Source organism: Artemia sp. Qi Xiang Cuo, chromosome 1 (assembly GCF_049724085.1).
Source record: "Artemia sp. Qi Xiang Cuo chromosome 1, ASM4972408v1, whole genome shotgun sequence".
Classification (NCBI taxonomy): domain Eukaryota; kingdom Metazoa; phylum Arthropoda; class Branchiopoda; order Anostraca; family Artemiidae; genus Artemia; species Artemia sp. Qi Xiang Cuo.
In genome coordinates this window covers 42,678,618-42,746,126 of record NC_142794.1, presented here as the reverse complement: position 1 = coordinate 42,746,126, position 67,509 = coordinate 42,678,618, and the positions used below count along the sequence as shown (strand labels likewise).

At 36.3% G+C, this 67,509-nt stretch overlaps 1 protein-coding gene across 1 annotated transcript; it reads right to left on the bottom strand.

The window, feature by feature from the left end:
- Nucleotides 1-14,341: 14,341 nt before the first annotated feature.
- On the bottom strand, nucleotides 14,342-63,453 carry LOC148956336 (uncharacterized). The gene is made up of 5 exons (XM_089104873.1): nucleotides 63,248-63,453; nucleotides 62,412-62,644; nucleotides 60,957-61,361; nucleotides 44,882-45,098; nucleotides 14,342-14,782 (listed from the first exon to the last, which is right to left on the bottom strand). The coding sequence occupies exons 1-5, from the start codon at nucleotides 63,446-63,448 to the stop codon at nucleotides 14,429-14,431; spliced, it is 1,410 nt and encodes a 469-aa protein (XP_088960999.1). The 5' UTR covers nucleotides 63,449-63,453; the 3' UTR covers nucleotides 14,342-14,428.
- Between the last annotated feature and the right edge of the window lie 4,056 nt (nucleotides 63,454-67,509).

Below are 67,509 nucleotides of genomic sequence, written 5' to 3'. Positions count from 1 at the left end.
GCCATCAGAGTGGCCATTTCACGAGTTTGTCTAACCAGAACCGTTACTGCAAACGGTGCTGCAGGATGACTAAGGAGTAGCAGCCCTTGAGGTAATTATAGCCAAGTAAACGACATAGCATTTGCATTGCATTCTCATTGATCAATAATTCTTTCGGCTTTTATTTGTTTTGCTAGACTTTTTTGGGCTAAAAAATGTAGGCTTTATATTATAATATATATATATATATATATATATAGAATATGATGAATCGAAGGTAATTGCTTACCTTCGATAATCGAAGGTCTGCTTGCGCAGCATTCTTATTCTTGTTGATCTCCTGAGGCCATAATAATTTCAATGACTTAAAGAATATGAAAAAAATGATTTGGAATGTCAAAACGTTAAAAAACAACTATCGCATTGATATTTTGACTGGCGAATCCAAACGTTTTGAACTGGACTTGCTTGGAGTTTCAGAAATCCATATCCCAGGAGTAGGAAATATGAAACTGGGTGATGCAAAATTTATTTATTGAGGCAGGAAGGATGGGGCCCAGGCAGGAAGTAGGGCTCCTGATGAATAAGGAAGCTGCCAGGTCTTGTTTAGGCTGGAAAGGTATGAATAATTATTAATACTTAGTAATCCGTTGCTTAAGCAACACGACCAACTAGTTTTCTGTTATAATATATTACTAGTTGCTAATTTTAAGAGTAAAATCTACAAGGTATCAGTCATAGTAATATACACTACTGTTAACCGACTGATGGAGATAGTAGTGACTCAGATGAATTTTACTTACAACTACAGGAGTAACTTACAACCCATGATGTTTTATTAGTAGATTTTAATGCCCAGGTTGGTATAAATAGGGATATATAATATCCTAGCCTAGGTGAATTTGGTGTAGGAAAAGAAAATAGTAACGGTTTTAGACTGCTGCAGTTTGGTAGGTATAACAATCTAGTTATGACAAATACAGTATTGGGTAATAAAATGGCCCTGAATGAACACGATACTCGCATGACAGTAAGACGGCCAAATTTATTGATTATTTTATTGTAAATAGGAGTTTGGGAGGATCGATACAAGATACTAGAGTATATAGGAGTGCTGTTACTGTTGTCAAAAGTAAAGATCACCTTCCAATAGTCTCTTCAATTAAGCTAAAGCTAAAATTTAGGAAGCGTAACTACATCTCGGGAAGTTGTGGGGTTTATAGACTCCAGGATGAGAATTTGGGAGAAACTAGAAAAGTAGAAATAAGAGAGTGTTATGATAGAAAAATTAGATACAAAACACGATTTTATGAAAACTGGGTTCATAGGAAAAGTGACTTTTTGTTACAATAAGTCTATTTTTGTAAGCATGGCAGCATAAGCGTCCAGTCTATCCCTGCAGTAGATACAAAATATTGTAAAAAAGATAGTTACAAGATGGATGGACTGATTTTAGGAAAATAATTTGTGAAGTAGCAGATGGCGTATAGGTAACAAAGTTGAAAACACAGTTACGAATATTAGTAATAATGATTTAGGTTTATTAGAGAAGACAAGTGGCTTGTACAAGAAGTACTTGAGTGATGGATCAAATAAAAATAAGGGGAAGTAGAAATAAGAGAGTGTTATGATAGAAAGATTAGATACAAAACACGATTTTATGAAAACTGGGTTCATAGGAAAAATGACTTTTTGTTACAATAAGTCTATTTTTGTAAGTATGGCAGCATAAGCGTCCAGTCTAACCCTGCAGCAGATACAAAATATCGTAAAAAAGAAAGTTACAAGATGGATTGACTGATTTTAGGAAAATAATTTGTGAAGTAGCAGATGGCGTATAGGTAAGAAAGTTAAAAACACAGCTACGAATACTAGTAATAACGACTTAGGTTTATTAGAGAAGACAAGTGGCTTGTACAAGAAGTACTTGAGTGATAGATCACATTAAAAATAAGAGGAAAACACAGCTACGAATACTAGTAATAACGATTTAGGTTTATTAGAGAAGACAAGTGGCTTGTACAAGAAGTACTTGAGTGATAGATCACATTAAAAATAAGAGGAAGCAGAGGCGCCAATTAGGGGGGGCAGGGGGGGTCATGGCCCCCCCTACACTTTGAAAATTACCTTCTTATTTATATTTCACAGCTATTTTCTATTTTAGCTATGTGCTATATTAAACCAGCAACTGGTCCAATAAATACGACCAACAAACTGGTGCCCTAATCATATAATCTTGTTTTGAAATGTCTAAGAGCGAGCGTGTCTACACTATTTTATTTCCGAGTAGGGTTCATTCAAAACTAAGCTTCATGTGGTCAGTACCCGTTTGTTATTGTTCTTGTGAAGAATTCGTTGTAAACTATGAGTTTTGTATATTGCCTTTTTTAGTAGCTGGGAAAGGAAATGTGTTCTAGGGTTTCAAGGGGTTTTGGTCAGCAGATTCTTGACGTTGTTGAATAGTTTATGGGATAACTAGTCCCAGTGGAGTGCATGGGACTGTCGTGAACAGGAAATGTAAGTGATTGGTTTATGGGGTTTCTAAGCGGGGTAGTTTCACCGTGGAGTATGGGAGTGATTTTCTAAGTGAGTTTCTACGTGTTTCTTCAGTTCTTCTCTTGCCGTGTCTGAGTGAAGTCATTGTCTACTACTCGTTCAACTATGAGTAAAAAGCGACAACAAACCTTGGATTTTTTTCGGTGAAAATACGGAAGAAAAATCAAGAAACTTTAGTGCAAGAAACTGGCAATAGTGTCAGCGCCCAAAGTCTCGGGTTATTTGAGATAAATTCCCCCACCTGTGACAGAATTTTGGAAACAAGCGGAACAATAAATGGCTCCGATCAACATGAAAGTTCGGTCTGCATCGCTGAACCCCTTGCGGGTTCCAGTAGCAGTCAAGAAACTCTCTCAGATATCTCTAGGACGCGTCACGACAAACCAGCTCAACCTATTCTTGAGAGATATCCGGCTTCCATTTCTAACGGAAGGAAATTCAGTGCACATTACTATCAGACTTATGAATGGATTGAATACTCAAAAAACTTAATTCCGTGTTTTGTTTTGCTTGCCGCCATTTTTCTATGGGGACTCAAAGGGCTGGAGAAACTGCTGGAAAAAGGGCTTTCATTGAGTCAGGATTTTGCAAGTGGAAAGACAGTTCTGCTCTATTAAAGCAACATGATGGTTCTGAAAGACATAGGCATTGTATGTCAGCATGGAAGGAATTTAAGATAATGAGTACTGATACTTCGAAATCTATAGCAAATGACTTAATTCAATCCAGATCTCAAGAGGTTCAGGAAAATAGAGATCATGTGAAGTACATTTTTCGCGCTATTTGCTTTCTTGGCCGCCAGGGTCTTGCTTTGAGGGCTCATGACGAATCAGAAACATCTGCAAATCGGGGTAATTTGGTTGAATTGATGGAGGAAATGTCTAAAGGCGACGAAAAGCTGAAGGCCAAGTTACAGCGCCGATATGGTCACTGTTGCAGTCATCAGTACCAAAATGACGCAGTTACACTGATAGGAAATGCCTTGCGCCAAGATATTATTTCAGAAGTAAAATCAGCTAATTACTGTGCTATTCTTGTCAACGAGACAAAAGACGTTTCTAGAAAAGAACAATTAGCGATCCTACTCAGGTACATATCAAATGGAAAAGTAGTGGAGCGACCAATGGGCTGCTATCACATGCACAAATTAGACGCCGAGAGCTTATCCACCTCGATTTGTGAAACTATAGAAAAGCTTGGTGTAGATTCGATGCTGTGTATTGCCCAATGTTATGATGGCGCATCCGTTATGAGTGGGGAATTTAACGATTTCAAGCAAAGTTTAGGGAGAAGGTGCCTCATGCAGTTTATGTACACTGTCACGCCCACAGAGTGAACTTGGTTTTGACTGACTGCCTAAAAAATATCAGTGAACTTTCTGAATTTTTCTCTGTGGTGCAAAGACTTTACGCATTTATATCATGCAGCAATACTCGTCACGAGCTATTTGTGGAATCCCAGCGTATTAGCGGGCAAAAAGTCTTGGAGCTAGAGAGAACCGTCCAGACTCGCTGGTTTTACGCAGTCCGCTCTATTTCGAAGGTGAAGGCCAGATTTGATTGTATTGTTGCTGTGCTTGCCGCAGTCTCCGGTAGTTCCAACGGCGAGGCAGCGTGTGAAGCAAAAGGACTACTGGACAAAATCAACTCTGCCTCTTTTGTTTCAACTTTACACATAATGGAAAAAGTATTAGTCATTGTAAATTGTTTATAAGAGCAACTTCAATCCGGAAGTTTGTTGATTTATAAGGCACTTGCACTGATTTCTGGGACATATGAGACACTCCAAAAGCCGAGAAATGATAACGAATGGAACAACTTAAGCAAAAACATATCTAAATTCTTAGCTTTAAACGATATCCAGGAATCGAAATCTCCACAATCTAAAACCAGTGCTCGAAACAAGAGAAGTCAAGCCATTTCCATTCGTCTCAAAGCCTTTCTTTCAAACTCAACAACCGGTAAACGCAATATCAGTCAGCCAGTTAAATCAGACTGCGGTAAACTTCTGTACTTTGAGGTAATAGATTGATTCACGAGTGATATGGACCAACTTTTCATGCAGAATATACCTCTGCTCGACGCTTTATTTGACTTTGACTCCTAAAGTTCCAATTTTCTCAAACTTTCGAAAGGGGGAAGTTATGTGTCATTATCAAGAGATTCTCGGTGTTGACGACCATGCCATAGAATCCCAGCTTTCTCTTGCGAAGCTGCATCTGTCAAAAAGTGATATTTCAAAAATGGATCTTCTTCGAGCTATCGAAATCTTATCCGACCTCCCAGTTGCCTATTCTGCAGTGCTAAAACTGATGAAACTAGTTGCTACTTTGCCTGTGACCACTACCAGAAATGAACGATTCTTCTCGGCATTAGGGCGTGTGAAAGACTATCTGCGATCGACGATGGGAAACGACAGACCCAGTGATCTCATGATAATGGCCGTTGAAAAAGAGGAGGTAAAGAAACTGGATTTGGATAGATTAGTCAACGATTTTGCCAAGCAGCGACCTCGCCGCTACCCCCTGTTTTATGTATGTTTGCTAAATGTTTTTATTTTTTTTGCATCTTAATTAAAAAAAAATCGAAAAAAAAATCCTTGCCCCCCCCTACATTTTCGTGAATTGGCGCCACTGAGAGGAAGATTAAAGAATAAATAGAAGTAATAGTAGGATGGAAGAAAAGACGAATTAAAATTGAAATAAACCAAAAATATTCAAGTGCTATTTCCCAAGTAGGGATAGCTCTGTGCCACGGTTTGTTGATTAAATCACAAGGGGCTCTGCCCTTGGGGTCCCTGACGCCTGTACACTCGTTTTGTTGTGCATGTTGGCCTTGGCTTGCTTTGACTGTTATTGTGCTTTGCGCAAATTTACCCTAATTCCTGCATACTTCAACTATAAGTGCTGAGAGTAGCAACCCATTTTTACCCTGCTTTTGAATTTATTGCTGTGCCTGCTTTTGATTTATATTGCTTGCTTATTTTATTATTGACTGAGGGCTCCCCCCTCTGCTTGTAGCTTATTTGTTTTATTTATTTGACGTTTCACTTCTTTTGTGATTTTATATTGTTGTTTTACCTGATTATTTTTAACCCTTTTTTTTTTTGGGGGGGGGGATGACTGACAGGACAATTAATAGTCCTGTCATCCCTGACCCAAATAATACTAGTGTTAGGGTTTTGGCTTTATGTGTTGAAGGTCCAAATGAAACCACCAGGTTGTTGACATTACGTAGTAGAACAGTCATTGCTAAAAAACTTTTTGAACATCTTCATAATCATGAGTGCAGGGGCCATTATGGTTCAATGTTAGAAAGACTTGGACCAGATGGCTCCATTATAATAATAGCTGCAAACCAATCAGTAGCTACTGTTATACTTTCAATTTCAGATATAGCAGTAAATGGTTGTAAAGTAAATTTTGTGCTTGGTTCTAGTTCCAACCCTGCTTTGATAAGAAATAGAAAAGGAATTGTATTTATCCCATCTGAGGAGATCACCCATCTGGATGACTTTGTCAAGGAGGTCCAAGTTGATAATAGAATAGAACATGTGGCATTGGCCTATAAAAAACCATACCGTTCTGTTATCCCCCTGATATTCACCTTCAGTTGGAATTCAATTCCCTCTGAAAGTCTCTGTTTGGGGTGCAAGGTATAAGTTAAGCAGTTTATCCCCCGGGCAATACAGCGTTTCAATTGCCAAGATTTTGGCCATATGGCTTCAAATTGCCGCAAAGGCAAAAGACGCCTACTATGTAGTGGACAACACACTCATAATGAATGCCTCCAGTTTGAAACAATTAAGCAAGATCGGGTACTCAAGTGCCCTAACTATAGTGGTAACCATGCTACTAATGCTAGAAAATGCCCAATATTCATGGAGGTAAGAAAGCAATTGTGACCCATTCCTTCACTAATAATGTCCCCATGAGGACTGCTGCCGCGGACCTGAAGAATGGACTTCCAACACAACCCACCCACGTCCCTATGGCCCATAAAGATTGCTTCTCTCCTTTGACACCTAACCAACATCCAGTTGAGGACCTGAGCAAGAAATATATCACCATGTTTGACGGTGCTACAAAGCAGATCTTTTATCTGGCTGAGACAATAACATCACTTTGTAAACTAGTATCTCAGATGATGCCTGCTAATCTTCAAAATGCAGTCCTTAGCCTGTCCAACATTGCTGAAAACCTAAACAGAGTTGAATCAAGCCCTACAACCAGTAACAACCCACCCCAAACCAGCAGCCCAAGGGCTCCGGAAAGAAAACGTAAAGGAAAAGAGGCTACACCTAGCCCAGAAGGTAGTAGTAATAAGTTACAAAGACCCAGGTTAGCCCCCTCACACAAAAATTACTAGCTCCCTTTCAGTGTTCCGATTAATTATCTGGGGATTCAACCAAGCCAAAAGAAAAGAACTCCAAAATACTTTAGTCAGGCATGCTCCTGATATTTTCCAACTTCAAGAAACTTTTTTAAAACAGGAGAATATTGTCCATGATTTCAAGGGGTACAATATTGCCCGTTGGGACAGAGTCCACAAAACAGGTGGTGGCCTACTGTCACTTGTGAAAAATTACCTAGCTTTTAGAATACATGACCCCAGTCCACAAGGAGAAATGGAGGTAGGTATAATTGACATAAAACTACTGGGAAGTAATAAGTGGATTAGTATTGCTAACTGTTATGCCCCAAAGACAAATAAGTTCTCCTTGAATCAATTCAAACCGATTGTGAGTGCGTCTGGCCCTGTGAAAATAATTAGTGGTGACTTTAACCTGTACCACAAAATTTGTGATACAGTATCACCAGAAGATCCAATTGCAACCCCTCTAACCGATTACATCCTGGGACCTATAAATACGTTGTCCAACCCCCAAAGACCTAAATACACGGCTGAACCCTCAGACAGGCAAGTACTCAACCATTGACCTCACTTTCACATCATCAGATATTATAAATAGTGTAGAAATTCAGAAATCCTGTGACTTTGATTCTGACCACGAGGTTCTACCATTAACACTAGAGATCAACCCAGTAAGGTCAAGGTTCCAACCAGTGAAATTCTGGAAATTCCACGACAAACTCTGGAACTCCTGGACACACAACTTAGACCAAAAGGCTTCAGAAATTAAGACAAGTGACGAGTCAGTGGAATCATTTTCTAATAAGATTATTTCAGCTATCATAGCTTCTTAAGAAAGAATATTTGGTTACAAAAAACCTCACCCCAAGAGACAAAATTCCACTCCTGGATGTAACAATAAATGCCAGAAAGCCTACCTAGAGAAGAAAAAAGCAAAAAATAACTTTTCTAGATACCCTTCAATTGAGAATAAAATTGTTTTCAAGCAAAAGACAGCAGAATTCAAAAATACACTAAAGACTGAGACACAAGATGGATGGAGAAGGCTCATTGAAGACAAATTTGGCCACAACACCCCCGTTCGAGAGCTATGGAGAAATTTTCAGGTTTTTTCAGGTAAAAAAAGAAGAACACCCATCCCTGCAGAAATACAGATGGGAAGGACTACAGAATTTTCAACCAATGGGAAACTTAATCTCTTCTTAGAAAAGTTTCTGAAAGTAGATACACCATCACAGCTCACACACCATCAACTCAGTCTCAAAAACAGCACTGTTCCATTTTCTCACTGCAGCTTTCAGGAAGTTAAAGACACCATTTCAAAGCTCCAGCCTGGTGCAACTGGCCCTGATGGAATTCACAATTTAATGAAAAATTTGCCAGATAAATTTGTTGAGCTACTGACGGAGTTATTCAATAGATCTGTCATAGAGTCATCAATACCATCTGAATGGAATAAGGCAACAGTGATCCCACTTCTCAAGGCAGGAAAAGACCCTAAGCTGGTTGATTCATACCGCCCCATATCACTCACCTCTTGAGTTGCAAAACTAATTGAGAGGGTAATAAAACAAAGAATTTTAACCCCATTATCAGACCACATCCAAATTGAACAGCTCGGATTTCTCCCTGGAAGGAGCACCACAGATGCCTTAGTTAGACTAGAGCATCTGATAAAACAAAGCTTCAAAAACGGAAAAGCAGTACATGTGATATTTTTAGACATGGAATCCGCATTTCATAGAGTAGATATGAGGCAACTAGTCAGAAAACTATCTGTAATGGGCTTATCAGACATACTGGTAAATAGGGTCCACCAATTTTTGATGGGCAGGGAGGTCCAGGCCTCCCTGGGGGGCTCCTTCTCAGAGTTTAAGAGGAAAGCCTTTGACATTGGACTTTTTCAAGGGGCTGTTCTAAGTCCACTTCTCTTCTCAGTTTATTGTCGCCTGGAAAATGATCTTGGAGCAGAGCTCTTTCTGTATGCTGATGATATTGCTGTTGCAGTTGTGGGGAGAGACCTTGTATGCTTACGGTCAGCCTCTCAAAAAGCTGTAGATATGCTATCAATTTGGGCAAAAAGTAATAATATGATTTTCTCAAGCCAAAAGTCAGTTAGTGTGTTTTAACAAAAAATCCGAAGCCTGGATGCTTTCAAACCACTGGTGAAACTGAATGGACATGGGATTGCCGTTGCAAAACTTGCACCCTTTCTGGGAGTTGTATTTGACCAAAAACTGACATGGAAACCCCATTTGGATGAGCTGATTGGCAGTGTCAAACAAAGACAAAACTTCATTAATACTCTCTGTCTTGGAAGAAGAGGAGCCCCCACAGTATTTGCTTCAACTATTGTCAAGTCAGTGATGATGTCCAGGATATAGACTATCATTTATATATGGATCCGCCAAGAAATGTCTCCTCATGAAACTGGACACTACCCTCCATGAAATCTTACAATGAGCCCTCGGTTGCCTAAATTCAGCTCGTATTGCAGCTATGTACTGTGAAGTGGGGATCCAGTCTCTCCACTGCAGAAGAAAATATCTCCTGCAAAGATATTTTGCAAAGAAGATAAGACTCAAGAACCACATTATCTACAAAGGAATCATTAGCCACCACAATCCTGATGTCCGCTACAAACCAACAGAGATGCCAGGGATTCCTTTGCCTTCCTGGCATGGAAGAGTTCATAGAGAATGGCACGCTGACTTTTAACTTGGATGATGATTCTCCTAGCGCTTCCAAAGGAATTGGGGATTTGATTATTCCTAAGATCAGCACTGGAAAAAAGGAGGACCTTCCCTAAGCACTGATGAAAATTATATTCCTGGAAAAGTTGGCAGAATTACCAGGACTACGTCCAAATTTATACAGATGGCTCAAAAATAGAAATAAAGTGCAACTGTGCAATAGTTATACCCTCACAGAGCTTGTCTCTTTCCTGCCGTTTACCCCTACCTGGCAATTTTTTCTGCGAACTTGTGGCAATTAAGTTTTCTCTTCAAGCCAAACAGAAGCCAAACATCAGAAGTATATTGTCTGCACTGATTTACTGTCAGTTCTCGTTTACCTTTCACACCAGCAACACCAAGCAAGAAATGTTGCCATGGAGATTGAAAATCTGATTACACAACTTGCAAGAAAGGGTCTATCAGTCCTATTTATTTGGGTCCCAGCACACTGTGGTATAAAGGGAAATGAATTAGCAGACCAGGATGCAAAACAAGCCTCCCATCTGGGTCTGATCACTCAAACGCTTATTACTGGTCTTGAATTCCTGTCTTCAATCAGTTCTAAAATTTTGGAGGAAGAAGAGGCTTGGCTCTATTCTTTCCATACCCAGCTCCTGGATCTCTATGATTACAAGCATCAATCAAAAGAAATGTACCTCTCATCTCGCATCCTTTCAACTTGTCTCTTTTGTCTTAGATGTGGTCTTAGATGTGGCTCTTCCATTGGAAAATGACCCCTTCCCCCAACTGCGACACATGTGGAGTGTACGAAGACATACGTCACATCATCTTCAACTGTAGAAAATATGAAAAAGAGAGGGAAATACTGAGGAATTGCTGTGAGAGGGCATTTAAGGCATTCACAATGCGCTTTGTTCTGGGACGTCACATGTCTCCTCCTTGGGCTAGAAAACTAAGCAGAAACTTTTTAGGTAGATTTGTTAAGACTACTGGTTTGGTTCATTCCCTTTAAGGTTGTTTTTTTTTTTTTTTTTTTTTTTTTTTTTTTTTTTTTTTTACACCCTTATATTAGCTCATTTTAGAGTCATCACACTTAGTATATTTTTTCCTTTTATCTATGTTCTACCATTTTTTTTTTTTTTTTTTTTTTTATATAGTTGGCGTATGGGACAGGAATGATCTATATTGGCATTATTTATTTAATTGTGTTGCAACTGTATTTTAATTGTTTTATGACAAAGCAGTGCTGAATTACTCTGATTCTCGTTTTTCAACGCAGGCATTTGCTACAGGTGAATGAACCCCTACCAATAGCGCAATAAGTGATACCTGACATGGCTCAATGAATATTTACTAAAGTGACACCCAAGCAAGCTAGTGATTACAGAAGGCACAGAATAATCGAGTGATACGAACGCATATGACCGATTGGTCGAACGCGTCAAACCTCAAACAACAACAACAACAATAAGAGGAAAGTAGGGATATCAATAAAATATGAATATAAGAGGTGTGAAGTTGAGGCCGTGAATAAAATTGCTGAAGGTTTAAAAGATGAAGCCAAACTGCATAATAATAAAATATTTTATTGGCATGTTAAGAAACTGAGAGAGAATACTGAATCTGGATTTGTCCCCATTTAAGATAGGAACGGGGCCACAATTAGTGACAAGGAAAGAGTTAAAGAGAGATGGACAAAAAATTTTGAGAAAGGACTAAACCGTGGTAAAATCACAGGAAAGGATATAGAAAACAAAGCAAAAGTTTGAGCACAAAACTGTGAAGGAAGATTTATTTTGCGAGGAAAAGTTAGAGACAGTGCCAAAAGGACTAAATAAATATTTTTTTTTAAGTATGGTAGTTGTGAAGATATAGATAAGTTACTGAAAATTAAGAATAAAATTTTCAAAAAAGGGGAAGTACCTAACAATTTTTGGAAAACTTTAATTAAACCCCTATATAAAAAAGATGATAACAGTGAGTGTGATAATTATAGAGGTATTAACCTCATTTCTGTTGGAAGCCAATTACTTAGTATGATAATACTTTTTAGAGTCAGAGCTGCTGTAGATAATGTTTCAAGAAAAGAATAGTGTAGTTTTAGAAAGGAGAGAGGTTGTGTCGCCCAAATTTTTACTTTTAGGTTAATAATTGAGAAGTGCCTGAATCGCCAAAACCCTATAGTTCTTAGCTTTATAGGTCATGAGCAAGCAGTTCATTCAGCCGATAGAACAAGTATGCCTGCCACGGATTGTAGATATTTACTAACTTAGGTGACTAGGGCTACCAAAAAACAAAGGAATGGTAATCACTGTAAATAAGTTACATAGAGAAAAAGAAGGAAAATAAACAAAGAAAAAAAAATATAAAATAAAAATTACCCAGGAATAAAATAAATGTTCACTATTCTTTCTAAAAAAACGAAATTATACAGGAATAAAAAGTATTCATTATTTTTTCTAAGGTACTAACGAATAGTATCTTCCGAATTGACTCAACTATGATATTCCAAAGAATATGACACACAATTAGAAGGGCTTTTCTCCATTGTTTCTTTTTTTTTAACTTAGCGCCTGATACTTGAAAAACTGCATACGAAGGTCTTCGTTACTAAACATTAAATTTGCAATTGTTCTTAGTTTTTTTTGGAACCTAATTATTTTTTGCCTTTTTAGAGTAAACCGACTAGGTTCCCAAAAAACACACATGTGGTCACTCCTACCTACGGGGGGGAGTGTAACTGGGGTATTTTAATATTCCGGACAGTGGCTAAAAATAAGATCCATCGTACGGTTACAGAGTTTTTATGCAACAGTTGGCTCATAACGGCAAATAATACCGAATAAAGAGAAACAGCAAGACAATCAGCAAACTTTTTATTTAGACTAGGGCTATATCCTGGCAATAGGGGGGGGGCTGGGATACAGTCGATCTGGAAGCATCTATTGAAATCTACCTATTACAAATTTACTAAATATAACGAAATATAAGTTTTGTTTTTGTGGTGTGTGGTGATCAGATAAAATTTACAGGAAGTATAAAAACACGTAGTAAGCGTAAATTTCGCAAATTTCGCCTAAAAAGGGCTAAATATGGAATCACTGGGCTAAGTAGTGAGAAACATTTTGAGAAAAATGACATCAATGAACCACATAGAATATCAGTTACCTCTATTCTACGCTCCCATGAAACAAATAGTTTCCGGGGGGTGCATTTGAAAAAATGTGTGAATTATGTTGAAAATATAAGAAAATATATGCAAGAGACCTTGAGAGTTGGACCCGAGGCTCTTGGAAACGGACCTAACTGTTGGTACGAGAAAGGATTCATATTAAATTCGAGTATTTTTTACTGCACGTGATAATATAATGCAGAGTTTCACTTTATGATAAATGAGAATATTGATGAAGACAAGAAATATCGAAACCTGTTGGCCCTTTAGTCTCGAATCATTGTTTACGTGATGATAAATTATATTTTACCCCTTTTTTAGATCATATTTCCAACATAACAACAATTTGTTCAATGCTTCTGTTATTAAATCCGTGCTGCCTCTCCTAGTTTAAGTGCTTAGCCTAGACTATTCCTGTGTCAATTGTAATTTTTTTCTAATATTAGTGTACTTTTTAGAGCAAAACTAGAGTGCTATTTTAGGATTTTTCGAACTTGGTGAGGTGATTCCTTATCGTGAAATGAGTGTAATTGTCATTTATATATCGTACGAAAACCAAAGAATCTGTCAAGCTACAACAGGTTATAGAGGTTCTCAGCCTGGACCCTTGATTTTGCTCCACCTCCCGGCTGTCATATATCTGTATACAAAAAACTCACTGCAGCATCAAGCCGCCTGAGGCCAACAGAGCTGCGTATTCTCCTCCTCCACCTCAATCTGTTTGAAGCTTCACATACCCCTCTCACGAAAGTTCCATTTCCCTGTAAATCCTTCCTTATTATCTCTTCTGATCTCACTTGGCAACGACCTCCTTTTTGTTTGATCCTAGATGGATGACAAAAAGAAAGACACTTGGCAATCTGTAATCCGTAAAACGTGTTATAGCCACTACAAACTTTCTTTCAACATAGTGCTGCTAAGGAAAGGGCAGTCCCCCTCATATACAAATAATTTTGTTCGTTTCTAGTTTTAATGTCGCTTTTTATTTTAATTAAAAAAATTGTTTTTATTTACTTCGAGCAATGAATAATGATAAAGCTACCAGCAATAAGAAATTATCCTATGTATAAGGAAGGCTCCTGGCCCCTGAAACCCCAATCTTTCTGCTAAAGTTTAATTTCTGCTTTATTGAGAGCATGATCAACGTCTATAGTACCTTGAAACTTGAGAGAAAGAAGAATGTGGGGGGAGGATGGGTGAAAACCCCATTGAATTAAAGAAAATTTTTGTCAACCAAATATTAATATCCCTTTGGTTTTTTTAATGTTTAAGCTTCTGAATCCAAAATTTCAAACAGTAAAGCTTATGAAATTCTTTTTTTTATAGGCCCCCTTGCTTAATCGTACTTAAAAAAGAAAATATGATAAGCGGTATAAGAGACATAGGATTAAACGCTATTTGGGAAATCTATGAATCCATATTTTTGAAAGTATTTTAAATAATCGTAAGTTTATAAGTTATGTGGGTCCTATCAAAATGTTGGGCCAACGTATGGGAAAATGTTAACAACTATGAACTTACCATTACCACTTTGGCAAAATGAATAATATCCAAACTTTAATAGACCCAAATGCTTATTAAACACTTAAAATGGTTTTATTTTCAATCCCAGAAAGAACAAAACAAATTAAAAGATTATGAGAGGGGAAATTTTAAGCAGTTGAACCAATGGCTCCAAATTTGATATTACTAAACCTCACTGTTGCTTCTGGATTGGCGTTTTCGACATCTTGTGGAACCCCAGAATCTATTGGGCAAGGTCCACGTGAAACGCCTGGATTGCTTGGATTGGCATCAACGGGATAGTTTGAATCGAGCCATAGCATATTAGCCTCATGGTCTGTCCACAAACTGAGTACTAAAACGACACCACGGCGCAGAGCTTCGCCCATTTCTTTCAATCCACCAAGTTGACCATGGTGATCAAAGTCTCCAAAAACGCGTTTGGATTCAACGCAGAAGTCCTCTGTAATTGAATCGTATGATGATAGTCCTGGTAGGTTTGTCTGCAAAACATAAAGTAAATAAACAGATATCCTAATATCAAGTGTCCATGTTTAAATTTAGGACGAGTAAGCTAATTTAAAATCATGGTTAGGAAGTTGACTTTCGGAAACTCAAAAAAATGGTATAATCCCATCGTCCTATCCCTAATTTATATAAAAATCAAATGTATTTATATTAAATTTCTTTATTTACATGTAAATAAAGCTATTTTCAGTTCTTATCAAGCAGAAATGAAACAAATGATGCCATTAGAAAGTTTCTGGAAATGAAATTGAAATTTTACAAGTATCTCACGAAATATGATACAAATCCAAATTTAATAAGTGATTTTAAGCTTTTGCGTGCTTATTTTTTTTTTTGTTTATGTCTTATAATTAATGCCACAGATCATCCTTAGTCAGCAATTGCGAGCCAAAATGTCTGAATTAATCCGTTTCAAATAGCACTTAGGTTTCCAGCAATCGTTTGACTTTAATACTTATAGTATATTTAGCAGAGGGCGACAAATTATTTATAATTTTTCCGTCCTGTGGGCAATTTATAAAATTAACAATATTTAAAAAGCATATTATTAGCACAGGATTACTAATTTGTTAGAGCAGGACATCTAAATTTTCTAGGTTAACAACCCAGCAATTAAACCGTTCTGCTTTGGATCTCTGCTCTGTTTCTAGCAGGAATTGAGCTCGAGTATCTTTTTACAAATTTTTGTACATTCAGTAGAGCACTCATGCAGTATTGACCTCCCAAATACTCCATCATGGAATGTACTAGCGAAGGTTTTTGAGTAGGCGGTGATTTTTTTTACTTCAACTGGTTTCTGAGTTTGTTAACCCACGCAATAAACTTGGCCTTAATACAAGTAACATAAATTATTTTAATTCTATAATATCTAAAAATACAGGGGTTTAAATCATAATTACTGTTGTCCCATCGGAAGTGGTATTTTTAGATAGAGCCTGTCAATCTATTTTTTCTCTTTTGTCGGAGGGCTTTCTTTGGTAGTGTCAAGATGTCCACCATTTTTTCCCCATCCCGAGAAACCCACATGCCAGCTTCATGTCGACTTGGGCAGACATCATTCGAAAGAGAGGGTAGAGTCATCCACAACTTGCCGGCCATTAATGGCAAGTGGCACTTAGTCTTCAGCATCAGCACTAGCAAGAGAACTTCTTTCTCCCATGTCGGAATACTCCTCAGGCGATCTTTACTTGCGTCACGATCTTCGCTATATATGTTCGGGAGGAATTGACACCTCAGGCGTGAACTTGGCAACCATTCCCGGCTTCAGTGTTGGTAGCGTGGTCCACAAAATACCCTCTTTCCGGGTCAGACACTGGGAAGGACAGCCAGGGGCTGGACCATGACTGAAAGTAGCAGCAGCAGACCTTCATTGTGCCTAAAACTCTCAGGGTCATTAAGCGAAATTTATCACAGCTACCCTCTTCACAGGTGGTGAAGTTTAATGAAACTTTAGAAATAAACTGAACTGCTGAAGTGATCGCCATTCATTCCTTATTAAATTATTAAGTTTAACTCAAATCCTTGCTTAAAAACACCCATGTTTCCCGAACTCGCAACATGGTAAGTATGGAAAACCCTTCCTTCATTATCAGTACTTGAGTCGGCTATTTTACGGAATAGATAGTTATTTTTTTTATGTTCTTATTGGTTTTAAAAGGTAGAATCAAATACGAAAGGTCAATATTTATATTTGACATGCATTGATAAACTCTATCACAAATAGCTATTTATTTGGAAGGCGCTTGTTTTAATTAGTATTTGGATCTTTTCGTTGAATGATGGCTTAAAGTTTTAAAAGTAAACACAGATATAAATTAGCCTATGTGATCCCTAGTTCTATTTGTTTTGTGGAAGCATGATAAAAATATGTAACAGCAATAACAAAATTTCAGCTACTATTGAATAAGAAATGATTTGTCCACTTTTGCTTACACTTGTTATATCCCTGGTCTAATTAAAAACGTAGTAATTGCTGAAAATTTAGTTTTTATTTTCCTTGGCTGTCTTTTGATTTGCTGTTACATTTCAACAAATTTTAAATCTGAACAAGACATGCTTCAAAAAATAAAAATATTTCATTTGAGTTCTTACAAATTTGATTTTAAGTTAAACGCAATATTTTCTTGATCAGCATTAAGACCAGCTTCAATCGTCTTACATTAACCCCGTCTTCATGATCTGTCTGAAGGACTGAGAATATTTGACGTTTTGTTCAACACGTAACAGACCTGCTGATTCCGAGAGCTGACCCCTATGCCTCTATGTAGAAATTGCAATTTCATCTTCTAGTTTTTACCAAAGACTAATTTTAGCGATTGTAATTTCGAAGGTTTTTGAAAAACGTTTGTATAACAAACTAATTTCAGCAAATGATTAAGCTAGGATAGTGCTCTGGAAGGGTTCAGACCCGTAATCAGGGGGGGGGGACTATAGCAAGAGTATTTTAAAGCCATAATTTAAGCAAGGAATAACAAATTTAGTATATTTCTTAGATTTTCATGCAAGTTCCTTAGTAGCCACAGCTAAATTATAGGCAAGGGCGCATCCAGGTTTTCGGTTCGGGGTGTGGGGGGTTTTACAATAAAAAAACTTTTAAAACGCATTAAAAACTTGTTTATATGCATTTTTGGTACGTTTTTACGAGTTGGTAAAAAATTTCGGGAGGTAGAGTTCAAACCCCGTAGAACCCCCCCCCCCGGGATACGGCCTTGATTATAGATTAATTTAAAAAATGTTTTTTTTTGAGAGAAGTAAAGAGTGAAGTTGAAACTTAAAATGAACAAAAATTATTGCTTTACAGTTTGTCTAAAATGTATCATTAAAATTGTTTCAAATAAACTAACTCATCATATTTCCTTATGTTTGCAGCATTATAGAAAGCTATCGCTTCACTGAAAACACAAAAATCAAGTATAGAAAACAAGAACGTTGATTTTTTAGTTAAAAGTGAGTACGTAGCCTGAATAAAAAAACTAATCTATAAAGCTTTTTATAGTCTTACACTAGCTGTGATATCAGTAACTTTCAGTATACAATTAAAATTATTTTAAAAACATAAACATAAAAACAATCCCTTTTCAAATAACTGCAGTTACCGAACAACATAAAAAGATAATGGATTGATTAATCAGGAAACATGTTGCTCTCATCAGTTATACAAGTGTAATGCAAATAGAGAGTAATAAACAATCTTAAATTGTAAGAAATACACTTTAGTATTACTAAAAAATGCTTTACTTTTATGCTGTAAAAAGTGGCCTTAATCGGTTCACTTTCACTGTACCAAAAATCCTATATTATTTTGTGTTTTCAGTAAAGCGCTAGTTTTATCTAATCCTACAAACATAGGGAAATATGATTATTCGATTTATTTGTACTAGTTTTATATGTATATGTTAGAAAGACTGTGAAGCAATTTGTTTTATTCGTTTTAAGTTTCAACTTTGTTCTTTACTTCCCTCAAAAGAAATTTAGTTTTTTAGATTAATCTTTGCCCGAATTTAACTTAAACTTAATGCAGAACCAACACAGCTATGATCTTTTTTATTTATTTTCGGGGAGGGACAGCCCCCTCATATACGGAATAATTTATGTTCGTTTTAAGTTTTAATGTCGCTCCTTAATTTCAGTTGAAAAAAATATTTAATTTCTTATCGTTTTTCAAATAATGCCTAGAAATCCATGCTACACAAAATGGTGTACACGATTTTTGAAGGTGGGTAACCTCGACAGTTAGGAAAGAGTAACTATTTTTCTAAAGAAGATTTTTAAGGTTTTCAAAAACTAAGTAAAATTTTGGTATGTATAACTTATTTCACTAAGCATCTCCTCCCGCTCCAATAAACACAAAAAAAATATTAGAAAAACAGATGTAGAATAGCAATAAACAAGAAAAAGTTGGAAAGTAACCTGACAAGCAAAAAAATATAATGCTAATATGTTCTTAGTGCTATGATTTCTCTAACTACATTACAAATAGTTTTATTCTGTCTATTAAATAGTAAAAAAGGAAATAATATAAATAAACGAATATAACAATAAGTAATTCTTCTTTGAAAATACAGCTTTGAGTGGTTCCAGAACCATACGCATGTACTTCTCCAACCTCTAACGGGCAAAGGGTTGGGGTCTGGGGCGTAATTTGTTCAAAAAATAGTGTATAGAACATTTCACAATTCACAAAAAATTAAAAAAAATAGTAAATTAGCTGAAAAATAATCATATATAAGGCACAAAACCATGATTGAAATAAAAATGCCTGATTAAGGAACTGAACCCTTGCCATCATGGTTGCAGCGGCAGCTGTAACCTAGTCAAGAGCGAACAATAGCTCATAGTAACCAAAAGTTAAAAGACGCGTTTTGAAAAAAAACTGACTTGTCAAAAAAAAGCGGTGTGACACTGATTCAGGAATAGTAACTGTTTTTGTTTTGTCTTAAAAGTAAAAGTTATTGCGAAAAGAAATTTGTGGTGATTTCCAAAAAAAAACCTGCAATCCCTCGAAAATTAAGTCAGATAAAAATGAAAAGTGTACCATTGGAATCACCATGGTAGAAAAGCTGATATAGGGAAATTACACTCCCCCTCCTTGAAAAACAAGGAAGATCACTTTTTTGCATCGGTAGCACTGATCTGCCTCCCTTTTTTCTGTTTTATTTTTCTCTTCAGGCCTAGCGGGTTACCAGAACATCATACAGAGACGCTTAATAGCTCATTCAAAAGCAATTTCTAATATCTACGTGCTTTTTATGAATTCCGCCATTTGCAAGTGCCATAAGGCCCCAAAATGGTATTTTTTATGCCATTTCTCAAGGGGTGGAAATAGCAGGTTACCAGAACATCGTAAACAGATTTTTTATAGCTCATATAAAAGATATCGCTTATATCTACGTTCTTCCCATGAAATCCACCATCTGCAAGTTCCAAATGGCACTAAAAATAGCACTTTTGGTGTAATGTCTCAAGTGGAAAAGCTGGGGCTATTGGGCTGGCAGAACTTATAAGAGTTATGTTTAATGGCTTATTTGAAGCTATTGCTCATATCTACGTGCTTTTTTTTTTTTTTTTATCAATTCTACCATTCGTAAATAGGATATAGCACTGAAAACAACACTTTTAGTGCCACTTTTTTTTAGTGGAAAAGCTCTGAAGTACAAAACAGGTACTTTTGTAATATTTATGTTCCAGACCCCTTAATTGAAGGCTTACAAGAACCCCTTCTCTTTTTTTTTCTTTTTTTTTAAATTAAAAATCCCACCTCCTCTCCTCTCGGTGACATAATAATCTTTTTCACTTAATTTTAAACTTTAATGGCACCTATACTAGTTTAAAAACAACTTATTTTTTGAAATTTGGATTTGGGTAGCTAAACATAATTGACAAAGACAAGGTATACTACAAAAAATTCAAAACCGCAAAAAAGTACCATTCCCGGTTTAGCAGGGTGCCCTTCTGCCATAGGGCACCCCTTTCACCGCGGAAATACATTAATAATAGACAAATAATTTTCATAAGACCTTGTTTCTCAATCAACTATAAGTAGAAAGGCCTTATTGACTCCCACGATAACACCACCCCTTCGAATCCCGATCCGGACACTTTTTTTTAAAACTCCCACGATAACCACGTGGTTTATGGTTTTCTTCCTTCAAGGTCGATTTATTTGCGGTTGTTTGTCCAGGTGTAATGACATTGGGATGATTTACATAATCGATGGTGGACTTATTGGTTCACGAAGGGGGAATTAAGAAACAAACATGGTTTCATTGTTGTTTGGCTAGCCTAGCCTGTAAACTTGATTTACATAATCGCTAGGGGAAATTATTGATTCACGAAGAGGGAATTAAGAAACATTATGGCTTCCTTAATCTTAGGTCTGAGGGATAAACGTTCTTTAGGTCAGAGAGAAAAATTAATATTCTATTTTTAAATAGGGCTTCATTGATCGTTAGTGTCAGGAATTATAAATGACATCACTTGTTATCTTGGAATTATGTGGGAGTCTAAAGAGATAGAAATTCTATTTTTAAATACGGCTTCACGGAGCTTTAAGTCGGAGAGATAAATTGATATTCTAACAAAACCTTAATAGTTTAGCTAGGAAAATTTATGAGATGAAGAGAGTAACGTAGGAAAGGGTTTCCTAGAAATTTGAAATGTGAAAGCACAGAGATGCCAAAAAAAAAGGAACACAGAAATTACTTTTAGGGGATTATTTGGGCGAAACGGTTTTAGACAGCTTATTGAATTATTTCGGCGAAACCGTTAGAGACGATGATTTAAAAGATGATTTAAAAGAAAATTTTAGAAGAGGTTTTGAGTGTGGTCGTTATAATACACAAGTTCCATTTTAACAGTGTTGTGAGGTCCCCTACCCCAACCCCAAAGGGGCCCGATCGCCCTACCCCGATCCAAAGGCTTCCAATCCCCATACCCCAATCCAGAAGGAACCCCCCGGTCCCCAAAGGTTCCCAGGACTCCCACCCGGCCCCCCAAACCCCCAAAGTCCCTCCCCGGGCCCCCAAAGGCACATCAAGCTCCCAAAAGACCACCGGTGTCCCAAAGGCCTTCACCCGGTCCCCAAATGCCCCCAGGCTCCCAACTGGCCCCCCAGGACCCCCAAAGGCCCTCCACCGGTCCCCAAAGGTCCCCCAGGCTCCCAAAGGGCCCCCTCCCCTCCCTCTCCCTCCCTCTCCTCCCCCTCCTCACCGTCCCCTCCCCCTCCTCCCAATCACCTTCCCCCTCCCCTCCCCTCCTCCCCACCCCTCCCCCTCCCCTCCTCCCATCCCCATTTTTTTAATATTTTTTGTGCATTGAGACACAGAAGGGCATCCTCCCCCCGGCCCCCCCCCAAGGGCCCCCCACCCCCCAAAGACCAGATTTTTAAGAGTCATGGTTTACCATTTTGGATTTCTTTCGTTGATGTGTGTTGTCTGAAACTTATGATTTGGGATATGTAATTTGCTATTTCCGGCTTTTATAAGCTAGATTTCTTATTCTTTCGTAGGTGTGTGGTGTCTGAAACCTATGTTTAGGGATGTGTGGGTTGTTATTTTTTGACTTTTCTGAGCTTGATTTCTTAGCCTTTCATAGGTATGTGTTGTCTGAAACCTATGATTTGGGATGGTTAATTTGCTATTTTTGACTTTTCTGAGCTAGATTTCTTAGCCTTTCATAGGTGTGTGCTTTCAGAAAATTATGATTTGGGAGGTGTAGTTTGCTTTTTGGACTTTTCAGAGCTAGGATTCTTAGTCCCTCATAGGTGTTTGTTGTCTGAAACTTCGAGTTTGAGATGAGTAGTTGGCTATTTCAGACTTTTCATAGCCAGGTTTCTTAGTATTTCGTAGGTGAATGTTGTCTGAAACTTATGATTTGGGATATGTAAAATACTATTTCGGGCTTTTCTGAGTTGGATTTCTTAGTCTTTCATAGGTGTGTGTTGTCTGAAACCTATGATTTGGGATGAGGGGTTTGCTTTTTTGACTTTTCTGAGCTGAAATTCTGACCCTTTCGTAGGTATATGTTGACTGAAACCTATGATTTGTGATTTGTAGTTTGCTATTTTTGACTTTTCTGAGCTAGGTTTCTTAGCCTTTCATAGGTATGTGTTGTCAGAAAATTATGATTTGGGATGTGTAGTTTGCTATTTCAGGCTTTTCTGAGCTAAGATTTCCTAGTATTTCGTAGGTGAATGTTGTCTGAAACCAATAGTTTGGAAATGAGTAGTTTGCTATTTTTGGCTTTTCTGAGCTAGGTTTCTTTGCCTTTCGTAGGTGTGTGTTGACTGAAACCTATGATTTGGGATATGTAGTTTGCTATTTTTGACTTTTCTGAGCTGGATTTATTAGCCTTTCATAGGTGTGTGTTGACTGAAACCTATGATTGGGTTGAGTGGTTTGCTATTTTTGTCTTTTCTGAGCTAACACTGAGTAAACACAGATATAAATTAGCCTATGTGATCCCTAGTTCTATTTGTTTTGTGGAAGCATGATAAAAATATGTAACAGCAATAACAAAATTTCAGCTACTATTGAATAAGAAATGATTTGTCCACTTTTGCTTACACTTGTTATATCCCTGGTCTAATTAAAAACGTAGTAATTGCTGAAAATTTAGTTTTTATTTTCCTTGGCTGTCTTTTGATTTGCTGTTACATTTCAACAAATTTTAAATCTGAACAAGACATGCTTCAAAAAATAAAAATATTTCATTTGAGTTCTTACAAATATGTGTTGTCAGAAAATTAATATTTGGGATGTGTAGTTTGCTATTTGGACTTTTCAGAGCTATGATTCTTAGTCAATCATAGGCGTTTGTTGTCTGAAACTTCTAGTTTGGGATGAGTAGTTTGCTATTTCAGGCTTTTCTGAGCTAAGGTTTCTTAGTCTTTCATAGGTGAATGTTGTCTGAAACCTATGATTTGGGATATGTAAATTACTATTTCGGACTTTTCTAAGCTAGATTTCTTAGTCTTTCGTTGTTGTGTGTTGTCTGAAACCTATGATTTGGGATGTTTGGATTGCTACTTTTGACTTTTCTGAGCTGTATTTCTTAGCCTATCATAGGTGTTTGTTGTCTGAAACCTATGATTTGGGATGACTAGTTTACTATTTTTGACTTTTCTGAGCTAGATTTCTTAGCCTTTCATAGGTGTGCGATTTCAGAAAATTATGATTTGGGAGGTGTAGTTTGCTTTTTGGACTTTTCAGAGCTAGGATTCTTAGTCACTCGTAGGTGTTTGTTGTCTAAAACCTATAGTTTGGGATGACTAGTTTGCCATTTTTGACTTTTCTGAGCTAGGTTTCTTAGCCGTTCATAGGTGAGTGTTGTCTGAAACCTATGATTTGGGATATGTAAATTACTATTTCGGGCCTTTTTGAGTTTGATTTCTTAGTCTTTCATAGGTATGTGTTGTCTGAAACCTATGATTTGGGATTTGTGGGTTGCTATTTTTTGACTTTTCCGAGCTGGATTTCTTAGCCGTTCATAGGTGAGTGCTGTCTGAAACTTATGATTTGGGATGGTTAATTTGCTATTTCCGGCTTTCATTAGCTAGGTTTCTTAGCCTTTCATAGGTGCGTGTTGTCAGAAAATTATGATTTGGGATGTGTAGTTTGCTATTTAGACTTTTTAGAGCTAGAGTTCTTAGTCCATCATAGGTGTTTGTTGTCTGAAACCAATAGTTTGGGATGAGTAGTTTACTATTTCAGGCTTTTCTGAGCTAGATTTCTTAGCATTTCATTGGTGTGTTCCTTCAGAAAATTATGATTTTGGATATGTAAATTACTATTTCGGGCTTTTCCGAGTTGGATACTTCTAAATTTTTCCGTAGAAGATAGGAAAATTTCTACTATGATTGTGATTATTTTCCTTGAAGATAAAAAGTTTCACTTTAATTCTAAATTTTCTTAAATTCAATTCCGACCTTTCTCAAAGAGATGAAAAAAATTAAATTTCTGTTCCAAATATTTTCCCAGAAGAAGAAAAGTTCAACTTCGATTCTGAATTTTCTCAATGAAAATGAAAAAGTTAGTGATCAAATCTTTTTTCCCAAAATAATATAAAAATTTTCACTTCAGTTCTTTATTTCACAAAGACATGAAGAAATTTAAAGTTCTGTTCTAAATTTTTCATGGAAGATAGGAAAAGCTATACTTTGATCGTGAATATTCTAGTTCTATTCTGAATTTTACCAAAGAACACAATTCAATTCTAATTTCCCCAATAAAAAATTTAAAGTTCAATTCTAAATTTTTCGGTGGAAGATAGAAAAAGTAATACCATACATGTGAATATTTTCCCTAAAGATAAAAAGTTCTAGTTCAATTTCAAATTTTCTCAACGAAGTGAAGAAGCATTCAAGTTATCTTCTGAATTTTTACAAAAGAACATACTACAATTCTAATTTCTCCAGAGAAAACAATAATATTCCACTTCAGTTCCTTATTTCACAAAGACATAGAGAAATTTAAGGTTCAATTCTAAATTTTTCTGTGGAAGATAGAAAAAGTAATACCATACTTGTGAATATTTTCATGGAAGATAAAAAGTTCTAGTTCAATTTAAAATTTTCTCAACGAAGTGAAGGGAAGTTCAAGTTCTCTTCTGAATTTTCTCAATGAAAAATAAATTAGTCATTGATCATTTCTATTTTTTCAAAATAATATAAAAATTTTCCACTTTAGTTCAGATCTGGCTCGAAGAGATGTAAAATTTAAAATACTGTTCCAAATTTTTCACTGAAGATAAAAAAGTTCAAGTTCTCTTCGGAATTTTACCAAAGAACAAAATTCAATTCTAATTTCTTCAGAGAAAATAAAAATCTTCCACTTCAGTTATTTATTTCACACAGACAAAGAAATTTAAAGTTCAATTCTAAATTTTTCGGTGGAAGAATGAAAAAGTAATACCATACTTGTGAATATTTTCCCTGAAGATAAAAAGTTCTAGTTCAATTTAAAATTTTCTCAACGAAGTGAAGAAAAATTCAAGTTCTCTTCTGAACTTTACCAAAGAACACACTTCAATTCTAATTTATCCAGAGAAAACAAAAATCTTACACTTCAGTTCTTTATTTCACAAAGACATAAAGAAATTTAAAGTTCAATTCTAATTTTTCGGTGGAAGATAGAAAAAGTAATACTATACTTGTGAATATTTTCACGGAAGATAAAAAGTTCTAGTTCAATTTAAAATTTTCTCAATGAAGTCAAGGAAAGTTCAAGTTCTCTTCTGAACTTTACCAAAGAACACATTTCAATTCTAATTTCTCCAGAGAAAACAAAAATCTTCCACTTCAGTTCTTTATTTCACAAAGACATAAAGAAATTTAAAGTTCAATTCTAAATTTTTCAGTGGGAGATAGAAAAATTAATACCATACTTGTTATTATTTTCCCGGAAGATTAAAAGTTCTAGTTCAATTTAAAATTTTCTCAATGAAGTGAAGAAAAGTTCAAGTTCTCTTCTGAATTTTACCAAATAACACAATTCAATTCTAATTTTTACATAGAAAATAAAAATCCTCCACTTCAGTTCTTTATTTCACAAAAGACATAAAGAAATTTAAAGTTCATTTCTAAATTTTTCGTTGGAAGATAGAAAAGTAATACCATGCTTGTGAATATTTTTCCAGAAGATAAAAAGTTCTAGTTCAATTTAAAATTTTCTCAACGAAGTGAAGAAAAGTTCAAGTTCTCTTCTGAACTTTACCAAAGCACACACCTCAATTCTAATTTCTCCAGAGAAAATAAAAATCTTCCACTTCAGTTTTAAGTTCCCCAAAGAAATAAAGAAATTTTAAAGTTCTTTTCTAAATTTTTAGATGGAAGATAGAAAAAGTAATACTATGACTGCGATTGTTTTCCATGAAGATCATAAGTTTCACTTTATTTATAAATTTTCATAAATTCAGTTCTGATTTTTCTCAAAGAGATGAAAAATTTAAAGTTCTGTTCCAAATTTTTCATAGGAGATAGAAAAAGTTATACATTGATTGTGAATATTCAACATGAAGATAAGGAACGCCACTTTAATTCTGAGTTTTCTCGAAGAAGTGCAAATTGTTTAAGTTCACATCTGAATTTTCTTAAAGAAGAGAAAAAAGTTAACTCAATTCTGAATTTTACCAATGAAAATGAAAAAACCTTCCACTTCAGTTCTTAATTTCTCAAAGACATAAAAAATTTAAAGTTTAGTTCTAAATTTTTCTGTAGAAAATAGGAAAAGTCATACTATGCCTGTGATTATTTTCCAGTGAAGATAAAAAGTTTCACTTTAATTCTAATTTTCTTAAGTTCACTACCGATTTTTTGGAAAGAGATGAAAAATTTAAAGTTCTGTTCCAAATTTTTCATAGAAGATAGAAAAAGTTATACATTGATTTGAATATTCGACATGAAGATAAGGAGCATCACTTTAATTCTGAGTTTTCTCGAAGAAGTGCAAAATGTTCAAGTTCTCTTCTGAATTTTCTTAAAGAAGTGAAAAAAGTTAGCTCAATTCTGAATTTTACCAGTGAAAATGAAAAAAGCTTCCACTTCAGTTCTTAATTCCTCAAAGACATAAAAAATTCAAAGTTATCTTCTAATTTTTCCAAGAAAATAAAAAGGCTCCACTTCAGTTCTGGTTTTTTCTCAAAGAGATGAAAAATTTAAAGTTCTTTTCTAATTTTAAATTAAATTTTAGCTCCTTTTTCTTATGGATTTATCCATCAAATTTTTAAATTAGAAAATGAGTGACTCGTTCTATTATTAAAGACAATCGTTCAAACTCGTTCATCTAACCTTCAAAACAATAGGTTAGGTATAAATAAATATTAATAAATAAATAGAAACATTTCTACATGTTTAAGTTAGGTTAGGTTAGGTTAACTTATCATGAGTGCTCATGATAAGTTAACCTAACCTTTTCCGGTGAGTATGGTTAGGTTAGGTTAGACTAGATTAAGTTAGGTTAGATTAGGTTAGGTCAGCCTACGTACGCTTCACTTAGGTTAGCTTAGGTTAGGTGAGAGACATGCAAAAAGTTAGGTGTATGATTAGGTTAGGTTAGAGATTAAGTTAGGTTAGGTTAGGTTAGGCTAGGTTAGCCTACGTACGCGCGCGTACGTAGGCTAACCTAGCCTAACCTAACTTAACCTAACGTAATCTAACTTAACCTAACCTATTCATACACCTAACTTTTTGCCTGTCTCTCACCTAACCTAGGCTAACCTAAGTGAAGCGTACGTAGGTTAACCTAACCTAATCTAACCTAACTTAACTAACCTAACCTAACCATACTCGCCGGAAAAGGTTAGGTTAACTTATCATGAGCACTCATGATAAGTTAACCTAACCTAACCTAACTTAAATATGTAGAAATGTTTCTATTTATTTATTAATATTTATTTATACCTAACCTATTGTTTTGGAGGTTAGATGAACGAGTTTGAACGATTGTCTTTAATAATAGAACGAGTCACTCATTTTCTAATTAAAAAATTTGATGGGTAAATCCATAAGACAAAGGAGCTAAAATTTAATTTAAAATTAGAAAAGAACTTTAAATTTTTCATCTCTTTGAGAAAAAATCAGAACTGATGTGGAGCCTTTTTATTTTCTTGGAAAAATTAGAAGAGAACTTTGAATTTTTTATGTCTTTGAGGAATTAAGAACTGAAGTGGAAGCTTTTTTCATTTTCACTGGTAAAATTCAGAATTGAGCTAACTTTTTTCACTTCTTTAAGAAAATTCAGAAGAGAACTTGAACATTTTGCATTTCTTCGAGAAAACTCAGAATTAAAGTGATGCTCCTTATCTTCATGTCGAATATTCAAAACAATGTATAACTTTTTCTATCTTCTATGAAAAATTTGGAACAGAACTTTAAATTTTTCATCTCTTTCCAAAAAATCGGTAGTGAACTTAAGAAAATTAGAATTAAAGTGAAACTTTTTATCTTCACTGTAAAATAATCACAGTCATAGTATAACTTTTCCTATCTTCTACAGAAAAATTTAGAACTGAACTTTAAATTTTTTATGTCTTTGAGAAATTAAGAACTGAGGTGGAAGGTTTTTTCATTTTCATTGGTAAAATTCAGAATTGAGTTAACTTTTTTCTCTTCTTTAAGAAAATTCAGAAGAGAACTTGAACAATTTGCACTTCTTCGAGAAAACTCAGAATTAAAGTGGAGTTCCTTATCTTCATGTTGAATATTCCCAATCAATGTATAACTTTTTCTATCTTCTATGAAAAATTTGGAATAGAACTTTAAATTTTTCATCTCTTTGAGAAAAATCAGAACTGAATTTATGAAAATTTATAAATAAAGTGAAACTTATGATCTTCATGGAAAACTATCGCAGTCATAGTATTACTTTTTCTATCTTCCATCTAAAAATTTAGAAAAGAACTTTAAAATTTCTTTATTTCTTTGGGGAACTTAAAACTGAAGTGGAAGATTTTTATTTTCTCTGGAGAAATTAGAATTGAAGTGTGTGCTTTGGTAAAGTTCAGAAGAGAACTTGAACTTTTCTTCACTTCGTTGAGAAAATTTTAAATTGAAGTAGAACTTTTTATCGTCTGTGAAAATATTCACAAGTATGGTATTACTTTTTCTATCTTCCATCGAAAAATTTAGAATTGAACTTTAAATTTCTTTATGTCTTTTGCGAAATAAAGAACTGAAGTGGAGGATTTTTATTTTCTCTGTAGAAATTAGAATTGAATTGTGTTCTCTGGTAAAGTTCAGAATAGAACTTGAACTTTTCTTCACTTCGTTGAGCAAATTTTAAATTGAACTAGAACTTTTTATCTTCCGGGAAAATAATCACAAGTATGGTATTAATTTTTCTATCTCCCACCGAAAAATTTAGAATTGAACTTTAAATTTCTGTATGTCTTTGTGAAATAAAGAACTGAAGTGGAAGATTTTTGTTTTCTCTGGAGAAATTAGAATTGAAGTGTGTTCTTTGGTAAAGTTCAGAAGAGAACTTGAACTTTACTTGACTTCGTTGAGAAAATTTTAAATTGAACAAGAACTTTTTATCTTCCGTGAAAATATTCACAAGTATGGTATTACTTTTTCTATCTTCCACCGAAAAATTAGAATTGAACTTTAAATTTCTTTATGTCTTTGTGAAATAAAGAACTGAAGTGGAAGATTTTTGTTTTCTCTGGAGAAATTAGAATTGAAGTGTGTTCTTTGGTAAAGTTCAGAGGAGAACATGAACTTTTCTTCACTTCGTTGAGAAAATTTTAAATTGAACTAGAACTTTTTATCTTCCGTGAAAATATTCACAAGTATGGTATTACTTTTTCTATCTTCCACCGTAAAATTTAGAATTGAAATTTAAATTTCTTTGTCTTTGTGAAATAAAGAACTGAAGTGGAAGATTTTTATTTTCTCTGGTGAAATTAGAATTAAATTGTGTTCTTTGGTAAAATTCCGAAGAGAACTTGAACTTTTTTATCTTCAGTGAAAAATTTGGAACAGTATTTTAAATTTTTCATCTCTTCGAGCCAGATCTGAACTAAAGTGGAAAATTTTTATATTATTTTGAAAAAATAGAAATGATCAATGACTAATTTCTTTTTCATTGAGAAAATTCAGAAGAGAACTTGAACTTTCCTTCACTTCGTTGAGAAAATTTTAAATTGAACTAGAACTTTTTATCTTCCATGAAAATATTCACAAGTATGGTATTACTTTTTCTATCTTCCACCGAAAAATTTAGAATTGAACTTTAAATTTCTTTATGTCTTTGTGAAATAAGGAACTGAAGTGGAATATTTTTATTTTCTCTGGTGAAATTAGAATTGAATTGTGTTCTTTGGTAAAAATTCAGAAGATAACTTGAATTCTTCTTCACTTCGTTGAGAAAATTTTAAATTGAACTAGAATTGTTTATCTTTAGGGAAAATATTCACACGTATGGTATTACTTTTTCTATCTTCCACCGAAAAATTTAGAATTGAACTTTAAATTTTTTATTGGGGAAATTAGAATTGAATTGTGTTCTTTGGTAAAATTCAGGATAGAACTCGAATATTCACGATCAAAGTATAACTTTTCCTATCTTCTATGAAAAATTTGGAAAAGAACTTTAAATTTCTTCATCTCTTTGAGAAAAAAATCTGAACTGAAGTGAAAATTTTTATATTATTTTGGGAAAAAAAGATTTGATCAATAACTTTTTCATTTTCATTGAGAAAATTCAGAATCGAAGTTGAACTTTTCTTTTTTCGGGAAAATATTTGAAATAGAACTTTAATTTTTTCATCTCTTTGAAAGAGGTCGGAATTGAATTTAAGAAAATTTAGAATTAAAGTGAAACTTTTTATCTTCATGGAAAATAATCACAATCATAGTATAAATTTTCCTATCTTCTACGGAAAAATTTAGAAGTATCCAACTCAGAAAAGCCCGAATTTACATATCCCAAATCATAATTTCCTGAAAGCACGCACCAATGAAACGCTAAGAAATCTAGCTCAGAAAAGCCTGAAATAGCAAACTATTCATCCCAAACTATTGGTTTAAGACAACAAACACCTATGATGGACTAAGAATTATAGCTCTGAAAAGTCCAAATAGAAAACTACACATCCCAAACCATAATTTTCTTACAACACGCACCTATGAAAGGCTATGAAACCTAGCTAATAAAAGCCGGAAATAGCAAATTAACCATCCCAAATCATAAGTTTCAGACAGCACTCACCTATGAACGGCTAAGAAATCCAGCTCGGAAAAGTCAAAAAATAGCAACCCACACATCCCAAATCATAGGTTTCAGACAACACATACCTATGAAAGACTAAGAAATCCAACTCAGAAAGGCCCGAAATAGTCATTTACATATCCCAAATCATAGGTTTCAGACAACACTCACCAATGAACGGCTAAGAAACCTAGCTCAGAAAAGTCAAAAATAGCAAACTGGTCATCCCAAACTATAGGTTTCAGACAACAAACACCTATGAGTGACTAAGAATCCTAGCTCTGAAAAGTCCAAAAAGCAAACTACACCTCCCAAATCATAATTTTCTGAAAGCACACACCTATGAAAGGCTAAGAAATCTAGCTCAGAAAATTCAAAAATAGCAAACTAGTCATCCCAAATCATAGGTTTCAGACAACAAACACCTATGAAAGGCTAAGAAATACAGCTCAGAAAAGTCAAAAGTAGCAAACCAAAAATCCCAAATCATATGTTTCATACAAGACACACCAAAGAAAGACTAAGAAATCTAGCTTAGAAAAGTCAGAAATATTAATTTACATATCTCAAATCATAGGTTTCAGACAACATTCACCTATGAAAGACTAAGAAATCTTAGCTCAGAAAAGCCTGAAATAGCAAACTACTCACCCCAAACTAGAAGTTTCAGTCAACAAACGCCTATGATGGACTAAGAATCATAGCTCTGAAAAGTCCAAGTGGCATACTACACATCCCAAATCTTAATTTTCTGACAACACATACCTATGAAAGGCTAAGAAATCTAGCTCAGAAAAGACAAAAATAGCAAACCACTCAACCCAATCATAGGTTTCAGTCAACACACACCTATGAAAGGCTAATAAATCCAGCTCAGAAAAGTCAAAAATAGCAAACTAAATATCCCAAATCATAGGTTTCAGTCAACACACACCTACGAAAGGCAAAGAAACCTAGCTCAGAAAAGCCAAAAATAGCAAACTACTCATTCCCAAACTATTGGTTTCAGACAACATTCACCTACGAAATACTAGGAAACCTTAGCTCAGAAAAGCCTGAAATAGCAAACTACACATCCCAAATCATAATTTTCTGACAACACATACCTATGAAAGGCTAAGAAACATAGCTCAGAAAAGTCAAAAATAGCAAACTACAAATCCCAAATCATAGGTTTCAGTCAACATACACCTACGAAAGGCTCAGAATTCCAGCTCAGAAAAGTCCAAAAAGCAAACCACTCATCCCAAATCATAAGTTTCAGACAACACACACCTATGAAAGACTAAGAAATCCAACTCAGAAAAGCCCGAAATAGTATTTTACATATCCCAAATCATAAGTTTCAGACAACATTCACCTACGAAATACTAAGAAACCTGGCTATGAAAAGTCTGAAATAGCCAACTACTCATCTCAAACTCGAAGTTTCAGACAACAAACACCTATGAGTGACTAAGAATCCTAGCTCTGAAAAGTCCAAAAGGCAAACTACCCCTTCCAAATAATAATTTTCAGAAAGGACACACCTATGAAAGGCTAAGAAATCTAGTTCAGAAAAGTCAGAAATAGCAAATTAACCATCCCAAATCATAGGTTTCAGACAACACACACCTACGAAAGGCTAAGAAATCCAGCTCAGAAAAGTCAAAAAATAGCAACCCACACATCCCTAATCATATGTTTCAGAAACCACACACCTCCGAAAGAATAAAAAATCTAGCTTGTAAAAGACTGAAATAGCAAATTACATATCCCAAATCATAAGTTTCAGACAACACACATCTACGAAAGGCTCAGAGACCTAGATCAGAAAAGCCTGAAATAGCAAACTACTCATCCTAAACTATTGGTTTCAGACAACATTCACCTACGAAATAATAGGAAATCATAGCTCAGAAAAGCCTGAAATAGCAAACTACACATCCCAAATCATAATTTTCTGACAACACACACCTATGAAAGGCTAAGAAACTTAGCTCAGAAAAGTCAAAAATTGCAATCCATCCATCCCAAATCATAGGTTTCAGACAACAAACACCAACGAAAGACTAAGAAATCTAGCTCAGAAAAGTCCGAAATAGTAATTTACATATCCCAAATCATAAGTTTCAGACAACACACATCAACGAAAGAAATCCAAAATGGTAAACCATGACTCTTAAAAATCTGGTCTTTGGGGCGTGGGGGGCCCTTGGGGGGGGGGGGAGGAGGGTGCCCTTCTGTGTCTCAATGCACAAAAAATATTAAAAAAATGGGGATGGGAGGAGGGGAGGGGAGGGGGTGGGGAGGAGGGGAGGGGAGGGGAGGGGGATTGGGAGGAGGGGGAGGGGGAGGGGATGGTGAGGAGGGGGAGGAGAGAGAGGGAGGGGAGGGGGGCCCTTTGGGAGCCTGGGAGACCTTTGGGGACCGGTGGAGGGCCTTTGGGGGTCCTGGGGGGCCAGTTGGGAGCCTGGGGGACATTTGGGGACCGGGTGAAGGCCTTTGGGACACCGGTGGTCTTTTGGGAGCTTGATGTGCCTTTGGGGGCCCGGGGAGGGACTTTGGGGGTTTGGGGGGCCGGGTGGGAGTCCTGGGAACCTTTGGGGACCGGGGGGTTCCTTCTGGATTGGGGTATGGGGATTGGAAGCCTTTGGATCGGGGTAGGGCGATCGGGCCCCTTTGGGGTTGGGGTAGGGGACCTCACAACACTGTTAAAATGGAACTTGTGTATTATAACGACCACACTCAAAACCTCTTCTAAAATCTTCTTTTAAATCATCTTTTAAATCATCGTCTCTAACGGTTTCGCCGAAATAATTCCATAAGCTGTCTAAAACCGTTTCGCCCAAATAATCCCCTAAAAGTAATTTCTGTGTGTTCCTTTTGTTTTTTGGCATCTCTGTGCTTTCACATTTCAAATTTCTAGGAAACCCTTTCCTACGTTAATCTCTTCATCTCATAAATTTCCCTAGCTAAACTATTAAGGTTTCGTTAGAATATCAATTTATCTCTCCGACTTAAAGCTCCGTGAAGCCGTATTTAAAAATAGAATTTCTATCTCTGTAGACTCCCACATAATTCCAAGATAACAAGTGATGTCATTTATAATTCCTGACACTAACGATCAATGAAGCCCTATTTAAAAATAGAATATTAATTTTTCTCTCTGACCTAAAGAACGTTTATCCCTCAGACCTAAGATTAAAGAAGCCATAATGTTTCTTAATTCCCTCTTCGTGAATCAATAATTTCCCCTAGCGATTATGTAAATCAAGTTTACAGGCTAGGCTAGCCAAACAACAATGAAACCATGTTTGTTTCTTAATTCCCCCTTCGTGAACCAATAATTCCCCCATCGATTATGTAAATCATCCCAATGTCATTACACCTGGACAAACAACAGCAAATAAATCGACCTTGAAGGAAGAAAACCATAAACCACGTGATTATCGTGGGAGTTTAAAGAAAAAGTGTCCGGATCGGGATTCGAAGGGGTGGTGTTATCGTGGGAGTCAATAAGGCCTTTCTACTACTATACATCATCCTCCCTCCTCCCAACCTTCCCTCAACCCAAAAACAAACCTAAGAGGAGTAGAAAGCTGTGCCCTTACAATATCTTTAGGCACGCCATTCTAATCCTTCTTTTATAACAAACAAATAAACTACTAAAACCTTTTTAATACCCATTTGGCTACTCAAAAATCAAACAAAACCCAAAAAAAAATTAATATGATTTATCATAATACTAACATCAATTTCTCTTTTTTTTTTAATTTAAAACAACTAAATCAAAAATTTCAAATTTAAAACTTAATTTTACCCATCCGTTCCAAATCTACTCTCCCCCCATACTCGACTCCGTCTCAAGTCATCCACATAACTTTCAAGCCAAACATTCGCCAAAGGAATTTTGACCTGATTCTGACGTTTCCACACTTTCCACACATGCATGCTAACACCTGTCACTAACAAACACAGCGCATAATTCCTTTGCCTACCTTTAACACAAAATTACAGCTTTATAGCTTTTTTCTTCTCTTTTACAGACGTTGTTTTTATTCCTTCATTTTCTAATATTTCCAATAATATTCGGGGTAATCCTCTGTTCGAGGGGCATTGGATCAATTCGTGTAATATTGTGCCAGGCACTTGGTCTCTACACTTCGAATAAGTAGGTACTTTAGTTTCCAATATGTGACTAACTCTATCACTGAAGGGTAATATTCCGTGAATCATGCAGTACACAAACTCTTTCTGTTTATAACTAAACGGCAATTCACTTAGATTTTTAAAAGATAACTGAAAATCAATGAACAGCTCCTTTTCTCTAGCTCTATAATTCGGTTCTTTCTCACTTCTAAAAACATCCCGCAATACCTTCTTTAGTTCCTCCTTTCCCAAGTCACATCTCAGTGCTCCCAATTCCTTTGCTTTCTTCAGTGGGCTGACAATCCATCACAGATGGGTTGGAATTTTTTGGCTCAGTTTTTTCACCTTCTCTTGTGCATCCTCATTCACAATAGGGAGAAACCACTGTCTCAAAATTGTAGTTGATGGCTCCTCTTTAACCACAAGTTCACAAATATTTCTGAGCAAGAGCGTCTTGCATATAACCCTGAAATCTGCTACCCCAGTTCCACCCGCTTCCACAGGAAATTATAGCATTTTTATTTGTAGCTTTACAAGTTTCCCCGTCCAAACAAATCTCCAGATGCCTCTTTCGATTTGTTTGGCAAGGTTTTCAGGTAATGCGAAAATAGGAGCAGTGTAAAATAATAGCGTGAGGCAATATGTATTGACATACAGAACTCTTTCGAACATCGTTTTGAAAAGGCTTTTTCTCCGTTGACTCAATATCCTGACTATTTTATTTACTTCCTCCCAATTTTTTTTTGTGTTCAGCACATTCTCAAAAGTCAGGCCCAATACTCGCGCTTTTTCCGCAAACGGGAGCCATTAGTTTCTTTCTATGTCGTCGTAATTTGCCGATTTGTTCAAGTGTAGAACACTGCTCTTTTGTCTGTGTATTTTCACGTGAAATCTTTGCTCGTACCAATGCAAACTCTTACACACAGTTTTCACATCATTTTCACTTCCAGTGATAAAATTTCCGTCATCTAAGAAAGCTGCACTTTCAGAAAAACGTTTTCAGAAACTTGAACACCGCACATTCTTTCTTCTACATACCGAAAGAGTGGGTCGAGATATATTTCAAATAGCGTTCCAGAACAAGGGTCCCCTTGCAGCAGACCTCTTTCTAGGTTTATTATTGTCGTCAGTTTTCCATTCACTATTATAACCACTTTCTGTGCAGAATATATTCTCTCCAATTTATCTATGACATTCTTTCCGAAATTCATCTTTAGTCACATTAATAACCACAAAATCTCTCGTATTACGGAACCATACGTCTTCAGTATGTCAGTGCCAACTAGGGCTAATAGTTTCCAACCTAACACTGTTTCCATTGTTTTTCTTTATCTCGCCGAAGGCAAAAGTCTCTTAGAACTGTCAAGACATGTTGGGCTTTCCTGCTTTTTATTCCATCGTACTGGTAATCTCCCACTATTTTCGCTGCGCTTTTCTCCAGTCTTTTAAACCATACTTTAGTACATATTCTAAAGTCGCAGTTTGTCAAGGAGACAAGAACCCCTTCTGTACACTCTCCCTCCCAGCCCTCCTAGTAAATTTCATAAATATTCTGCTCATCAGTAAGCTATTGAAATATTAGCAGGCTACCATACCATCTTTGATAGATGTTTAATGGCTCAACTGAAAGCTATGGCTTATATTTACTAGGTTTTTACAAATTCCACAAATTTTACATATTTCAATGTTAACTAGTTTCTGGGGAAAATTTGCAATGAATTCTTTGTCATGGTTGAATCATTAGCTGCAACCTAGTAAAGAGCGACCCACAGCCCATAGTAACTAAACTTTAAAAACAGTAAAACGGTTGTTTTATCTTCTTTTTCAGGCCGAGCAGGTTATTAGAACATCATAGAGATATGCTTAAGAGTACATTCAAAAGCTATTTCTCATATATACTTGGTTTATATAAATTCCGCCATCTGCAGTTGCCATTTGGCACAAAAAAAGGCATTTTTTATGCCATTTCTCAAGGGGTGGGGCTAGCAGGCTACCATAAACATCATAGATAGATTTTTGATAGCTAAAAAAAAGAAATATTACTCATATCTACGCTCTTCCTATAAATTGCATCATGTGCAAGTTTCAAATGGCACTAAAAACGGAACTTTTAGTCCCATGTCTCAAGTGGAAAAGCTGGGGCTGGTGGGCTATCAGAACTCTTTAGAGTGATGTTTAATGGCTCATTTGAAAAATTCGGCTCATATCTAAGTGCTTTTTATCAATTCTACCATCCGTAAATGAGCACTCACAACAACACTTTTGGTGCTACTTCTTAAGTAGAAAATCTTGGAAACATAAAATGGTATCACTGTATAATTTTGGCCCAAAACCCTTGACTGGAAGTTTGCATGAACACTTCCCGCATGTTCCTCCTCCAGGTCCTCTTGATAAGCTACGCATTTAAACTCCTACAAACACTAATATATTAAATTACATTATTAGAGGCGTGGATCTGTTAGTACAGCGCTGGACTTAAAATTAGATTATCATGCGTTCGATTCCAGCTTGGATTTTTTTTTCAATCATGGTTTGTCCCTTCTTTTGATTACTTTTCAGATAATCCACTATTTTTGCAAATGGTATGCACTCATTTTTTAAAGCATATCCCGGGAAGGCTTATTTTATACCTATTACTCATATCTACGTGCTTTTTATCATCCATAAGTGCCATATAGCACTTTTGGTGCCACTTCTAAGTGGAAGGGTTTGGAAGCATAAAACGGTACCATTGCAATAATTTTGGTCCAAAGCCCTTAATTTGATGTTTGTAATAACCCTCACATATACTCCCCCTCAGTACCCTCTTAGTAAGTGTCATAAATCGCCAAATCATCTTAAAACTAAAAGGTTATTGCGAAAAAAAATTAACTAAAAGTAAAAACTTTTCAACTAGAAATCTACCAAAAATTTAACTTGAACGATCAACAGTTTTGAATTAAACCTTCAAATTTCCCTCTGCGATGAAGCCTGTGTGCTAGTTTTAATGACGGTAATTGAGGAGAAAGGACATCCTTGCCCTATTAGTTTTTTGCTCCTGTCTAGGTTTCGAAAAACACATTTTGTTGGTCATTTCCTTGGAAAAGATACTTTTTTCATTAAAAAAAAATTGGAGAAACAACCAAAAGGGCACTTTATGGGAATTTGCTATCAAGTCAAATTTATAAAAAGCGATTAGGTATAAATATAAGCTTTTAAATGAGCCCTTAAACAGCTTTCTTTTGTTAAAGTAGTCTTCTAGTGTCTGGTAGTCAGTAGGCAATTTATAAAGCCCTGTCTTCATTATGTTTTTTTCAGGCGAAGTCGGCCGAGTAAAAGCAGCTTTTTGTTCATCGAAAAATAAACTTTCCTGAAAAACATGTATTGTTTTGTGAAGTATGGGTAATGAACGATATATTATAGACTGAAAGTTTTTCGTAGCTGTCAAGGTTGTCTACAGTATTTTCTAGAGTTGTCTCATCTTCCCTAGATCGGTATATTAGAAATTACATTAAAATTAAGTTTTGAACTGAAACTAAGGAATGAGATTAAAAATGAAAACGAACATACATTACTCCGTATAAATAAGAAAGATCATGGCAGCGTTGTTTCAACGTCACATTTTAATCAAAAACGAACAAAGATTAATTTTTAAAAAAACAAGGTTTTTCCGAGGGAAGTAAAGAGTTAAGTTGAAACTTAAAACAAATAAAAATTATTACTTCACAGCCTATCTAATATACATCAATAAAACTAATACAAATAAAAAACTAATTATGTTTCCCTATGTTTCTAGGATAATAGAAAACTAGCGTTTTAAGTTTTAATGTCGCTCCTAACTTTCAGTTAAAAAAAATAGTTTTCTTATTTAATTTCTGATCGTTTTTTTTAAATAATGCTGGAAAATCCGGCACCCCCTTCATAGCAATGTCCCTTCGCCCATGGAAAGATCCTCCCACATAACACCCAACCCATTCCCCCCTACTACCAGGAAAAATCAAGGTTGTCTACAGTATTTTCTAGAGGTGTCTTATCTTCCCTAGATCGGTATATTAGAAATTACATTAAAATTAAGTTTTCAACTGAAACTAAGGAATGAGATTAAAAATTAAAACGAACATACATTACTCCGTATAAATAAGAAAGATCATGGCAGCGTTGTTTCAACGTCAAATTTTAATCAAAAACGAACAAAGATTAATTTAAAAAAACAAGGTTTTTCCAAGGGAAGTAAAGAGTTAAGTTGAAACTTAAAACAAATAAAAATTATTACTTCACAGGCTATCTAATATACATCAATAAAACTAATACAGATAAAAAACTAATTCTGTTTTCCTATGTTTCTAGGATAATTGAATGCTGGAAAATCCGGCACCCCCTTCATAGCAATGTCCCTTCCCCCCTGGAAAGATCCTCCCACATAACACCCAACCCATTCCCCCCAACTACCAGGAAAAATCAAGGTTGTCTACAGTATTTTCTAGAGGTGTCTTATCTTCCCTAGATCGGTATATTAGAAATTACATTAAAATAAAGTTTTCAACTGAAACTAAGGAATGAGATTAAAAATTAAAACGAACATACATTACTCCGTATAAATAAGAAACATCATGGCAGCGTTGTTTCAACGTCAAATTGTAATAAAAAACGAACAAAGATTAATTTAAAAAAAAAAACAAGGTTTTTCCGAGGGAAGTAAAGAGTTAAGTTGAAACTTAAAACAAATAAAAATTATTACTTCACAGCCTATCTAATATATATCAATAAAACTAATACAGATAAACAACTAATTATGTTTCCCTATGTTTCTAGGATAATAGAAAACTAGCGTTTTAAGTTTTAATGTCGCTCCTAACTTTCAGTTAAAAAAAAAAAATTTTCTTATTTAATTTCTGATCGTTTTTTTTAAATAATGCTGGAAAATCCGGCGCCCCCTTCATAGTAATGTCCCTTCCCCCATGGAAAGATCCTCTCACATAACACCCGACCAATTCCCCCCTACTACCAGAAAAAATCCCCCCTGAAAACGTCAGTATACATCCCAATAGCCAATACTATATGTAAACATTGTGTAAAATTCATAACTTTCAGCCCTCCCCTCGGGGACTTTGGGGGATTAAGTCATCGAAAAAGACATAGTTATTATATTTTCGACCATGCTGAACAAAATGGCTATCTCAAAATTTTGATCGGGTGACTTTGGAGAAAAAATGAGCGTGGGAGGGGGCCTAGTTGCCCTCCATTTTTTTGGTCACTTAAAAAGGGCACTAGAACTTTTAATTTCCGTTCGAATGAGCCCTCCCACGATATTCTAGGACCACTTGGTCGATACGATCACCCCGAAAAAACAAAAACAAAAAAAAAACAAATAAACACGCATCCGTGATCTTTCTTCTGGCAAAAAAATACAAAATTCCACATTTTTTCAAATAGGGATTTGAAATCTCTACAGTAGGGTTCTCTGATACGCTGAATCGGATGGTGTCATTTTCATTAAGGTTCTATAACTCGTAGGGGGTGTTTCCTCCTTTTTCAGAAAATAAGGCAAATTTTCTCAGGCGCTTGACTTTTGATGGGTAAGACTAAACTTGATGAAACTTATATATTTGAAATCAGCAAAAAAATCTAATTCTTTTGATGTATCTATTGGTATCAAAATTCGTTTTTTAGAGTTTCGGTTACTATTGAGCCGTGTCGCTCCTTACTTACAGTTCGTTACCACGAACTGTTTGATAAAGCAACAATCAATTTTAGGATTGTTGTTTCATTTTATTTTTTTCGTTTAATATGGTATCACTTCTGCGCAATGGCTCAGTTCAATGACTGACTCTGGTTTTGGTTCAGAAAAAGATAAGTGATGATTAGTTTGTAGACAAGTTAAAGTAAAACCATCTTGATAGGTTGATAGTATTAGGACTATTGATTAGCTTTAGAATTTTTATCATAGCTTGAAATTCACTGTTGTATAGAGAGAAATAACCAGATTTCCAGAGTTCATATTATTTCTTATTTGATCCCCGTTTCAATTAATACTAAAGCATATTTATTAAAATTTAAGATTGTATATTACTCACTGTTCGTATTATAGCTGGCGAGACGAAAATACAACCTGATAAATCAATCAAACATTTCTGTATGCTATTCAGCTACTTTGCGGTTATTAAAAAATATTTAATTTTACACTGATATTTTAATTTTACAGTCATGTTTTTAAGATGATTTTAATTGTATACTGAAAGTTACTGATGTCACAACTGGTGTAAGACTATGGAAAGACTATGTAAGACTTTACAGATTAGTTTGTTGTTGTCAGGCTAAATACTTTTGACTCCTAAACCAATATTCTTGTTTCTTATACTTGACTTTTGTGTTTTAGGTAAAGCGCTAGTTTTCTATAATCCTTAAAACATAGGGAAACATAATTAGTTTGTTAATCTGTAGTAGTTTTATTGATGTATATTAGATAGGCTGTGAAGTAATAATTTTTGTCCGTTTTAAGTTTCAACTTCGCTCTTTACTTCCCTCGGAAAAACATTGTTTTTTTAAAATTAATTCTGATTCAAAGTCTAACGCGCTAGTAACTGAACTAGGGCGGCTGATGATCGAGTTCAATCTATTTGTTTTTGTAGGACCAAGTTGTGCAACTTACAGTCCTTTTCCCAAAGACTATGGAGAGTCATATCATCAAAAACAGCAAAGTTACTGGACCTTATTCAAAAAATACATTTGTAATTGGCTATTATAAAACATTGAGTTAATAAAAGCTTATATTGTAAAGAGTGAGAGCATTAAACTATATTTGGCAAACTGAACTTTTTCGAATAGGAGGAGGGGAGGGGATACTTCAAGGAATAGAAGTTTAGAATTTTGAGATCCAAATATTTGTCCTTCTATGCATCTCTTCCTCTTAAGAACATTTGATATTCTAAAAATCATTTTTGCGAGCCTCAACGTTGGCTGACCGTGTTAAAGAGTTCGTAGTGAATCATCCAAACGGACTAATGAGACTTACTAAGGACGCTGGGAGGGGGAGTATACGGGAGGGTTGTTTGTAAATCTTCAGTTAAGGGTTTAGGACCATGACTATTACAATGATACTAATTTATACTTCCAAGCTTTTCCACTTAAGAAGTGGCCCCATAAGCGCCATTTTTAGTGCTATACGGCACTTAGGAAGGGTAGAAATGATAATAAACACGTATATATGAGTAATAGCTTTCAAATGAGCCATTAAACATCTCTCTAAGAAGTTCTGGATGCCCACTAGTCCCAGATTTTCCCCTTGAGATATGGTACCAATAGTGCCCTTTTTAGTGCCATGTGGCACTTGCAGATAGTAGATTTTTATAGGGAAAACGTAGATATAAGAAATGGCTTTTATGTGAGCTATTAAACAACTGTCTACGATGTTTTGTTAGTTTGCTAGACCCACCCCTTTAGAAATGGCACAAAAAGTGCCATTTTAGTGCCATATGGCACTTGCAGATGGAAAAATTTATAAAAAGCACGTAGATATGAGAAATAGCTTTTCAATGATCCATTAAGCATCTCTCTACGATGTTTTGGTAGCCCGCTATACCTACTGAAAAAAAACGGGAGACAGGTCAGTGCTACCGATGCAAAAATGTGATGTTCCTTGTTGTTCGAGGAGGGGGACTGTAATTTCCCTGAAAAAGGTTTTCATCCATGCTGATTACAACGGTACACTTTTCATTTTGATCTGACACCATTTTTGAAAGGTTTCAGGGTTTTTTCGAAATCTCCATAAATTTCTTTTCGCAATAAATTTTTACTTTTAAGACGAACCGAAATAATAGTTATCATTCCTGAGTTAGTGTCAGATGGCAATCTTTTTTCACTTGGAAGTTTTTTTCAAAACGCGTTTTTTAACTTTTGGCTACTATGGGATGTGGTTCGCTCTTTACTAAGTAGCAGCTACTGCTGCAACCATGATCAATCGCATATAAACTAATACTATATCTGAACAAGTAGATCAATTTAGAACTAAACTAAGTTTTATTTCAATATATAGTCAAATATGAAGATCCTGAGTGGAATCACAGGAGTTTCTAACATTTGCTAACTCTAATTCTTAAAGCTTATGCCAGCTTTGCCTCTCACTCAGACTTTCTATTTTGGCCTTTTCTCCAATTAGCCATGGCTCTTAAATTTTTCCTCACAGTCTATCAGCTTGATTTTAATTCAACTTTAGAACTGTTGAATATTAGAACTTTTTGCCATAATTGGCATTTTAAAATACTGCGTTTGACTTTAAGGTGAAAAAAAAATCCACGAAGTGAGCTTTTGCTAAGATGGAAATGGTTGGAGATTCTATAGACGGTCTAAAAATACATTGTCTTGAAAGCGTCTAAAAGCGTCTAAGACTCACTTCCCCAGAAAGTCTTTAAATTTAGAATTTCATAAAAGCTGATTTTTATGCTCTTAAAAATATGTTCACAAAACATCGAGAACGGTGTTAATAATACTCGTTGACTCCTTGTGTGACTGACATGTCAATCTTAGAGAAAAATATGGTTGACAAAACTTATGTTGTTGCAGAGTGCACTGAGATAAACCATCTATCTATTGCAATAGCAAAGACCCTTATCTAAGACTTTTGGAATTGAACCAATCAAAAGAAGAGCCCTTCGAATAAAAATAAAAGAAGATAAAGTACCATTCTCCCTTCTTAAAAAAACAAAAAACAAAAAAAAAACGCTAAGCTAAGAAACGCTTGAATACTGTTCCGTTATGCCTTCATTTTTCAAATTAATGTAATACCCAACCCCACCATGGAAAAAAATTTCTCCAAAAGGAACTCCCCACCCATTATCAGGCAACCCCGGATTCTTTCTCAGCCCTTACCTATCTTGTACCTCATTCGCTGCCTTTACTCCAGATATGAGAAATCGTTGTCCCCCTACATTACAGAAAAATTTAAACCGGTTCCTTCTTTTTCCTCACTTTTTTATGAACTTTTTTTTATCTTTTGATAAGTTTCATTAGTTTTACTGGTTTTTAGTATTTTTAACATATTATGACTTTCCATCTTTTGCTTTTTTGATTAATTTTATGACACGAAGCTTTGGCTTAATTATTTCAACGAATGATTCGTTCGCTCTGGCTACGTGTTGATATAAGCTTCAGTCAGTATTCTTTTGAAATTTTTGTTCTAAAAAACTAATGTTTTGAAATCAAATTGTTTTATCTTTTTTTTTATTTATTGACCTATTTTGCCTTTGCTATTTCTTTTCCTTATTGAATTTATTTTTTTACACTTTGAACTGAGAAATGGAAAATCCTGGCTTATGATGGACCTTTTCTCAAGGCAAATATCTTATCTTATTTCATCTATTGACAACGAGCAAAATTACGAATTACTTTCGTCCAAACAGCCCAAAACGAAGAAAATGAAATATCAATTTTGTGCTGCTGGAATAGAAAAATTTTAATGGGAAAATTCGGAAAACAAATATCTACGAATATAACCCCTTCATTTGGGCTCATAATCGAATAACACTTTTGTTTTTGGAATTATTTCTGTTTTTGCACTGCAATCATATTGTGCAGATGCTAATGCGACAAATATTGAGCAATTAAAAGCACACTATAAAATGAACGCTCGGGTCTTTATTTTGCCACGGGGTAAAACCAGTTGGTAATAATGCGTGTTAATTTTCGCATGTAATTTTGCAACTATTTTAATTTTTTCCGTGTACGACAGCCTCAATGATAAGGGAATTATTTATTTTTACTTACGAAAGAGTTTTCTATTCTCTGCCCATCTTGAACATAAAAGCGTCTAATTTCCTGCAAGTCACCATTATCAGTACCGTCGGATGTTATGAACTGAGTTACTACTGTGACTTTTCTTGAAGTATCCACTTTGAAATTAGAGCCAGTACCATAATAAGTTTTATCGCCGAGTCGGTAAGAAGCGAAGTCGCACCCGTCCTTGTCACAAACACCATTATAGCTAGAATTATGGCCTTTTCAGAATTAATTAAATAAACTTTTTCCACAAAATAAGTTTTTCAAAGAAAAGTAAAGAACTCCATTAAACCAAATATGAGCAAAAAAACAAAACAAATAATCTAACAAGCGTGAAACTACCAAAAATCAGCATCGATAAATAAATGAAACCCAAAAGGAGCAGAAATTAACATGAGTAGGGCTTAAAACCTCTAAGCCTTCCTAAGACCAGAACATAATTTGCACTCTACTGAAAAAATATAAATGTTTTTACTTTCATAGCTTTAATAAATCAAATAATAATAACATTTTGATTAATAAATATCAGTATATGTATATTAAACTGACAATGCGCATTCATTTGTATTTTTTCAGTAAAGTTCAAATTCTGTTCTGGCCTTGGGAAGGCATAGGGGTTTTAAGCCCTACTAATGTTAATTTCTGCTTGTTAAGAGTTTGACTCAGTTATTTATTATAATTTGTATTCGTTTTGGGTTTCGTTTATTCATCGATCCTAATTTGTGGAAGTTTAAAGCTTAGTATATTATTTGATTTTATTTTTGCTCATTTTTGGTTCAACGGAGTTCTTTACTTTTCTTTGAAAAACATATTTTATGGAAATTTTTTTTAAATTAATTTCTGTTCATTTTATATTGACATAGTCTTTTCAGGGAAAAAGAAAATAATACTTTAAATCTTTCCGTTTTTTTTAAGACTTTATAGTTTGACCTGCTATTTGTATGCTGGAGAAAAATTTTCAGCTATTTTTAAAAACATACACCCTTTTAAAAATCTGGACACAAATAGCAGTGTTTAATTTAGTTTCATACCTCCTTTAGTTGACCTGAAATAGAAAACTTGATACCATTCGCAAAACAATCTGTTTACTTTATTTGATAGCTTGGAAACACTTACGCTATTTTGAATTGGTTAAGTTTTAAGAGCAGAAGTAGCCCCGAAAGTTTGAACATAATACCCTCAGACGTTCTTGGGATGACTGAGATGCCTTTTTGGTATTTAGATTTAACACAGTGATTTTTTTTTTAATTTTAAGGAAAATTTTTTTTTTTAAAAATAATGAAAAAAAGGGAGGGTGGGCGTGTGAGGGGGATTAGTCGCCCTCCAATCACTTTCCACTATTAAAAAGGATATTAAACGAGGTTACTTTGAACTAAAAGTACCTTTTTTTCTCCTTTATTTCGCAATAAATTTTGTAAATGGTAACATAACAACCTAGAAACACATTTCCATATGTATTTCTGACCGCTGAAGAGGGTGGACGTTACAGATTTTTTCTATTCCTTCCAACAAGGTCATATTGTTTTTTTGAAAATGGTGTGCAAAGTTACCCACACTTCGTCCAACTTTGAACGACGTTATTTAATTTTATGCACTGTTCATGTAGTTTCCCAATTTGTTCAAAGTTGGCCATGCTTTCGGTAAGTTTGAACAACCACTTATTTACGGACTTTTTCCTCTAATATTCAATGTAAAAAAAAGTCACTTATATTGAACAAAATTAAAAACAAAATTACAGAAAACTAGACTAAGATCATGTCAAAAAAAGAACTTGCAGAAAAATCCTGGAAAACCGGGGGCTAGAATTTGTGTTCTTTGCAAAGTTTTTTGTATGACTTTGTAACTTCACGATGCCCTGCAATTTAGAAGGGACCATGTCCTTTTCGAACGAGTGGTCCAGCGAAAACATATCTTTCTTCAACAACACTGACATCATTTTTCTTGGGCCAGTTGTAACTGAAGTCAGCATTGCTCATACGTTCCATAAATTTGAACTTCACCATCCCCTCATCTGGAAAGTCTTCTGTTCGCCCAATGTAGAAATCTTTCTCCTAGAACACAGCATAGAAGTCAGACAGTCTAATTGGGAGACCTGAGTCCTTCTTACAAGTAGAATTGTCCCCGTCCTCATGTTCACTGTTCTGGCCTTCATCCCAACTAAGTTCACTGGAATCGTCGCACAGTTTTTCCGACAAGTTGTCTGATGCGTCGTCAGATGAGCAGTCAAGATTCAGGACTTCTCGTAACTTTTTTCCGGCTCCCTTTCCTTTATTCGGCTTCATTTTAGCTTTGCCAGATTTCACTTCACTCGTCCTTAAATCCTCAGGACTTTCATCTTCTCTGTCAGTCGATTCAGCTAGTGATTTTCCAGGAGCCTTGTTAAGCTTTGTTTGCTTACGCGACACAGTACCAACATTGACAAACCGCCTATTTTTAAAGGAAGTTATGACAGAATCACCAACTGCCTCACGGATTTTGTCATTTGATGGCTTATCGGGAATCTTTTCCATGCAACGCTTTCTGTCAAAGCATGCTGTGAACCCATTTTGAAGGTTGGCATTGTCATCCTTTGCCAGCTCATCCCAGAGGAGCTTCGATAGCTTTGGAAACACCTCCTTTTGGACTGAATTTTTGGCAGGGTTTTACATCTTGTATTCTTTGAGGGTTCTTCTCCAGATTCGTTTAGTCAGCCCAAAGAATGAAGACTATTCTTTTCAATATTCTATTTTATAACATTTCAATAAAAACTTATACCCCCAGGGCATAACTTATAACCCTTGTCCTGAAGACTGTGGGGGAGTGTCCTGCTCAAAGGTATAATTTCCTGAACTTTAAACTGCGTGGAGGAAAATGGCTATCTAATAATTTTGATTCGATATGTTTGGGGAAGTGGTGGGCGTGGAAGGGGTGTTAGTCGCTCTCCAATCATTTTCAACTATTAAAAATGGCCCTAGCCCTTTCAATTTCCAATCAAATGAGCCCTTTTGAAGTGTCTACGACAAAACTTTCAATAAAAATTTTATATGTCCCCAGAGCATAACTTACAACCCGTGCCCTGAGTTCTGGGGGGGGGGGTCATTCTCAAAGACCTATTTTCCAGAACTTTCAACTAAGTTGAACAAAATGGCCATCTGAAAATTTTGATTAGATGTGTTTGGGGAAATGGTGGGCGTGAGAGGGGGGTTAGTTACCCTCCAATCACTTTTGACTAATAGAAAGGGCAGTAGCCCTCTCAATTTCGGATTGAATGAGCCCCTTTTGAAGTTTTATGACAAGTCTATCCATAAAAACCTCATATGCCCCCAGGGCAGAACTTACAATCTTTGCCCTTGGGGCTCAGGGGGGTTTGTCATCCTTAAATACATAATTTCCAGATTTTTCAACTACGTTGAATAAAATGGCTATTTATAAACTTTGATTGAATGTTTTTGGGGAAATGGTGGGCGTAAGAGGGTTAATTACTCTGCTCACTTTCGACTATTAAAAAGGGCAATTTCAATTTCCAATCAAATGAGCTTCTTTGGAAATTTCTATAACAACTTTCTATATAAACTTTATATGCCCCCAGGCCATAACTTACAACCCTTGCACTGAGGGCTCTGAGGGGGTTATCATACTAAAAGACCTTATCTCAAGAACTTTCTACTACGGTGAACAAAATGGATATCTTAAAATGTTGATTGGATGTGTTTGGGAAAACGGTGGGCGTGAGAAGGGCGTTAGTCACTCTCTAATCACTTTCAACTATTAAAAAAGGCACTAGCCCTTTCAATTTCCAATTGAATGAGCCCTTTTCAAGTTTCTACACTTTCAAAAAAACCTTATACGCTCCCAGGGCATAACTTACAACCCTTGCCCTGAGGGTTATGGGGGGAGGGGGGGAGGGGTTGTCATCCTTAAAGACCTAATTTCAAAAATTTTGAACTACGTTGAATAAAATGGCTATCTAAAATATAGATTGGATGTGTTTGGAGAAAAGATGGGCGTGAGAGAGGGGTTAGTTGCCTTCAAATCACTTTCGCCTATTAAAAATGGCACTAGCCCTTTGAATTTCCAATCGAAGGAGCCCTTTTTCAAGTTTCTAAGACAAAGATTTCAATAAAAAACCTTATATGCCCCCAGGGCATAACTTATAACCCTTGTCCTGAAGACTGTGGTGGGAGTGTCCTGCTCAAAGGTATAATTTTCTCAGGAACTTGGAACTGCATGGAACAAAATGGCTATCTCAAAACCTTTATTGGATGTGTTTGGGGATATGGTGGGCGTGAGAGGGGCGTTAGTTGGTCTACAATCCCTTTTGACAATTAAAAAGGGCACTAACCTTTGAATTTCCAATCGAATGAGCCTGTTTTGAAGCTTCTATGACAACGCCTTCTATAAAAACCTTATATGCCCCCAGGGCATAACTTAAAACCCCTGCCCTGAGGGTTGAGGGGGAAGGTCCTCCTCAAAAATATATTTTCTATCTGGAAATCAACTACGCTGAACAAAATCGCTATCTCAAAATTTTTATTGGATGTGTTTGGGGGAATGATGGGCATGGAAGGGGGGGGGGTAGTTGCCCTCCAATCACTTTCGACTATTAAAAAGGGCACTAGCTGTGTGAATTTCCAATCGAATGAGCCTGTTTTGAAATTTCTACGACAACGACTTCTATAAAAACCTTATATGACCTCAGGGCATAACTTACAACCCTTGCCCTGAGTTCTGGGGGGGTCATTCACAAAGACCTATTTTTCAGAACTTTCTACTACGTTGAACAAAATGGCTATCTTAAAATTTTGATTGGGTGTAGTTGGTGGAATGGGGGGCGTGAGAGGGGGGCTAGTTACCCTCCAATCATTTTCGACTATTGCAAAGGGCACTAGCCCTCTCAATTTCGAATTAAATGAGCCCCTTTTGAAGTTTTACGACAAGTCTATCCATAAAAACCTCATATGCCCCCAGGGCAGAACTTACAATCTTTGCCCTTGGGGCTCAGGGGGGTTTGTCATCCTTAAATACATAATTTCCAGAACTTTCAACTACGTTGAACAAAATGGCTATTTATAAACTTTGATTGAATGTTTTTGGGGAAATGGTGGGCGTATGATTCTGCTCACTGTCGACTATTAAAAAGGGCAATTTCAATTTCCATTCAAATGAACTTCTTTGGAAATTTTTTTAACAACTCAATATATGAACTTTATATGCCCCCAGGCCATAACTTACAACCGTTGCAGTGAGGGTTCTGAGGGGGTTATCATACTAAAAGACCTTATCTCAAGAACTTTCTACTACGGTGAACAAAATGGATATCTTAAAATGTTGATTGGATGTGTTTGGGAAAACGGTGGGCGTGAGAAGGGCGTTAGTCACTCTCTAATCACTTTCAACTATTAAAAAAGGCACTAGCCCTTTCAATTTCCAATTGAATGAGCCCTTTTCAAGTTTGTGCGCTTTCAATAAAAACCTATTACACCCCCAAGTTATAAATTACCCCCCGGGCTTGAAAGGCTGTGGGGGGGGGGAGGGGTTGTCAATCTCTAGTACTAAATTTCAGAAACTATAAACTACGTTAAATAAAATGTGTGCCTAAAATATTGATTGGTTGTGTTAGAGGAACATATTGTTGTGGGAGGGGGTTTAGTTGCCTTCAAATCACTTTCGACTACTAAAAAGGGCATTAGCCCTTTGAATTTCCAATCGAAGGAGCCCTTTTTCAAGTTTCTATGACAAAGATTTCAATAAAAACTTTATATGCCCCAGGGCATAACTTATAACCCTTGTCCTGAAGACTGAGGGGAGTGTCCTGCTCAATGGTATAATTTCCTGAACTTTGAACTGCATGGAAGAAAATGGCCATCTCAAAATCTTTATTGGATGTGTTTGGGGAAATGTTGGGCGGGAGAGGGGCGTTAGTCACTCTCCAATCACTTTCGACTATTAAAAAGGGCACTACCCTTTGAATTTCCAATCGAATGAGCCTGTTTTGAAGCTTCTATGACAACGCCTTCTATAAAAACCTTATATGCCCCCAGGGCATAACTTAAAACCCCTGCCCTGAGGGTTGAGGGGGAAGGTCCTCCTCAAAAATATATTTTCTATCTGGAAATCAACTACGCTGAACAAAATCGCTATCTCAAAATTTTTATTGGATGTGTTTGGGGGAATGATGGGCATGGAAGGGTGGGGGGGGTAGTTGCCCTCCAATCACTTTCGACTATTAAAAAGGGCACTAGCTGTGTGAATTTCCAATCGAATGAGCCTGTTTTGAAATTTCTACGACAACGACTTCTATAAAAACCTTATATGACCTCAGGGCATAACTTAAAACCCTTGCCCTGAGGGCTCTGGGGGAGTATCCTCCTCAAAAACATATTTTCTATGTGGAAATCAACTACGCTGAAAAAAATGGCTATCTCAAAATTTTGATTGGATGTGTTTGGGGAGATGAAGGGTGCGGGGGGGGGGGGGGTTATTGCCCTCCAATCACTTTCCACTATTAAAAACGGTACTAGCCCTTTGAGTTTCGAATCGAACGAGCCTTTTTTGAAGTTTCTGTGACAACGCCTTCTATAAAAACCTTATATGCCCCCAGGGCATAAATTTGCCCTGAAGGTTGTGGGGGAGTGTCCTCCTCAAAAACATAATTTCTATCTGGAAAGCAACTACGCTGAAGAAAATGGCTATCTCAAAAATTTGATTGGATGTGTTTGGAGAAAAGATGGGCGTGGGGGGGAGGGGGGCTAGGTGCCCTCCAATCACTTCCGACTATTCAAAAGGCCACTCAAACTCTCAATTTCAAATTGAATGAGCCCCTTGTGAAGTTTCAACGACGACCACTTCCATATGAAGTGCCCTGCTCTAAAAAAAAAAATTATAAATAGTGGCCTAAATTGTGCTACCATCATTCTTATATGCCCTCAGGGCATAACTTAAAACCCTTGCCCCGAAGGTAGTGGGGGAGTGTCCTCCTCAAAACATATTTTCTATCTGGAAATCAACTGCGCTGAACAATATGGCTATCTCAAAATTTTGCTTGGATGTGTTTGGGGGAATGATGGGTGTGGGGGGGGCTAGTTGCCTTCTAATCACTTTCGACTATGAAAAAGGGCACTAGCCACTCCAATTTCCAATCGAATGAGCCCTTTTCGAAGTTTCTACGACAACTCTTGCGATACGAAGTGCCCGGGTATAGAAAAAAAAAAAAAAAATTGTGCCCACATCGTTCATAACTAGCCTATGAAAAATGTCAAGCCTTCCAATCACTTTCGACTATTAAAAAGGGCACTAGGCCTTTCAATTTCCAATCGAATGAGCCCTTTTTGGAAACGACAACGCTTTCTATAAACACCTTCTATGCCTCCAGGGCATACATTATAACCCTTACCCTAAGGTCTGTTAGGGTGGTTTTCATCCTCTAAGACCGAATTTCCAGAACTTTCAACTACGTTAAACAAAAATGGCTATCTAAAAATTTTGATTGGATGTGTTTGGGGAAATAGTGGGCGTGAGAGGGGCGGTAGTCGCTCTCCAATAACTTTCAACTATTAAAAATCGCCCTAGCCCTTTCAATTTCAAATCAAATGAGCCCTTTTAAAGTTTCTACGACAAAACTTTCAATAAAAAGCGTATATGCCCCCAGGGCATAATTTACAACCCTTGCCTTGTTTTTTTTTTTTGGGGGGGGGTGTCATTCTCAAACACCTATTTTCCAGAACTTTCTACTACGTTGAACAAAATGGCTATCTGAAAATTTTGATTGGATGTGTTTGGAGGAATGGTGGGCGTGAGAGGGGGGTTAGTTACCCTCCAATCACTTTCGACTATTACAAAGGGCACTAGCCCTCTCAATTTTGAATTGAATGAGCCCCTTTTGAAGTTTTGCGACAACTCTATCTATAAAAACCTTATATGCCCCCAGGGCAGAACTTAAAACCTTTGCCCTTGGGGCTCTGGGGGGTTTTGTCATCCTTAAATACATAATTTATATGCCCCCAGGCCATAACTTACAACCCTTGCACTGAGGGCTCTGAGGGGGTCATCATACTAAAAGACCTTATTTCAAGAACTTTCTACTACGTTGAACAAAATGGATATTTCAAAATTTTGATTGGATGTGTTTGGGAAAACGGTGGGCGTGAGAGGGGCATTAGTCGCTCTCTAATCACTTTCAACTATTAAAAAAACACTAGCCCTTTCAATTTCCAATTGAATGAGCCCTTTTGAAGTTTCTACGCTTTCAATAAAAACCTTATACTGCCCTCAGGGCATAACTTAAAACTCTTTTCCTAAGGGCTGTGGTAGGCGGGGGGTGTCTTTCTTAAAGACCTAATTTCCAAAACTTTCAACTACGTTGAATAAAATGGCTATCTAAAAAATTGATTGGATGTGTTTGGAGAAAAGATGGGCGTGAGAGGGGGGCTAGTTGCCCTCAAATCACTTTCGACTATTAAAAAGGGCACTAGCTTTTTAAATTTCCAATCGAAGGAGCCCTTTTTCAAGTTTCTACAACAAAGATTTCAATAAATTTCGATTGGAGGTGTTTGGGAAAACGGTGGGCGTGAGAGGGGCGTTAGTCACTCTCTAATCACTTTCAACTATTAAAAAAGGCACTAGCCCTTTCAATTTCCAATTGAATGAGCCCTTTTCAAGTTTCTACACTTTCAATAAAAACCTTCTACGCCCCCCGGGCATAACTTACAACCCTTGCCCGGAGGACTGGGGGGGGGGGGTTGTCATCCTCAAAGACCTAATTTCCAAAACTTTCAACTACGTTGAATAAAATGGCTATCTAAAGTATTGATTGGATGTGTTTGGAGAAAAGAAGGGCGTGAGAGAGGGTTGAGTTGCCTTCAAATCACTTTCGACTACTAAAAAGGGCAATAGCCCTTTGAATTTCTAATCGAATGAGCCCTTTTTTAAGTTTTTACAATAAAGATTTCACTAAAAATCTTATAGATACCCAGGGCAAGAATTATAACTATTGTCCCGAAGATTGTGGGGGGAGTGTCCTCTTCAATTGTTTAATTTTATGAACAATGAGCTTCGTGGAACAAAAAGATCATTTCAAAATCTTGATTCGATGTGCTTGGGGAAATGGTGGGTGTGAGAGGGGCGTTAGTCGCTCTCCAATCACTTTCGACTATTAAAAAGGGCACTACCCTTTGAATTTCCAATCGAATGAGCCTGTTTTGAAGTTTCTATGACAACGCCTTCTATAAAAACATTATATACCCCCAGGGCATAATTTAAAACCCCTGCCCTGAGGGTTGTGGGGGAAGGTCCTCCTCAAAAATATATTTTCTATCTGGAAATAAACTACGCTGAACAAAATGGGTATCTCAAAATTTTTAATGGATGTGTTTGGGGGAATGATGGGCGTGGAAGGGGGGGGGCTAGTTGCCCTCCAATCACATTCGACTATTAAAAAGGGCACTAGCCCTTTGAAATTCCAATCGAATGAGCCTGTTTTGAAGTTTCTACGACAACGCCTTATATAAAAACCTTATATGACCTCAGGGCATAACTTAAAACCCTTGACCTGAGGGCTCTGAGGGAGTGTCCTCCTCAAAAACATATTTTCTATCCGGAAATCAACTACGCTGAACAAAATGGCTATCTCAAAATTTCGATTGGATGTGTTTGGGGAGATGAAGGGCGTGGGGGGGCTAGTTGCCCTCCAATCACTTTTCACTATTAAAAAGGGCACTAGCCCTTTGAACTTTCAATCGAATGAGCGTTTTCTGAAGTTTCTGTCACAACGCTTTCTATAAAAACCTTATATGCCCCCAGGGCATAACTTACAACCCTTGACCTGAGGGCTGTGGGGGAGTGTCTTTCTCAAAAATATATTTTCTATCTGGAAAGCAACTACGCAGAACAAAATGGCTATCTCGAAATTTTGAGTGGCTGTGTTTGGGGGAAAGATGGGCGGGGCGGGGGGCTAGTTGCCCTCCAATCACTTTCGACTATTTAAAAGGGCACTAAAACTCTCAATTTCCAATCGAATGAGCCCCTTTTGAAGTTTCTACGACGACCCCTTCCATATGAAGTGCCCTGCTCTAAAGGAAAAAAGAATAAATAGTAGCCTACATTGTGCTAACATCGTTCTTATATGCCCTCAGGGCATAACTTAAAACCCTTGCCCTGAGGGTTGTGGGGGAGTGTCCTCCTCAAAATAATATTTTCTATTTGGAAATCAACTACGCTGAAAAAAATGGCTATCTCAAAATTTTGTTTGGTTGTGTTTGGGGGATTGCTGGGCGTGGGGGGGGGATAGTTGCCCTCCAATCACTTTCGACTATGAAAAAGGGCACTAGCCATTCTAATTTCCAATCGAATGAGCTCTTTTTGAAGTTTCTATGACAACACGTTCGATACGAAGTGCCCGGGTATGAAAAAAAAAAAAAAAAAAAAAACAGATTGTGCCCACATCGTTCTTAACTAGCCTATGAAAAATGTCAAGCCATCCAATGACTTTCGACTATTAAAAAGGGCACTAGGCCTTTCAATTTCCAATCGAATGAAACCTTTTGGAAACGATAACGCTTTCTATAAACACCTTATATGCCTCCAGGGCATACATTATAACCCTTACCCTAAGGTCTGTTAGGGTGGTTGTCATCCTCTAAGACTGAATTTCCAGAACTTTCAACTACGTTAAACAAAAATGGCTATCTCAAAATTTTGATTGGATGTGTTTGGGGAAATGGTGGGCGTGAAAGGGGCGGTAGTCGCTCTCCAATTACTTTCAACTATTAAAAATCACCTAGCCTTTAAATTTCCAATCAAATGAGCCTTTTGAAGTTTCTACGACAAAACTTTCAATAAAAAGCTTATATGCCCCCAGGGCATAACTTACAACCCTTGCCCTGTTTGGGGGGGGGGGGTATCATTCTTAAAGACCTATTTTCCAGAACTTTTAACTACGTTGAACAAAATGGATATCTCAAAATTTTTATTTGATGTGTTTGGAAAAATTGTGGGCGTCAGAGAGGCGTTCGTCACTATCCAATCACTTTCAACTATTAAAAAAGGCACTAGCCCTTTCAATTTCTAGTTGAATGAGCCCTTTTGAAGTTTCTACGCTTTCAATAAAAACCTTATACTGCCCCCAGGGCATAACTTAAAACTCTTTTCCTGAGGGCTGTGGTAGGGGGGGGATGTCTTCCTTAAAGACCTAATTTCCAAAACTTTCAACTACGTTGAATAAAATGGATATCTAAAAAATTAATTGGATGTGTTTGGAGAAAAGATGGCGTGAGAGGGAGGTTAGTTGCCCTCGAATCACTTTCGACTATTAAAAAGGGCACTAGCTTTTTGAATTTCCAATCGAATGAGCCCTTTTTCAAGTTTCTACAACAAAGATTTCAATAAAAACCATATATGCCACCAGAGCATAACTTATAACCCTTGCCCTGAAGACTGTGGGAGGAGTGTCCTGCTCAAAGGTATAATTTCCTGAACTTTGAACTGTGAGGAACAAAAACACTATCTCAAAATCTTTATTGGATGTGTTTGGGGAAATGGTGGGCGTGGAAGGGGTTTTAGTTTCTTTCCAATCCCTTTCGACTATTAAAAAGGGCACTAGCCGTTTCAATTTCCAATCGAATGAGCCCTTTTTGAAGTTTCTACGACACCGCGTTCTATAAAACCTTATATGCCCCCTGGGCATAATTTACCACCCTTTCCCTGAGGGCTGTGGGAGAGGGGAGGGGTTGTCATCTTCAAAGACCTAATTTCCAGAACTTAAAACCACGTTGAATAAAATGGCTATCTCAAAGTTTTGATTAGATGTGTTAGGGGAAAAGGTGGGGGTGATAGGCGGGTTAATTGCCCTCTAATTACTTTCGACTATTAAAAGGGGCACTAGCACTTTGAATTTCCAATCGAATGAGCCCTTTTTGAAGTTTTTACGACAATACTTTCAATAAAAACCTTATATGCCCTCAGGGTAGAATTTACAACCCTTCCCCTAAAGGCTGTGGGGGACTGTCCTGAAAAACATAATTTCTATCAAAAATCAACTACGCTGAACAAAATGGCTATATTAAAATTTTGATTGGATGTGTTTCGGGAAATGGTGGGCGTAAAAGTGGTGTTAGTCGCCTTCCAATCACTTTCGACTATTAAAAACGGCACAAGCAACTCCACTTTCCATTTGAATGAGCCCTTTTCAAAGTTTTTACGAGAACTTCTTCGATACGAAGTGCCCTGCTCTAAAGGAAAAAATTAATAAATAATACATTGTGCCAACATCATTCTTGTAGGCTATGCCCCCAGGGCATAACTTAAAACCCTTGCCCTGAGGGTTATGGGAGAGTGTCCTCCTCTTTACTTAGTCCCCGTTTCTTGTCTCGTTCCCGAGTGTCCCCGTTTTTCCCTTAGGCAGCGCGATCGCGAACGTTCCAGAACGTTCAGCTACATTGAACAAATTGGATATCAACAAATTTTGATTGGATGTGATTGGGAAAATGGTGGGCGTGAGAAGGGCGTTAGTCGCTATCCAATCACTTTCAACTATTAAAAATGACACTAGCTTTTTCAATTTCCAATTGAATGAACCCTTTTGAAGTTTCTACGACAACACTTTCAATAACTTACAGCCCTTGCCCTGAGGGCTGTGGGGGGAGGGATTGTCATCCTTACATACGTAATTTCCAAAACTTTCAACTACGTTGAATAAAATGGATATCTAAAAATTTTGATTGGATGTGTTTGGGGAAAAATGGGCGTGAGAGATTAGTTGCCCTTAAATCACTTTCGACTATTAAGAGATTACTTGCCCTTTGAATTTCAAATCGAATGAGCCCTTTTTCAAGTTTCTACGACAAAGATTTCAATTAAAACCTTATATGCCCCCAAGGGCATAACTTATAATCCTTTCCCTGAGGGTTGTAAGGGAGTGTTCTCCTCAAAAATATATTTTCTATCTGGAAATCAATTACGCTGAACAAAATGGCTATCTCAAAATTTTTATTGGATGTATTTGGGGGAATTATTGACGTTGGAGGGCTAGTTGCCCTCCAATCACCTTCGACTATTAAAAAGGGCACTAGCCCTTTGAATTTCCAATCGAATGAGCTTTTTTTGAAATTTCTACGACAACACCTTCTTTAAAAACCTTATATGCCCCCAGGACATAACCTGAGCTGGTCTCCCCTATGCCCCCAGGGCATAACTTAAAACCCTTGCCCTGAGGGCTTTGGGGGAGTGTCCTCCTCAAAAACATATTTTCTATGTGTAAATCAACTACGCTGAACAAAATGGCTATCTCAAAATTTTAATTGGATGTGTCTGGGGGAATGATGGGCGTGGGGGGGGGGCTAATTGCCCTTGAATCGCTTTCGACGGTTAAAAAGGGCACAAGCCTTTTGAATTTCCAATCGAAAGAGCCTTTTTTAAAGTTTCTACGACAACGCCTTCTATAAAAACCTTATATGCCCCCAGGGCATAACTTAAAACCCTTGCCCTGAGGGTTGTGGGGGAGTGTCCTCCTCAAAAACATATTTTCTTTTTGGAAATAAACTACGCTGAACAAAATGGTTATCTCAAAATTTTGTTTGGATGTGTCTGGAGAAATGGTGGGCGTCAGGGGGGGGGGGGGGCTAGTTGCACTCCAATCACTTTCGACTATTAAAAAGGGCACTAGCCCTTTGAATTTCCAATCGAATAAGCCTGTTTTGAAGTTACTACGACAACGCCTTCTATAAAAACCTTATAGGCCCCCAGGGCATAACTTTAAACCCTTGCCCTAAGGGTTGTGGGAGAGTGCCCTCCTACAAAAACATATTTTCTATCTGGAAATCAACTATGCTGAACGAAATGGCTATCTCAAAATTTTGATTCGAAGTGTTTGGGGGAATGATGGGCGTGGGGGGGGCTGGTTGCCCTCCAATTACTTTCGATTATTAAAAAGGCCACTAGAACTCTCAATTTCCAATCAAATGAGCCCTTTTTGAAGTTTCTACGACGATCCCTTCCATATGAAGTGCCCTGCTCTTAAGGAAAAAAAATAGTACATTGTGCCAACATCGTTCTTATTTGGCCTCAGGGCATAACTTAAAACCCTTGCCCCGAGGGTTGTGGGGGAGTGTCCTCCTCCAAAGCATATTTTCTATCTGGAAATCAACTACGCTGAACAATATGACTATCTCAAAATTTTGATTGGATGTATTTGGGGGAATGATGGGCGTGGGGGGGGGGGGGCTAGTTGCCTTCCAATCACTTTCGACTATTAAAAAGGGCACTAGAACTCTCAATTTCCAATAGAATGAGCCCCTTTTGAAGTATCTACAACAACCCCTTCCATATCAAGTGCCCTGCTCCAAAGAGAAAAAAAATAGTAAATAGTACATTGTGCCAACATCGTTCTTATATACCCTCAGGGCGTAACTTAAATACCTTGCCCCGAGGGTTGTGGGGGAGTTTACTCCTCAAAAACATATTTTCTATCTGGAAATCAACTACGCTGAACAAAATGGCTATCTCAAAATTTTGATGGGATGTGTTTGGAGGGAATGATGGGCATGGGGGGGGGGGTAGTTGCCCTCCAATCACTTTCGATTAATAAAAAGGGCACTAGCCACTCCAATTTACAATCGAATTAATCCATTTCTAAGTTTCTACGACAACTCCTTCGATAGAAAGTGCCCGGGTATGGAGAAAAATAACACACATTGTGCCCACATCGTTCTTTACTTAGGCAGCGCTAGCGCGCTGCCTATGATATGACTTCTCATATATTCTTTTTATTGTCGAATCGGCCTTCAAATGTGGCGTTTCTTTTAAGACCCGAAAATATTCCATGAAATAGCAGCCTCTTCTGTTACAGTGAAGTTCATCTTTGGGGAATGGGTGTAAGCATTTTCTGAGGGGACGACTACTGAAAAATTTCCTTTATAAATATATATATATATATATATATATATATATATATATATATATATATATATATATATATATATATATATATATATATATATATATTGTTTTTTAACCGAAGGATCATTTGGAAATACAGAAGTACATTTTTCATAACAGTTATTCAAGTTAGCCCTTGCTCAGTATTTTACAGTCAAAAAAGAAACAGTCCAGAAAAAAGTGCTTCGGCAGTAACAGAAATGAGGAAGGAGGGATACTCGGCAGGGTTCCAAAAGGTTGAAATTTGAGACTTATCATGAAAATCAATTTGAAAATTATCTTTAGGATTTTGTGCAAGGCTAGCTAAGAAAGTGTTTTTATTTCTAAGTAGTTTAAAACTTAACATCATATTAATACCACATATTTTCTATTTGGATCCACCTAACGTATGTTTTTTTACAATAATTAAAACTAATTAGAATATTATTTTAATGTTGTGTAGTCTTAGCCTTCCAAATTATAAGAGGATTGCCCAAGCTTTTAATTACACTTTTCTTTTTTTCTCTCTTTTGTAGCATTAATTTATTCTAATTCGTAATTGTGTTAAGAATACTTTAAAGTTTGAAATCAAATATTGGTAAATTTTGAGCAAATTATAGGCCATTTTTGTCAAATATGTGTATACTAGGTGATAGATGTACCAAAAATACAGCAAAAATATTTCTGGTCACCCTTAGGGACTGACAAGTATTTTAAAAGTTACAAGTATTTGAAAATTTTCCGACCTTATCTTTTGAATGCTGATATTGTTTTGCCACGCCTGTTTTTTTCCAAAATAGGAAACTAAATTCAAAACTTAGAAAGTTTTTTCTTCAGTTTTAAACTTTCTGTCGATCGGTGTATACATTTTTCACAAAACAAGTACAAACTTGTACATATAAAATTGGAAGTCACTAAAATTATACATAAAGTAAAATTTTCGGAGGCTCATAACACTCAAAACATTGACCAGCCCAAAAAGATTGTAGTGTATATTAGTTTTAGTTTTCATTTTCTATCGTTTGGTGTATACATTTTCGACAATAAAATAACTTTTAAGTTGCTCAATAATCGTTGAAGTTTTTGCCTAAGCAACATTTTGCCAAAATAAAAGTCAATATTAATAAGAAACTGTTGATGAAAAATACTTATGAAAAATCTTAAATATCACACTCACCGATCTCCTGAGGCATTATCTCCACATTCAATGCCCTCACACTGAGTTTGTTCTGTAACGCTGCATGGATGGGTCGTGTATGCTTGGCTTTCTCTATTTGCTTCCCAGATGTCCATCTCTGCACAGCAAGTTCCATAGTAGCCTTTACCAGAGTTAGGATCTGTTGGTGAAGGCTCCCAACTTCCACTGTTGGCCTTTCCGTTTATATACTTGACATCATGAGGACACTGTGCATCACAATACCCAGTACCGTATTTTGCACCACCTTTGTTTGTTGGAAATCTGCTAGCGCCACCATCAGCCTCCATTTCAACGAAATAAAGTGCACCATTCATGCCACAGGCTAATTGAGATACATCAACGTCAAAGGTGAACTCACGGTTGAGGAGGCTGAACATGTAGTACCTAAAATAGAAAAGATATTGCTGATAAATCTCTCTTTTTCCAAAAAGTGTCACCTTTTAATTATATAATTCTTTATCTTAGTTTTTTCTTAGCTTATTTTGAAAATGTAGTTTATATGCAATAGGGGGTAAAAATATATTTCAATAATCTACCGATGCATTCCAGTACCATTACAACAAATTTTTACAATTATATTAAAGGTGATTTAGTGAAAAATTGTGAAATCCACTTACACTCATGAGTTTTAACCTTTTTTCAAATAGTATTCAGAAAGTTAAAAACTGACAAAAAACTAAAGATGCGTGAGATTACAAAACTTTTCAAAATACGGAATCCAGAAATTTCAGCATGGATATAAGAAGCAAATGACAGGTCAAGCGGCCATTGAAAATTAACATTTGAGAGTAAATTTGCACTTAGAACATACGCTCTTAAAGTACAGTTGAAAATAGAAAATGTTTTCAGTTTGGTCGCAAAACGCCCTTTGGATTATTTCGACCCAAAGATGGGTCGAAATAATTTTTTAGATGGGTCTTTATTTTGGCACGTTGCACAATGTCAACTAAGTCAGTTTCAAGGTAGGGATGGTAAAAAAAAAAAAAAAAAAAAAAAAAAGAAAAAAAAAAAAAAAAGGAGAACAACTGTCATGAAGTGAGCATCACTTACATGATTGTTTTCGGTTTGCTGATGTGTTCGAAGCACTGTACATCATGTGTCTGTCAAAAGTGACATAACTGAAATCATGGGAGTTTCTAAATTGTGTGAAAACAGTTTTGGCCTTTAATAGTGTTTTGTCAGCATTACAGGTAGGTACAATTTGGATTATAATTAGTTTCATGATACTATGTTAGCAAAAGATTAAGACTGTTTGATTAGAATAGTGATTATTTCATACTCGAAGCTAAGAATCAAACCGTTATAAATGCTAATAAAAATGGGCTATATTTAATATACGTTTCTAGTGACCCCAAGTATGGCTTAAATAATATTTCGTGGACTGGGAAGCGTTTGCATAAAGACTGTACGTGACATATAATATAGAAAGCTTACTTTTGCATGCTAGAATCAAGCAAATAAGTTCTGGCACCGACATTCTTTGAATATTGGCCCTGGGTCACCAGTCTGATTGATAGCTCGTTGCCAGTGCTTCCAATACCGTAAGTTCCACCCCATTCACTCTGAGCAATTCCTTCAATAGCACAGTTGGCTGTACAAGAGTCAGGATCAGGACAGAGGGCGCTATCCCAGATATTACCTGTGTAGCAGTTGACGTAATCATCTATCTTAAATATAATAGAAAGTTAAACATTATATCCAGAATAAAATATTTTAAATGCCTAATAACACAGGACAATTATCGGAGGACGGGCATTTGAAAAATATCTTTTTTTATATTTTCATTTAAAAATAAAAGAAATCCCGCTTATATTAAAAGGAACCAAACCTTTTGTTGTATATTTGTTAAAAAATTGGAAAAAACTTGGCATCCTCCCCTATATTTGTGGAAATAGGTGCCAGAGCAAATAGCTTAATTAAATTTGATTCACTGGCTAAGAACAACTAAGGTTTAACTGCAAGATTGGTAGAATTCTTTTTATCTTTGTTAGCTTTTTTTTTGTTTGACAAAGCCTATAATTATTTTCATTTTTTTTCGCGAAAAAGTAAGGATGTAAATGAGCAATTGTATAAGAAAGATAATGAAACAGTTTAATACAGATAAAATGAGCTATCTTAGGATCTCTTAAAAATACATTTTCCTACAAGTAAGTGCATTTAATTAATAAGTGAATAGAGAAAGCAAAAAAATAAAAATGGAATGCACATTGCTTCCAAAAAGCTGTAAAGGGATTTGTACAAACACATAAAAGAACAGTCAAGTAGCTTACTTTATGAGTCCATCTCCAGTTGGCATCTAGAACTATACCACCTGCTTCATTCTGGCAGCTTCCTGGGGCTGAGCAGACCTGCATGTTCATTGGAAGAGGAGTTTCTACATTAAGCGTCCCTGTATTCTGACACGCACATAGCGTGACACATAAGCCAATAACGTATAAGGAAAACATTGTTCTTTCGCCGTCACTGACCATCTTCATCTTTTTATTAAGATTTATATGCATATATCTTATCAGATTCAAACAAACGTTTGATCTGCTCAAACATAACCTATAACTGATTTTTTCTACCAATGAGGTTACAGGCTATAATTTGACGTGAGATAGATTCTATTTCCGTATTGTTCAATGTGTAACGAGGATTATTTAATCAAACAAAAGTAGCTACAAAAATAGGCAATTTCTGCGAATTTTCTAAATTGTAATATTTCGTGCAAATTTCAAGACGATTTTCCTGTTTAATATACTATTAGATTGCAACTGCAAGAACTTTAGAATATTATATATTTGATTATTCCTGATAGCGAAACAATTTTAATTTTCAACCAATAATTTCAATAACAATTTAAGATGTTTGATACGATATAATAGTTAAAACAGCAATAACTAATGTAGAAGTGGGAATCTTACGAAAGACTAAAGAGCCTGAGTGGTTTGTTTGTGTATTACACAATTATTGCTTAAAACTGATGTCCATTTCAAGCAGGGAAAAAACATCCTTATGATATATTAAATATCGCTTATTGATAAAAAGTCAACCCTGTATGCAGCAGAAATAAAAAAGGAGTATCTATATCTGATAACTGTACATACGAAAACAAGAAAGACAAAAACAGTTACTGATATGTGTATGTATGTATTGTCATACATATGCGAAAACGGCCGTTTTTGTGTGATCCGTCGATTTTCCTCTGTTTATTCGTTGCTATGCGTGGTTTAACGGCTGCGTTGAAGTACTTCTACTTAGCCGTTAAAAACTGCATCCGTTATTCTGAATTGAACGCTTTGTAGAACCATAAATTGGAAGTAACTGAGAAACTAATCATGTTCATTGAAGTTTTCCATTAATATTTGACGAGCAGCACGAGGCCTGGGGGGAAATTTCGAAAAAATAAGCAAAGAAGATAAGAATGATATTTTTCAAGTCCTAAGGGAAAGGGGGGGGGGAATGCGTTTGAAATCAGATGATAATTTCCTAGCGATGCGTTTGAAGTCTCATGTTAATTACGTATTATTGCAACTATTTTATTTATCTGGAGCAAGATCATTTTTTAACCTCCTTTATCACCTAGCCGAAGTCCGGATTCCACCCCCGGAACGAGTAGACACTGACCAAACTCCCCCGCAGCGCGTGGGATGGATGGGAACAATAATTACTTGAGAAAGAATTTCCACTTTGTGCGTTTTGATATTTTGCACTGCGGTGGCCCGCAGCGGGTCGCGGCAGGGGCGACAACAAGTAAATAAGCACTTATTAAACACTTGAAAATTATCGCATTGCGCAACGAAAAAAAAAATTATAAATATATAAAACACTGGGAAATGACTAGATAAAAAAGAAAGTGCTGAGCTGGCGACGAAAAAAACGGCCTCCCTCCCCTCCCCCAACTATAGGGCTTTCTCCGGACCGAGTTGTTTCAGAGGCTACAATGACGTACGAGGCGCGTTCGTTTCTAAAATGTGTCTTCGACTTGAAGCTGGGTGAATATAATATCAAGAAAAAATCGATAAAAATATGGAATTAAGTTATATGTATTGTAGTCTCACGATGTATTTTATTGCGTAAAAATTTAGCTCTAATATCAACCTCGCTCTCTGGAAATACTTTGCTTGGAGTCCTCTCCCCCCCCATCTCTCCTTAAATTACCCATGTTATTGCTTATATTTTATCCTTGTATAAGCCACAATAATGCCTAAATATTGCATCTATCATCAAGGCGCTCTCTGGATATGATTGCTATGTGGAGCGTTGGGCCTATTGTTAGGACATTGTGAAATATTAATAAATTTAGCTCAATGAAAACGGGGTATTTTCCTTAAAAGCTCTTAATATGTCTTAAATTTGCCCCAAATATCAACCCTGCCCTCTGGAAATGATTTCTAGGGGGAGGGTGGGGGGGCGGTTTGTCACGATGGTGTGAATTATTGATAGTCTTGGCTCAAAGAAACGATGCGTTTTCGTTATATCTCTCAGAAATAATAAATAGTGAAGTATTAGTAGAAGAAGCCGTTATACCACAGGGCGTACACCATATATGGGCATTGACCAACTAATGGGAGTGACGCAACGCGCTCAGTGAATACAACCGGGACATGACCATTGACCTCCAAATCAAAGAGCTAGAAACATTGGGATAACAAGGTGACATCATCAGATAAGAAAATTTCACATCATGAACATTCTTAGTCACATTTTCAGGCTCAGCGGGTTCGAACACGGGATGCTCTCGTCTAGTTTCAATCAAGTTTCTAGTTTTTCGTCTCATTTGCACTGCAGAAACTGATGAGCCTACCCTTTTTCTCACCATTTCATCAAAGATTCTCCTACTCATTTCACGTAGATTGTCCTCTTCTATTTCATTTCCCATGATTTATAAATTTGCTGAATTACTCTCATACGAATTACTGAAGTCATGATAGTGGCTATTACAAATAGCATACTCACAATAAAAAGATATTTCTAACTCTACACCTTGATCCATGTTATAATCTGCTATGTTGTTGTTTGATGTAACTTTAGTTCTCAGATGATACAGCCTTTTGGTGTCGATAATCGGCCATAGAGTACCATAGGGAAAACTGTATCGTGTCTATGAGGAAGCATAGTGTATGATTGGTACAGTCGAAAGCATATTTCATGCTATTTTAAGAAAAAGTTGGAGGGGGGGTAACCTAAAAAGGAAATGTTACTTTTCCATGGATAGCTAAAAGCCAATTCAATCACCCAGTATCATACTTAATTCAAACATTACATTAACCCGTCCAATATATCGATTTTATTTTCACGTTCCTTGGTGTTTTAACAGTAAACAAAAGTTAGAGTAGGAGGATCTTACTTCAACTCAATCCCCAGCTGACACCCCATTTTTAATATCTCTAAGCTGATTTTCCCTTCCGATAAACTTTCGTCTTTGGCACAGTGAAAAACTCTCAGCATTCATTTCAAGTAATAGCCCTATTTATTTTTTTCAAACCCATTTAAAAAATAAAGCTTCACCTCACATGTCCTTCTGAACTCGACCAATAAAAATAATAAAAAATATGAAAAAAAAGGCTTAAAGTGAACGAATATAGTCGCAAGCATATTTCATGTCATTTTGAGAAAAAGTTGGAGGGGAGGTGACCTAAGAGGCAATGTTACTTTTCCATGGATAGCTATAAGCCAATTCAATAACCCATTAGCATACTCAATTCAAACATTACATTAACCCATTCGAACAACAGATTTTATTTTCACTGTCTTCGGTGCTTTAACGGTAAACAATAAGTCGGTGTGGGATGATCTATTAATGTAGTATTTAGGTAGATCAGTACTTCATCAAACTTTTATACCTTTGCTCAAGGTTAAAAGGACTTATGGTTAGGGGGATGAGTCCTAAAAGCATCTGAATTCATTGTAGGGTGGAGTCATAAAACCCGTCAAATTCATTGCAGGGAGCAGTCATAAAACTCTCGGTATCTATTGCATGCAAATGAAGCGTGGATATTACAATTTTTTCAAAAAAAAACTTCAAAAAAAGTATTAAAAAATGGGGGGGGGGACAAAGAGTTGGGGGAACCCTTGGAGGTGGGTGGTAGGGGACCTTTGGAGGTTGAGGTCCTTGGTGGTTAGGGTCATTGATGATTGCGGTCCTTGATGCTTCAAACCTATTTTGCAGATGAATCGTGTTTGTAACTGTGCTTAGCTATCATTACTATTTGAATAAAATCAGAGTCGAAAGAAAAAAAAAAAATAGGCTCAAATTCAATCATGTAAACGAGAATATTCAAATAAAGAAGTCATCTCGTTACCCCAAATTTACACGAGGCGAAAAAATATGTCTTTTTATGCATTTCCATGTCCCCTCCCCCCCCCCCTATTTCCATGTTTTTGCCATCCATTTCTACCATACCTTAAATATTGTTATTTGTTTAATTGTTTTAAATGTAATTAATCGGGATTTTAAGGGGGCCGATACCTCAAATTATATCTTGGATAGTTCCGGGTATGATTTGAAAAACAGTAAGATCTGATTTTTATTATTAGTAAACAGTTG

Coding starts and splice junctions, on each gene's coding strand:
- LOC148956336 (XM_089104873.1), bottom strand. CDS start 63,448: ATGGTCAGTGACGGCGAAAGAACAATGTTTTCCTTATACGTTATTGGC. Junction 45,099..60,956: donor GATAATGCCTCAGGAGATCG/GTGAGTGTGATA, acceptor CCATAATTCTAG/CTATAATGGTGTTTGTGACA. Junction 14,783..44,881: donor AGAGAATAGAAAACTCTTTC/GTAAGTAAAAAT, acceptor TATGTTTTGCAG/ACAAACCTACCAGGACTATC.